The 72,089-nt window shown below is 38.7% G+C and overlaps 1 long non-coding RNA gene across 1 annotated transcript; it reads left to right on the forward strand.

Moving 5' to 3' along the window:
- Nucleotides 1-14,978: 14,978 nt before the first annotated feature.
- On the forward strand, nucleotides 14,979-52,969 carry LOC113879954. The gene is made up of 6 exons (XR_003507538.1): nucleotides 14,979-15,046; nucleotides 33,686-33,843; nucleotides 37,344-37,388; nucleotides 38,053-38,265; nucleotides 43,549-43,606; nucleotides 52,913-52,969. It is a non-coding gene; the product is annotated as an uncharacterized LOC113879954 (long non-coding RNA).
- Nucleotides 52,970-72,089: the final 19,120 nt, after the last annotated feature.

Here is a 72,089-nt window from a genome sequence, read left to right on the forward strand (position 1 = left end):
AATAAGAAAGAATGGGCTGTTGCCAGCAGGCAAAAGGTCCCAAACCTGCTAAACCTCTTTCTTAGAGCTGTAACACTTTTCTTTCAAGTTATTCAACCTTTCACCCAATAGGTTTCTTTCTGTGACCTTTGAACCATAGTTATTTGTTTAGCATTGTGGTAATAGAGTTTGGAAATCTGAAAAACATTAAGTTAAATGCAAGGGTGTTGAGAAGGTGGAATTCTTTAAGTGAGCTGCAGAAATTCTATCTGGTAGATTTAAACATTTTTCTTTTTTTGTCCTCCTTGGAGTAAGGGAAAAGAAAAATATTGTGGGTCTTTGGAAACATTATCAAAGTTTTCTTTTCTTTTTTAGTAGAAGGAAAGAATGTCATTGATGATATGTATGTGAAGAGTGAACAAAAGTAATGATCTCTTTTAGCATCTAATTTTTAAAAAATTATAAAAGTAACAATTTAACAGGCCAGTCAAAATTTTAATTGAAGTTAGATATACTGCCGATAATCCTCAGCCTGGAAAATATACTTTAATATTCATGTGCTCATAATTTCCGATCTGTAAGATTACTAAATGCACAAGATTCTTACAGAAGTTTCTCTTTCTTTGCTGTGCTTAGTTTGGAGAATTTGTTTTGTTCTTCCTTCAAATGTATATGTAGATAAAATTTAGACCCTTATATTATGATTCTTTTGAAATAATATTAGCTGTATGTGAGACTTTGTGTTCAATTTAATAATGTTGTAATATAATTATATTTAATGTTCATGTTTATTACCCCAAAATATCATGATTAAAAAGTGCAAAACTTGAGAGTCAATGTCAGTAACTTTTTCTTTACAATAATTATGATCATTTAGAATACTACCCTTCCATTCACATTTTTAGCTTCATGTATCTGTGGCCTTTCTGCTGCCAGAGTTTTAGTGCTAAGACTTTTCTGGATTATTCTTAATAATTTGAAATTTAATACCTAATTAACAAGAGAGGAGCTTCTAATTTTTTGGTCAGGCAATGAGGATTGACAATGGCCAAAACTGTTATGTTACAATCTTGTATGAAAGTAACAAGATAAAATATTTTGCAATACCTCTAGTGGTGTCAGCTTTAGAACTGTTTTTGTCTGGAATAATTTGAGGGATGCAAAAGTGTTTCTGATCTCTATTATCTGTGTCTATCTGTCTGTCTATCTATCTATCATCTACCTATATTCTCTTTTTAAATAATTTTATTTATTCATTTTTGGCCGTGCTTGGTCCCCGTTACTGCTCGGGCTTTCTCTGGTTGCGGTGTGGGGGTGCCCAGTCTTCTCCCTGCAGTGGTTTCTCGGTGGCAGAGCAAGGCTCTAGGGTGCCTGGGCTCAGTAGTCGAGGTATGTGGGCTCAGTGGTTGCGGCTCCCAAACTCTAGAGCACACGCTCTGCACCTGTGGTGGATGTGCTTAGCTGCTCCGATCAAGGATCAAACCTGTGTCTCCTGCATTGGCAGGCAGGTTATTCACCACTAAGCCACCAGGGAAGCTTATACCCTTGTTTGTATCTACAGTACTCAGTCCCTTCATTTACTTACTTATTCAGAAAAACGTATGGAGCACGTATTTTATGACTAGTACTATGCAAAGCACCAGACATAAAGACAGAAAGACAAATCTCAAAGAGCTCCGGATTAAAGCACTGAGTGTTAGTCACTCAGTCTCTGTGACTCCATGGACTGTAGCCTGCTAAGCTCCTCTGTCCAGGCAAGAATACTGGAGTGGTTAGCCCTTCTGTTCTCCAGGGGAATCTTCCTGACCCAGAAATTAAACCCAGGTCTTCTGCATTGCAGGCACGTTCTTTACCATCTGAGCCACCAGGGAAGCCCTAAAGCACTGAAGACCTTGGTGAAGTACGAAGTCAGATAGATTAAAAAATTAGGCCCTCTAAGGAGCTGTGGATCTATGTAATGTAGTGGCAATGACGTTAGACCTAAAGTAATGATACCTGGGCTTTAGGCCTATGGCTCGTCCCAATTTGTACTAACTATTCTATGAGATACCTAGGATGGGTCTCTTTACTTCTCACCCTCCTCTTCAGTCATTAACTCTGTAAGTCTTAAAGGAGCCCTGGAAAAACAAAGGCATCCAGGCACTCCCTGGCATGAGCATGCTCTTCTTGCATTCCCACGTTGTCTTTTGTGAAGCTCCAGCGGAGAAGGCAATGGCACCCCACTCCAGTACTCTTGCCTGGCAAATCCCATGGACCGAGGAGCCTGGTAGGCTGCAGTCCACGGGGTCGCTAGGAGTCGGACATGACTGAGCGACTTCACTTTCACTTTTCACTTTTCACTTTAATGCATTGGAGAAGGAAATGGCAACCCACTCCAGTGTTCTTGCCTGGAGAATCCCAGGGACTGGGGAGCCTGGTGGGCTGCCGTCTATGGGGTCGCACAGAGTCGGACATGACTGACGTGGCTTAGCAGCAGCAGCAGCAGCATCACATGGAGCACACTGGTTACATATTTGTTTAGGTGTCATTTTCTCCCCTCTTCTTCTCACCTCTGTATCCCTAGCTCCTAGTGTGATGCCAAGAATGTAGTATGAGTCTATAAATATTTAAATAAATAACTGAAAGGAACAACTAGAAGGGAAAGGAACAGTAGAAACAGAAACAGTGTGAGTCTGGCAGTGATTATAATCTTACCTAAAAAGATGTTTTATGTGTTCTCCATATTTTATTCTATAATAGAAATCTTGTGCTTTGGCGGCATTCCGTACTGAAGGCAGCTTTCACCGGCCACATGGCCGTGTAACTCTATTAGAGTATGCTGTATGAATGGTTGAAGGGCATATCAAAACAGAGAACTAATATATGCACACCCAGTACCCCACGGCACACAGAAGAGCAAATGCTTCCCTTCCAATCACCATGCTACTGGTGATTTATTGACACATGGCATCAGTCGTGTTCAGGACAACAAATAATCTAATAATCGGAAACTTGTTTGATCACCTGGATAAAACTCCCAGATCGTTATGCCTACTGACATTAAACATCTAGGTCTTTTCAGATATTGATTACATTGCTGTTTCTACACACATAATTAGTTTCACCATTTTTACAAATCTCTCCAGTGAGTTTGGTTAAACAACCAGATAAGAGATTAATTTGTCTGATGTGCTTTACGTGATGTGTGCCTAATAAATATTTGTTGAGTTAGTGTTTTTACTGAGTTAATGAATTTGAGTAAACTAGTAAGTCTCTGAATATCAGAAATTCCATGAGGAAGAGTGACTGTGTTGTCAACTGGATATTTTCAAATGAGTTGTCTTCATTTGAATATCCATGCTTAAGCTTGGGATAAATGGTCATATGCAGAACAAATGCACATATCAATTTCACAATCCATGAATGCAGATATCAATAAAATACAGAAATAAAATCCACCAACATTTTTGAGGTACATGCAGTGCTCCTAAGATCTTTGTCTAAGGATTAGGCATCCCCAAGGATTAGGAAGATATGGTTTCAAGTTTTCATTTGTTTTAGAACTTTTTTTTGAGTTGAATTCTTATGAACTCAACAGCAACCTCAGAAGTTAATGCTCTTGAAAGGGAGGCAATGCTATATATTCCAATTCTATCAGTCACCATAATCTATGCAAGGATACTTCTCAATATATCATATTGACAGACTGCAACATTTGTATGTATTTCTTCTTAAGAAAAATATACGCACAGGCACATAGAATTGTTGGGTGAACATGCTTCATTGTTACGGAAAAAAAAATTTGCAATCCAAGTTATTTGTTATACTTTTTGTTCAAATCAATTAGCAACATCAAAGAGATTGGTGTATTTGCTGTACTAGAATGATATTCAAAATTTAAACATTACTATGTTATTTTAGTAAAGGATGAGTCTATTTATGGATTTATTGAGGGCAAATTAAGGGCAATTGTGGATTTTCTTTCTTGGATGAAAAAAAAATTATCCTAGCTTTAAAGAACCATCTGTCTATCCTCTTTCCTCATGGGGTTTAAAAAATGTAGTACCAAGGAATTTCATTGATCCTACTTTACATCCCCAAGGATTTCTCAATGTCCTTTTCCAAGTATTTGCCATTTCCCATGAAGCTATATCCAACTTTTTAGTACACAGTGTCCCATTCTTGCTTAATCCCACCATGTGTCTAGAACTATTCTTAGCCATAGTCAGATTTTCTTCTAATGACTGGCTTTATACACCCCCCACTCCCCCCACCCCCATTAATCAGCATCATTGTAGAATATGACTAAGATTATATCAAAGGAATCTACAACTCACTGATCTTTAGAAGGTCACTTCTTAGCTGTAATTTTTTAAAGCATTCAATTCCAGCTTCAAACAGAATTATGACTTCTTCACTGAAAAATTATAGTTTTCTTGTCTCCTAGTATTTTCATCCTCACTTTAACTTCATGTGTTTGTGGTCTCAGAGATCCTTTTTGTTCCCTACATACATTCTACTCTACTGATATTTACTTTGTCATTGATTCCTATCAATAACATGTTGGTAACTTGTTTTCATTTGTCATGTACTTTCCCTTTTCAACTAGATGACATGGGTTTGGATCTTCAAGAGTGCTCTACTGTTTAGACTAATCTCTTAACTGAGTCTGCAAATCTCTACCTTCTTTAAGCAATTTTCCCCACAGCTACCTAAAATACAGCTCAGAAACTCTCATTGTTCCAGACATGATTTGATAAATCCTTTGGATTCTACAACATACATGAAAGCAACATCTTATCTCTTGACTTCTCAAGGCTGTTTGATTCTATGGATATCTCCACTGTACCACATACCTCTCCTGTCTTTCACCCAGCCCCCAAGTTGTGTTTCTTCTCCTCCAGTGTGGATATAGAGCCTGCTAAAGGGTTGAGAACTGGAAATGATCATCCATTACTGTCCTCACTACATAGAAGATGGGTTCAGTAAGAAGCTCAAGTACATAGGAAAGATGAAAGGCTTTGGGGTCAGACAAACCTGGGGATGAGTCCCACTTCCCATCATGTCCAAGTTATGTCCATTCAAACATTTTAACTGGAAAATGGAGATAATCCAGCCCTTGAGAGATGAAATGACTGTCCATGTGAAAGTATATTCTGGAAGAATGGAAGCATTTATTAATGAGTATCCTTTGTGTAATGATCAAGTTGAAGAAAAGAAAAAGAAACATTATGAGTTCTGTTATTGACTCTGCTATGACTGTCTGGCCAACAGTGTTCAGTAGGCTGAGTCTGGCAGCCGTTAAGGCCAGTGGTTCAGAGAGGTCTAAGCTCCAGTCTGCTGCCCTAAGGGCTCCTGATTAGCAAGAGTCTTGACTTTTGGGTGAGATTTTCATGCCCTGGAAATTGTTTTCACTGCCAAATAGCTTCTCATTAGTTTTTTTTCTTCTAAATAACATCTCACTTCAGATTTGCTCAGAACAACAGATCAAAGAAAGTGTGTGAACTTTGGCCAGGGCAGGAGGCAAAAGAAGGAAGGATGGTGACAAAGTGAAATGCATTTTCCAAACTGATTTTGTCAGGGCTGAAGACTTGTGAAGAAAGACTGTGCCCATCCTTTTATTTCCCTTCCATTCATTAAAGTCTGCTGCTACCTGGAAAAAAAAATTCTAATCAAAAATAGAAACAGGATAACTTTTATTTTACTCCTTCCTATAAATACAGATTGCCAAAGTAGATTGTTCCTATGAAACCTTTAGTAAGCAGAAATTGTGTAAAGCTGAGAAGCAATTACCTTAGGACAAACTTGCTAATGGATGCATAAAATAAATCAAGACAAAGCACAGATGCTCACAGATGCAATTCAGAGCTATGGCATCTTGACACGGAGCTGCTCAGTGCTGTTCCTGGGGAAGGAGCTTGGCAGTGTTCCTCTCATGTTTGGGAGTGTGAAGTCTGTAATGGTTCACCAAGAAATACATACTGAACTCTATTTTTGCTTTTTGTCTTTGTTGGAGTTGGGGGTGGGTAGGGTAAAAGGTAAATTCCATTTTGAGTTCTTTCGGTTATCCAAAATAGGAACTAATAAAAGTCTTTTTTTAAAAACAGGAGTATGGTAAAGCAAACTTTCAAAAAGTCAGGGATATCTACAGGAATCAAAGTGAGTTGAGTACTTTAACTAAAATGTATAATAAATATATAAGTCTGGTTAAAAATACATGGAGAAATGAATTGGAATTTCCACTTATATAATAATAGTGACATGTACTGTTTTGCTTTTCCAAAGTAAATGTGCTTTGTTCATTACATTTGGCCCTCATGATCCACCCTACCCATGAAATGGAATAAGGATCACTAAAAAAGAAAATGGTATTTCCCCCAAACATTGATCTCTTTATTGCGATTTGGCTAAACAATTCTTTCCAATAACAAGTACGTAGGAAAATCACATTTTCTTTTGAGTAAATGTGATTTTTCAAAGCACAAAAAATATGTATTTTTTAGGTATATGTAAAGCTCTTATTATGGGTGAAATTTAAGGTACTGTTTCTGTTCAAGCGAAAATGTTCAGAAAATATAAGATCACTATGAATATATGAACTAAAATTTTCTCATTTCATTTTGTTCAATTATTGTTGCATTCCTTCTGCTATGTAGTGTGGATATATGTGTGTGTGTGTGTATAAAATCAAAGTATCCATGGTTCCTCTGTTTCCATTTAACAACATGTCTTGAAATATCATTGTATCTTAAGTATTCTTTGAAAACAAAATGCTTAATGATTTCATAATTTAACATAAAATAAAATTAATTGATCTCTCATGTTGCAAATTAAGTTTTTAAAAAAAAATTTTTTACTATTATCATGTCTTTTAGTTATTTTAAATGTTTATGTCAACTCCAGAGGCTAATGTTTTATAGTTAAACTTTTGTTTCAGAGGGTATAAAATTTTTTTTTTAATGTATGTGTTGCATCTAAGAACATTTTTATTTAATAAGTTCATAATTGGCCAACAGTCTCATCAGATAGTGTTTTGAACAGGTTAACATTTTTTATTCACAAGAGAAACATGTAGAAAAAATATAACACATTAAAAAAAATATATATATATATATATTTGATCATCACTGCTGTGTGAGAACCCGGAACTTCTTCAGGGAACTCTGCACATGATCATTATAAACTAGAGGAAAAGGCCAGGAGAGGAAAAGCCAGAAAACTTCCTCAGAGGACTAGTGGGCACACAAACATGTGAGTTATAAGGAGTAACTGAGCACCAGGTGAATTAGGAGTGATGTAATGCACTTTAAGGCCTCTCTTCTATTCTCACCCCTTGCTTGGCTCCCAGATGACCAAAGAGTCTCTATCACTCAAGCTCTTTGCTTCCTTTGGGCCCAAGTTTGGTCTCCTTTATTGTTACACATTGTAGCATTATCAGTACATTACACTCAGGAACTCACGGAGATCAATATGTTTGTAGGACCAAATTCTTTAATAACAAGATTAAACTGTATATCTGCATTATCATGAATATTCAGAAAACTGGGTTGACTGAACGAATTCATTTTCTGAGTTATTAGCCACTGAAGAATTTTCAGTGACCAGGGCAAGTTGATGAAAATTTCTCACCTCTTCCAGAGTTCCTGATTCTACCTCAAGTTATCCCTGAAAAGGGATTGTTATTGTTCAGTCGCTAAGTTGTGGCCATCTCTTTGCGACCCCATGAATCCCGTTCTAGGATCCCCTATCTTTCACTGTTTCCCAGAGTTTGCTCAAACTAATGTGCATTGAGTCGGTGATACTATCCAACCATCTCACCCTCTGATGCCTCCTTCTCCTCCTACCCTCAATCTTTCCCAGTATCAGGATGTTCTCCAATGAGTTAGCTTTTTGCATCACGTGGCCAAAGTATTGGAGCTTTAGCTTCAGGATCAGTCCTTCCAGTGAATATTCAGGCTTAATTTCCTCTAGGATTGACTGGTTGGATCTCCCTGTTCTCCAAGGGACTCTCAAGAGTCTTCTCTAGCACCATAATTTGAAAGCATCAGTTTTTCGGCACTTAGCCTTCTTATATTTCAACTCTCACATTGGTACGTGACTACTGGAAAAACCATAGCTTTGACTATACAGAGCTTTGTCAGAGAAGTTATGCCTCTGCTTTTTAATATGCTGTCAGGTTTTGTCATAGCTTTCCTTCCAAGGAGTAAGCATCTTTTAATTTCATGGTCACAGTCACCATCTGCAGTGATTTGGAGCCCAAGAAAATAGTCTGTTTCCATTGTTTCCCATCTATTTTCCATGAAGTAATGGGACTAGATGCCATGATCTTAGTTTTTTTTGAATGTTGTTTTAAGCCTGCTTTTTCGCTCTCCTATTCACCTCTTAGTTCCTCTTTGCTTTCTGCCATTAAGGTGGTATTGTCTGCATATCTAGGCTATTGATATTCCTCCCAGCAATCTGAAAAGGGACAGTGGCGCAAAAAAGACTAGCTCCTTTGCAATTATGCTTTCTTATTTGTCTATAGAATTTCTCTTTTTATAGTCTTAATATAGTAATTTTTTTTGTTAAAAAGATAGTACATTTGGCAACAATTTTTTATTATAATAGAAAATAGAATCTATTAAAAAGGTTTTATGCCAGATTTTCTGGGTGGAAATAAGAAGCTACAACTTACTTTTTTCATTTGTGTGTTACAAATATCATTTAGAGACTATCTGACTGTTCAGAAAGTGTCCTTTGTGAACAATATGCTGGTTGAGTCACCATGATAAAGGTTAAAATCATCAGTTAAGTTTTTCAAAATTCAAATTTTCTTTTAAAGTATTTACTCATTCAACTACTCACTTTTTCATTCATTCACCACAGAAAAAATACAGTACTTAATACAATTGGTGAAGGGAAAAGCAAATATAATGTATTTGCTTGAAGAAAATGAGTCATCAAAATTTTATTTTGATATTAGAATAGAAATTTGAAAATTTGTAGAAAACTGAAAAAATGAGGCAGAGTTCCTATGAATCTTTTTTTTTTTTTTTAACATATTTCCTCTAATTTTATTTTATTTTTAAACTTTACATAATTGTATTAGTTTTGCCAAATATCAAAATGAATCCGCCACAGGTATACATGTGTTCCCCATCCCGAACCCTCCTCCCTCCTCCCTCCCCATACCATCCCTCTGGGCCGTCCCAGTGCACCAGCCCCAAGCATCCAGCATCATGCATCGAATCTGGACTGGCAACTCGTTTACCCAGTTCTCCCTATGATTCACATCTAACCTTAGTATGATAAACTTATCACAATTAATCAATATTTATGCATTATAATTAACTAAAATTATGCTTTATCAGATTTTTTTTTTAATCAGATTTTTTGGAAGTCTTTACCCACTGTCCTTTTTATACCAGGCTGTGACATTTTTCTCTCATAAAGCAGATTTTCCCCTGTTCAATGACCTTCCAAGTTTGAGAAGTACTGACCATGTATTTTGGGTAGCTTCTCAGGTGGCTCAGTGGTAAAGAATCTACCTGCTTGTATAGGAGATGGAGACACAAGTTCGATCCCTGGGTCAGAAAGTTCCCCTGGAGCAGGAAATGGCAACCCAATCCCATATTTTTGTCTGAAAAAACCCACGGGCAGAGGAGCCTGGCGGGCTGCAGTCCATGGGGCTGCAAAGTGTCCAACAGGACTCAGTGACTGAGCACACCTTCTCTTCTGGTTGTATATTTTATGGAATGCTGCTCAACTGGGATTTGTCTGATGTTTTTCTTGTGGTTAAACTGGAATTACAGGTTTGGGGTAAGAAGATAATCCAGAAAAGTGCTCTTCTCATCACATCTTATCAAAGGTAACTGCTGTCAATGTGACTCATCAGATTTCTTTACTGTAAAGTTATTATTTTTTCCCTCTTTTCATATTACTCTCTTAGAGAGAAAATCACTATGCATGGTACACGCTAAAGGAATGGAGAGTTATGATCCACCTCGCTGAGAGTGGAGTATCACATGAATTATTTGGAATTCTTCTACTTGGGAGACTTTTCTATTCTTTTTTATTTACTTATTGACTTATTTACTTTTTGCATATTGATAGCCAATTATTCTTACATCACCAGTTGAAATCACTATCTTTTAACCATTGGATTTCCTTTGCATTTTTGTAAAAAAAAAAAAAGTCAGTTGTCTATATTTGTATGGGCTTATTTCTGGGCTCTCTAATTCACAAAATATCATGCTTTCAGGAATATCACAGCATTATATTAAACATCAAATCAGATAATTTGAGTCCTATAACTTTGCTTTTCTTCTTCAGAATTATACAGACTATTATAAATCTTTTGCCTTTCCGAATAAACTTCAGACACAGTTTGTCAATTTGCACAAAATAGTTTGCTAGGATTTGGATTCTTGATTGAGATTGTCCAGCATCTCTAGATCAAATTGGGTATATCTGACATGTTAACATCACTGAATCTTTCAACTCATAAATTCAAAATATCTTTCCATTTGTTTAGATCTTCTTTGTTTTTTTCCACTGTATTTTGTCATTCTCTACGTGTAGATTTTAGATATTTCTCCTCTTCAAATATACCTATTAGTGTTATAAATCTTCCTTTTTGCTCTGCTTTCACTATATTCTACAAGTTTTGATAAGATGTATTTGTTTTCATACAGTTCAAAACATTTTTTCAGTTTTTCTGATGACTTCTTTTTGACCCATTATGGGTTTCTAAACATCCATGGATTTCATTTAATTTTTATTGTTTAATTTCTAAATACAGATTTCTGTTAATTTTACTCTAATTCCATGGTTGTCTGAGGATGTATTTTGCATAATTTCTATTTTTCTAAATTTGTTAATACAGGTCATCAGTTTTTTTTAAGCCAGAATTTCTACTTTATTGATATATTCAGTTTCAACTTCTCAGATTTGAATAACCTACCATATTTTTTAAAATGATATGTTAAACATGATGCCCATGAATTATGTTAATAAGAGCCATAATAGACAAGTAGATCATTATGCTAACATTTGCTGTGGGAAGCATTATAGGAAGTCAAAGTCACTGGCCTGGTGTAGGAGTCAGAGCCCCGAGGTATGACAAGGCACACTCTCTGAGCTGATGCTTTGACATCAAGAGGAGGGAAGCCATGAGCGGATCTTCATTTTTCTTTTCATTTACGAATGGGAAATCTCATAGGTTTAGCTAATCAAAAATTCTGTTTAAGGACTTGAATTAAGTTTTTGATCTATAAAGATCGAATTGCTTCTCAGCCTATGAGTCTGGAATGTTCTTCAACTTCAGGAAAAAACATCTCAGTAATACTAGGATGCTAGTAGGAACTGGAAGACACCCAACCCCTGACAGGTCCAAAGACACGCAACCCATTGAGATATTTCGGCTTCATATTTCCTCAATTCCAGGCGATCATCACATTTTGTTTTGTCTTTTCTCCCTGGCCATTCTCTTCTGTGTCCCTTATTGTAATTGTCAGATCAAACATGGTGGCATTCCTTGGACGCATTTTGTTTCTTCATGCTTTTGTTTTCTATGTTCTATGGGAACATTACACAGATACCTTTTGGGGTTCCATTCAAATGATATCATCTTTCAAGCTGTCATAGAAGTTGGTAAGCACCTGGGTTATGACACCCTGCCTTGTTATCTTTTTCTATGTTTATCTGATTCCTGCCTGATCTACTCCAGTAGGATGCAAACTCTCATCAGGTAAGTTTCTGTTTTATCTATCTCTGTGCCCCCTATAGCAACTAAAAGACATCAGGTGCCTTTTCTATTGAATGAAAAAATAAACGAACCACCATATAATGGAGCAGAGTTTAAAGTGTGATAGTTCTCTCTCTTCCATATGGAGTCAGTAATAGTGGGGTCAGTGTTTTGTCTAAATTAGGAGATTTTAGAGAAAACATAGGACAGAAAAGACAAGAGAAAAAACTGATAACATCAAGTTCTAGTCCAAGCAGTGGAGTTCCTGTAGAGCTCCTCTTGGGAGCATTTTTTCCCCCCAAATTGAAGTATAATTGCTTTACAATGTTGTGTTTTTTCTGTTGCACACCAAAGTGAATAAACTATATATACACATACATATCCTCCCTCTTTTTTAATTACTTAATTTTTTGAGTTTACCTTTGATTTGTAAACAATTTTTAACTGGAGGATAATTGCTTTACAATGTTGGGTTGGCTTCTGCCTTACAACAATGTGAATCAGCTATAAGCATACACAGATTCCCTCTCTCTTAAGTCTCCCTCCAAGCCACCCCCCATCCCACCCCTTTGGGTCAAAACAGAGTACTGAGGTGAGCTCCCCATGCTGTACAGAAGCTTCCCACTAGCTGTCTGTTTTACACATAGTAGCAGATAAATGTGAATTCTAATCTTATAATTCATCCCACCCCCATCCCCCTTTGTGTCTGAAGATCCATTCTCTACATCTGCGTCTCCATTCTTGGCCTGCGCCTTATACTTCCTTTCATTTTGGGGGCCTTGAACAGACAACTGGGTCTGTATTAACTCCTTTCTAAGCTCCCTGCAAGTATTTCCAAACCTTAGCCTTACTGTAAGGCTACTGAAGACACCTGAATGACTTCAGGGTAAAGATTCACTTCTCACAGATTCAAAGTATAAACTAGAACTAGAGCTTTGTAGGATGAATAAAACAGTGAAAAACAAAATGCTTTCCAGGTATTTTAGCCATCAATCCTAGCTTCCAACCCCATCCCTCCCTCCTGACTCTACTCATGGAGGGTTGTCTTAAAGGAGGCATATATAGAGTTTCTTTTTTCAAAGTTAGATGATTGCTACTTTTCTAAATAATAGGCAAGAGAATTCTGAGTCATTCAACAAAGTGCTGGTGACCAAACTCTCTTGGAAGAGGGGAAAAGCACGTTCATGCTCTCTTTTTCTCTCACTTTGTAAAAAGTGACTCTGATTCAGCTGAAATCTGGGCAAAGATTGTGTGTGTGTGTGTAAGCGTGCACATGTGCACGCCTACATCTCTCTCTTTTTTGGACAGCCTCCAGTTACACAGTCTTGAAGGCTGGTATCACGTTCCCCTTCTTCCCTTCTTATTTCTTCCATCCTGATAGCAAGGCCTCTCAGTCCCCACTTCTTTCTGTGGTTCCCAGAGAGGGACGTGAGTTTTGAAAGTGTCAAGGCAGTGTAAATGCTGATGTATAGGCCACAGTTGTTTCTCTGAAAAGGCCTTCAGAGTCCTCCCCTCTCCTCTGTTCCCTTCAAGTTGGAATGATTCATCAGCTGGCCTTTAGCAAGAAAAGAGGCTGGCCTGAGGTCTTGGGCCTTTGACCTCCGTGAAGAGAAAGGTTACACCGAGTGCAACTGTGCAAGGGCCAGGGCGGCAGCCACTGGCATAGAAACCCGAGGTGGGGGCGCCAGGCCCGGGGAGGGGGCTGGTGGGAAAGAGGGGGGACTCAGCAACAAGAAGAGTCTATTTCTAAGAGGCTCAGTGGATCAGCTGACAGCCGGGGTCAGGGGTCATATTTATGCTTGATTCCCTGAGCATGTTACAGTAACATCTGCTTGTTATCGGTCTTGAGGGAGCAGGCGTGGGGACCAGGCGCTCTGACCTCCTTCTATCAAAGGAGGCGGGAGAAGAGATTAGGGGTCCCTATTAATGTTTGTGTTAGACTTAATGCCTCCCCCCTCTCCTGAGCCTGATTTGTCAGCTTTCCCCTTTTTCTTTTTGTCGTCTTGCGAAATGTTTAAATGAGCCCCTTTGTTGTCAGTGGTAGAGCAATGGAAATTGCAGAAAAGAAAGTTAGGTTTCAATCAGAAGGAAATCTTGGTGAAAAATATACAGTGAGAAAGAGAAAAAGAAAAATCAACAACCCAGGAAATTCCTCACATGCTGGAATTGAATTGTTTCATAGAAACTTCTCGGTTTTGGACATCATACACAGAATTGAAAAATCAGTTGTAATTGTTTTCTGTCAGCTTCTGCAAAAAACTTCCTAACAGGAAAGGTGGTTTGGTCATTCATTTACCAGGGAATTCAACTTTAATGTAGGATTTGCCTCAAGGTTGGTGTCATCAACTCAAAACAAGGACAGAAGCCACCATTGGAGTGGGGGTTGAGGGTGGAATAGTAATTCTTCTCTTTGATTAACTTTTAAAATTTGAGTCAGTTTTGTGACTTTTCCACAAATTTCCCTAAAAAAATTTTTCCTTCTGTCACCAATGAATTTCAGCTTTTGAATTGTTTCATAGAAACAATTCAAGGAGGAGGCTGGTGGGCTACAGTCCACAGTGTAGCAAAGAGTCTGACACGTCTGAAGGGACTTAGCAGGCATGGATTGGGGCTGCTTTTCCCATCCTTGCCCTTTTAACTCTTTTCCTTGAGGGCTGGGGCTGTGTTTCCTGGTGTCCAACGCTGAGTAGGACTGAATTTCAGCTTTTATGTGCAAATATTTCCCCATCTCCAATTTCTCTGGCCAAACTAATAATCCATGGAAACATAAAGCAATTTCTGAAAATCAGGCTAAAGAAAGAAGAAAATGGACTGAGCTGCTAAGTTCTTTTTTCTTCATTTTCTGAAACAAACAAACAAAAAAGCACTTGCTGTGTGCCTGCTGGCTTCTAGACGAAACAACTATCTATAATCTTGTGTTTCCAATTTCCATGATTTCTGTTCAGAAGTTTCTGGAAGGTCTCAGTTTAGTTTTGTAAAAATCTCTTGGTCTGCTGTAGACGGAGCATACATAATTGATACCTAGTAGATGCCTTAACCACTTATGTGACATCTTGTTTTAGTCTCAAGCCTTGCATGGAGGAATAAAATTTGGGAGTGAAGGAAGAGGTTGGAGATAGAGGATATTATTTTTAGCTAAAAAAAAAAAAAAGAAAGTTAAAATAAGCAAATGTGATTTCATGGAAGGCAGCCACCTCTTGGATCCAAAGTCCATGGCAAAGTTCACACAGTCCAACTTCCATATAACTATGAAAACAACATGTTTGCTATTTATAAGGAATTCCCTTGGGGAAACCAGCTTTAAAAAGGAGGATAGATTGTTGTGAGGAAAACTGGATGTGAGTGGATGGGGCCTCTTTAAAGGTAAGGGCTTAGATGTGTGTGTGTATGTGTGTGTGTGTGTGTGTGTAGTGGTGGTGGGATGGGTGATGGGAGTCGCTGTTCAAAACCACTTTGTGATTATAAATAATAAAAAAAAATTCAATCGGAAGTGCGTTCTGCCAAACTGGACAATAAAGCTCCTAGCAGGGCATTGAGATTTTCTTAATCAGGGTCAGACCCACATGCATAAGGCCAATGAGTTCAGTGGGAAAAAACGACTCTTCTTCCCCGTTTTTTTCCCCTTTCCTTTTTTCTTTCATTTGGAAGGGACCCCCTCATAAACATGCAGAGCAATTTTCCAGTACATTAACCCAGGAGGGATCCTCTCTCTGTCGGCTCAAGAGACAGAGAAGTTGAGAACCAGGGTGAGGGGAAGATGGATGAGCCTGGGATATAAGAGAGGGCAGTTTTTCCACTGTCCTGCCCTGTACACCTAGGACAAAGACTTCATTGACTGCCATGCTTGACATCAGCCTCATAAACTAGTAGTCAGGCACAAAGGGTCTGACACTTGAAAGTACAAGTCCCTGCCTTTTCTATTGCAGCTGTGCAGGGGGGTTGGGCCTAACAGTGGTGCCCCTTTGTCAGCCCACAGGACAAGAGGTGAAGATAAATAGTATTGACTTTAAGGTAGTCACCCAATCTTGCTATTTCCCCAAAGACAACACTTCCTCTCAGGCCGCACATCATGGCCCCAGGAGATCTAGCCATCTTCCCTTTGGCCAGGGAGCTAGGGTAGAGTTGGCCTGGGTAGCAAGGAAGGTGCAGAGTGGACATGTAGCTGGAGGGAAGGAGAGAAGACAGGGGCAAGTACAGAGTCGTGGGATCCGTTCCTCGTCCTCTGTGAAGAGGTGGTATGGTTTTCATGCATTCCAGCTTGGTCACAGTGGTTTCTTTCATTCTCTTGAGATCCCCAGAAATTGTCCTAGAGGGAAAAAAACAAATGCAGGAAGCAAGACTGAAAACCATGTACATTTATATGATCCAAAAGATAGGGGAAAAAAAAAAAGCAACAACTCACATTGGTATCTCTGATTATCACAAGGCCAGAAAGCACAATACTTTTCTGGGAACATTTTGGCAATAAAACTTTAAAACAAGCACATAAGTTGAATGCAATCATTTAAGAATCATATGTGCTGAAGGCAGGGACACAGCTGTGTGATTTGTTGGGGTTTGATTGTTGCAATTGCTAGTTTTTTTCATTATTATTTTATTCATCATTAGTTTTTACTTGATGCATTTTATTATTATTTTTTATTTGCAGCTGCATAGGTAAACTTTTTTGTATTATTTCTATCTGTGTTAAAAGAGAAGGGATTTAAAATCCAAAACACCGAACCCATTTGGATTTGAAGGCTTATGTGCTGTGCTTAGTCACTCAGTTGTATCTGACTCTTTGTGACTCCGTAGACTGCAGCCCGCCAGGCTCCTCTGTCCATGGGGATTCTCCAGGCAAGAGTACTGGAGTGGGTTGCCAAGCCCTTGTCCAAGGGATCTTCCCAACCCAGGGATCAAACCCAGGTCTCTCACATTGCAGGCAGATTTTTTACTGACTGAGCCACCAGGGAACCTCTTGATGGCTTATGACCAAGTTCAACAGCTTAGAGAGGATCACTCTTCCTGGGTGTCTTTCTAGACCTTCTGAATGCAGGATGCTATTTCAGATGTCTTTTCATCCTCTAAAGAGGCTCAACGGACGATGATTTATGAGCCCTCCTCAATGACAAGTGTCCATCTCAAGTTAAACCTCTTCTCTTTAGAGTGGACTTATGGGTCTCAGAGCAGACAGATTCTAAAGAGCTCTCCAAAAATATTTTATGTACACAGAGAGAAGGGTGTGGTAGCTCAAATCCCTATAGGTCCCATGTTCAAGCTGAAGAAAGGTTACAGTTAGGATGTGAACGCCAGAGGGGAGTTCCATTTAAACCCTAACAGTGGAACTCAGATCAATCACACATTAGCTGGTTTATAAAATCTAGCTGAGCTTCCCTTCCCATTGCCTTTTCAAAATTTCTCAGTTTAGCCCCTTCTTCTATTGACAATGCCACTTTACATCATTTGAGAATATATCCTTTATCCAAGTCATTTCAAGAACTCTATTCTCTAAAACTGTGCTATAATTTCATTTTAGAGAACACTGCTTGAGGCTAAGATAAAAAGAGATCACATTGATAGGAAACTGAGATTAGCTCCTTTCTATGAATCTTTTAAGTAAACATATTTACTCTAAAAACTAATAGTTTCAAGTTGAGAAACAAGTTTCTTGAAAACAGAGGACATATTGACTAGCTTCGATTCACATTCATTTAACCCCCTCTTTAAGGGAGTCCTATAGCTGATGAACTTAGAATATGTTTTGAACTTGATTTGCCTTTGAACAATTATGTGGCAATAGTTTTGTACATGTGTGTTCAGTTGTGTCCGACTCTTTTGTGATCCCACGGACCATAGCACACCAGACTCCTCTGTCATGGGATTTCCCAGCCAGAATACTGGAGTGGGTTGCCATTTCCTCTTCCAGGGGATATTCCTGACCTAGATATCAAACCTGAGTCTCCTGCATTGGCAGGCAGATTCTTTAGCACTGAGGCACCCGGGAAGTCTGGCAATAATTTTGACTTATTGATAAAAGCATTATGTCTTGAAGGAGGTGGATTTCATTCATTGCCTTTTGTTTTCACTTCTGGAGTTCCTAAATTCATTATTTCCAGGATCTAGTCATGTTCACTTACACTTCAATAGAGCTTTGATTATTTCCAGAAACCTACAAGTTATCTCAAAGTGACACTTTTATTTTCATATCTCAGCGATGGTTTATGGGGCAAACTGCAAGCTGAGCGTAACTTTGTCCTTCTGCCTCTGCCTAATGCCTCCTTCCTCTTCCCAGAGCCATTGGGTCTTCATTTCTCTGGGCTCTTGGATATTCCTCTGGGGTCTCTTCATCCTTCACCCTCCAGACTCTCAAACTGACATTCTGCATAGGACATCATTTGGCAACTCTCAGATGTGAGGTGCTAAGTCTCCTTATAGCAGGAAAAAAAAAAAAAAAAAAGCTGAACAGAAGTAAACAGAAAGCTAGTTTGCAGTTGTAGGAAAGAAAAGTGAAGGTTATGTCTAGGGGATTTTCATGGGATGATGAGATGTGAACTTCTGGGAAATTTGTTTCACTTTTCCTTTTCCGTTTTTGCCTCTTCTAGTCCATTCTTTTCCAGACAGTACATTGTTTCACGGGTTTTCATTGTGAAATTTCTGAAATAGATATTGAACATTCTAAGCAGATCTTCTCAAAAGCAGCAAAGTGGTTAGCCTTGGCTCTCCTCTTTGCCTATGCTATCCATTGTATTTCTACCTCTTGACTCAAAACACAGAAGGAACTTTCCATCAGAGGTTATCTGTCAAACCCTAGGGTAGGGAATATCTCTTAATGTTTTCTTCTGAGTCTCCTCTTCCTGAGAGGCAACAAGTTTGTGGGGAAAGCTCATGGATTGGGTGCTGGGAAGGCTTCCGTTCTAGTCTAATTCTGTCCATTCTTGTGCTCCCTTCATTGAACTTGGACACTCATTTCATCTCCCTCAGTTTTCTTATCTGTAAGATGGACAAACTACACATATCTGTATGATTGTTTTCTTTCCTTCTTTCTTGTCCCTTATGTTCTAACAGTGGACTGCATTTTTTCCCCCATTATAATTACGGGAAATAAGCATGTTTAAACAGATAAGTGAACATCGAAAAATATAATCTCAATTTTAGGTATTGTTGGTATCGCAACTGGTCCATGAATTTGATGTATATACATGACCTAACATTTCCTCTCTTCTTTATTTAGACCTGGGTCATGCACTTGGCAGAGAAGGCAATGGCACCCCACTCCAGTACTTTTGCCTGGAAAATCCCATGGACGGAGGAGCCTGGTAGGCTGCAGTCCATGGGGTCACTAAGAGTTGGATACGACTGAGCGACTTCACTTTCATTTTTCACTTTCATGCATTGGAGAAGGAAATGGCAACCCACTCCAGTGTTCTTGCCTGGAGAATCCCAGGGACTGGAAGCCTGGTGGGCTGCCGTCTATGGGGTCGCACAGAGTTGGACACAACTGAAGCGACTTAGCAGCAGTAGCAGCATGCACTTGGAATTGATATATTTTGGGAGTTTTTCTTAGTTCTAGTTGAGGACATGTGGTTTTGTAAAGACACCATTAAAAGCTAACTTACTGGGTGGAGACCTTCGCATGTGCTTGTCCCATGGGATTCAGCGACCGGCCTGACTTTCCTAGTCTGAATCAGAGTTTAAAAATTCTTTTAAATAAACATTTGTGTTCTGCCTTGTCCAAGGTCTTTCTGACAAAAATATATTTTTATTTGCATACTATTTGACATTTATTTTAGGTAAAAGATCTATTTCAGCCCATTTGTATTTATGCTGATATAGGCTGTGGGCCACCTTGTCTGTCTGGTGTGTGTACTGGGAGCTGAGTTGAACCAGGAGGCCTTCCTTTGTCTCTCACTAACTTTGTCTCCTCGAGCTAGACTGTGTCTTCAGGGAAAGGAAAGAGAACTCTCCCTGTGTAAAGCCCAGTGCGGGTCCCATACCCTGTATCCTTGTAGAACCAAGGCCAAGGAAATACGAACAGAGTGAAATAAGTCATAAAGAGAAAAACAAATATTATATATATTAACTCATATGTGTGGAATCTAGAAAAATAGTACAGATGATCTTATTTGCAAAACAGAAATAGAAACACAGATGTAGAGACCAAAGATATGGACACCAAATGGGGAAAGGAAGGATGGGATGGGTTGGGAGTTTGTGATTGACATATATACACTGCTATGCATAAGACAGATAACAAATAAGAACTGACTGTATAGTGCTGGGAACTCTATTCAGTGTTCTCTGGTGACCTAGAAGGGAAGGAAATACAAAAAAGAAGGGATATATGTATTCATATAGCTGAGTCACTTTGCTGTACAGCAGACACTAACACAGCATTTTAAAGCAATTATACACCAATAAAATTTTTTTAAAAGAATGGCCACCTTGGTTTTGTCCCTCTTCTCCTTGATGTTGGCCCCAAGGGACTTCTGTTAAGAGTCTGTGAATACCTATGAATCTTGATACTGAACTTACAAGGACATGGGTCACTTACATTAAAGGGTTAATTGTTGCTTTTAACTCTCTAATTTCGCTTTCCCCTCAGTGATTCAACCTCATATGACAGACTTAGTAAGCATGTCCAATTTGATAACCTGTGAACCTCAAACTCCACCTATGTTAAACTCACTTCCAGTCTCCCCTTAGAAAAGCAAGCTCTGCTTTCTCTTTCATTTTCCCATTTCTATAATTATCATTGCTTTTGTTATCCAAACTCAGAAATTGAGCTGCATCTCTGATTTTTTTTCCTTCTTCTCTTTTCCTCTTGCTCCCTTTGTGACAGCAGCGATGTGCTCCTACTGAGTCTTGTCGCTTCTACATCCTGATTCTATCCTATTTCTATGGCCCTGTGTAGTTGAGACTCTCAGATATTCATTGCTAAATTACTGCAGTGACACCCGAGGTGAGTTTCTTTTTCATCGCTTACCTAACACACTTCTCCGTTCCAGCCACCTCTCTTCTATGTATGTTCCAGTGACCTGTGCCTCAATCTGGTTTCCTACCCAGAAGGAGGTCATTTTTGTTCCCTTGTACCTTTCAACTCACATTCCTCAGCAAGTCTGCCTTGAATTCTCTAGAGATGAGTGAACATGCACCCTCTGGATACCCATTGCACCATTAGTCTTTATCATCTACTTCATTATTCTCATTTGAGAAAACACATAAAATACCTATTGTAGTTTTCTAGAAGCTGTTTGAATTGTGAACAAGATGGTATGAAGCTTACAAATCAGGTCAAGAAATTCAGTAGAGAGGTAGGTGGTAACAATAAGACGGTGATACTCTCACGGGCTAGGAAATATTCTAATCATTTATTGTCATTGACGATAAATGTCAATGTCATTGACAATAAGTGTCCTTTTCCACAGGACTGGAAAAGATCAGAGTGCTGACAATAACCCTATGAGGCTGTTACTCAGGATTCCATTTCATAGATGTGAAAACAGAGGTGCAAACAGGCTCAGCCCAATGAAGAACACGTTTTATAAGAATGACAAAGGATTATGAAAGCCTGGTAGGAGAGATGACTCCTGTCCACTTGAAATAAATGTTATGAAGGAGGTTTAAAGAAAGAGGAAAGTGATTTGGTATTTTCCAAGTAACTAATTAGAAATGCTCCGTCTTTCAGTCTTATATTATTGTAGTTCTATGAGTTCATCTTTGCACTCCTGATTGGATGGGTCATTCCTTAGGACAAATATTAATTCTCTTTGTTCCCTCCACAGCATCTAACCCAGTGTTTTTCACATAGCAGCTGTAGTTGATAGATGCTTAATTACCTTTTGTTGTCTTGAGCACAGAGATGCTGCATTTCAGGGTCTTTTTTTGTTGTTTTCTTTTCTCACCATTTCTAGATATATATATTGATTTAGTCATTTATTTTGATTTTGGGGAAATAAGTTATTTAGTATATATACTATATGCCTCAGTTCAGTTCAGTTCATTCGCTCAGTCGTGTCTGACTCTTTGCGACCCCATGAATCGCAGCACGCCAGGCCTCCCTGTCCATCACCAACTCCCGGAGTTCACTGAGACTCACGTCCATCGAGTCAGTGATGCCACCCAGCCATCTCATCCTCTGTCGTCCCCTTCTACTCCTGCCCCCAATCCCTCCCAGCATCAGAGTCTTTTCCAATGAGTCAACTCTTCACATGAGGTGGCCAAAGTACTGGAGTTTCAGCTTTAGTATCATTCCTTCCAAAGAAATCCCAGGGCTGATCTCCTTCAGGATGGACTGGTTGGATCTCCTTGCAGTCCAAGGGACTCTCAAGAGTCTTCTCCAACACCACAGTTCAAAAGCATCAATTCTTAGGCACTCAGCCTTCTTCACAGTCCAACTCTCACATCCATACATGACCACTGGAAAAACCATAGCCTTGACTAGACGGACCCTATGTTGGCAAAGTAATGTCTCTGCTTTTGAATATGCTATCTAGGTTGGTCATAACTTTCCTTCCAAGGAGTAAGCGTCTTTTAATTTCATGGCTGCAGTCACCATCTGCAGTGATTTTGGAGCCCAGAAAAATAAAGTCTGACACTGTTTCCACTGTTTCCCCATCTATTTCCCATGAAGTGATGGGACCGATGACTATATGCCTATATAGGTTAAATAGCAATGACTTTTAAATTTTTGATTAATTTCAAGATAGAATACTTTTGAAGCAGTTTTCCTTCAATCACCGTAATCAATTTTTGCCAAGTAAGAACGGACTTACAACATAAGGAATTAAGGCTGGTATAAGTGAGCCAATGTTGTTCAGGTGCTGAGTTGCGTTCAACCCTTTGTGATCTCATGGACTGCAGCACACCAGCCTTCCTTGTCCTTCACTATCTCCCGGAGTTTGCTCAAACTCATGTCCATTGAGTCCGTTAGGCCATCCAACCATCTCATCCTCTGTTGCCCCCTTCTCATCCTGCCCTGAGTCTTTCCCAGCATCAGGGTTTTTCCCAATGAGTCGGCTCTTCACATCAGTGGCCAAAGTATTAGAGCTTCAGCTTCAGCATCAGTCCCTCCTATGGGCCAATATAAGTTAGTAAAGACTTTTCACAGAACCAGTGATGTTCCCTAGAGCTTCTCATTCTGGTGGTATGTCCTTTCTAATGTTCCGGTGACTTTCTCACAGGGTTGTTGAGAGGATTAAATGTAACAAAAAGTTAATCAGAAAAGAAAAGTGTTTAACATATAGTCATTTCATATTTGTTAAATGTCATCATCATCATCAGCAGTATTATCTTCAGTGCTATTATCAACTTCATCGTCTTCATCACATCATCCTCATCAGCAATGTCACCATCAGCAGCAGCATCCATCATCACCACTCATATACATGATCTGTAAATGTCATTGGCTCTCAGTGACCAAAATTACAACATGGTTGTAATATTAATGTGATACTATGTTGGGCTGAGTGGTCTTAGTAAAGGACTTACAATACTAGACTCAGGTGATTTTCCCAGAGCAAAGACTTTGTTGTACTTCCTTAATATACAACTAGGAATTGTTGCTTCTCATGTATCACATATGACTTTCTTCTGTGGGAGGGTGAGCTACAGTGTCTTCTGCTTGATGAAATTAGCTATGACTCCCTGCACACTCTCACCTCCAAGTGGACCCTTATTAGCGTCCTTCATCCCCAAATGGATTCACTTACAGGCCATTCAACAAATAAATACATTTATGTTTAAATTCCTTTTAAAGTTTACTAGCAATTGATAGCTTTGAAATTTCTAAAATGAAGCTGAATTTATGGCTAGCCAGCAAATATTTTTGTTAAACAAATCACACATCCTTTACACTAAATGCAACTGAAAACTATGCAAAAAAAGGAAATTATTTGTAATTTAACTGAAAAATAGAGGTAAGGTAAGAAATTTGTATGCAGGTCAGGAAGCAACAGTTAGAACTGTACATGGAACAACAGACTGGTTCCAAATAGGAAAAGGAGTTCATCAAGGCTGTATATTGTCACCCTGCTTATTTAACTTATATGCAGAGTACATCATGAGAAACGCTGGACTGGAAGAAACACAAGCTGGAATCAAGATTGCCAGGAGAAATATCAATAACCTCAGATATGCAGATGATACCACCCTTATGGCAGAAAGTGAAGAGGAACTCAAAAGCCTCTTGATGAAAGTGAAAGTGGAGAGTGATAAAGTTGGCTTAAAGCTCAACATTCAGAAAACGAAGATCATGGCATCTGGTCCCATCACTTCATGGGAAATAGATGGGGAAACAGTGGAAACAGTGTCAGACTTTATTTTTCTGGGCTCCAAAATCACTACAGATGGTGACTGCGGCCATGAAATTAAAAGACGCTTACTCCTTGGAAGGAAAGTTATGACCAACCTAGATAGCATATTCAAAAGCAGAGACATTACTTTGCCAACAAAGGTTCATCTAGTCGAGGCTATGGTTTTTCCTGTGGTCATGTATGGATGTGAGAGTTGGACTGTGAAGAAAGCTGAGCACCGAAGAATTGATGCTTTTGAACTGTGGTGTTGGAGAAGACTCTTGAGAGTCCCTTGGACTGCAAGAAGATCCAACCAGTCCATCCTGAAGGAGATCAGCCCTGGGATTTCTTTGGAAGGACTGATGCTAAAGCTGAAACTCCAGTACTTTGGCCACCTCATGTGAAGAGTTGACTCATTGGAAAAGACTCTGATGCTGGGAGGGATTGGGGGCAGGAGGAGAAGGGGACGACAGAGGATGAGATGGCTGGGTGGCATCACTGACTCGATGGACGTGAGTCTCAGTGAACTCCGGGAGTTGGTGATGGACAGGGAGGCCTGGTGTGCTGCGATTCATGGGGTGGCAAAGAGTTGGACACGACTGAGCGACTGATCTGATCTGATCTGAAGATCTATTTTGCTGCTGATTCATTTGTCCTTTCCAAGGCAACTAATACATATTTAAATAAAAGAAGTGATCTGTTAAATGATATCTATTGAAAACAGTCTTGTCCAGAAAGTTACATGTTCAGAAATATTAATTTGACTTTCTTTTCTGAAATCATCTAAAATAAAAATAATGTAAAGCGTTTTAGATATAGACGCTATTACCAAGGACACAATCCTTTCATCTTGACTTCCTTGAAATTCATATTTATTACTAGTTAAATTATTGGCTACCATAAAAATAACATAAAAAATAAAGAGAAAATTTAAATGTATGTCCAAACGTATGGATTGCTAACACTGAATTTGTTATTTTTTTTTTGATCCATCCTGATGTTCTACCGTTACAGAATTTCTTGGTATATAACCTGTAATTATAAGATACGTCCACATAGCTGGTTAACAGAGAAAAGTAAAAATGTTTAACAGATTTTTTTTTTTTTACCTTCCTAATTTCTCCCACTCACCTCCTCTCAAGCTATAGTTTAAAAAATCCTAAAAAGACTTTGAAGTTTACAAAGAATTAAAAATCAGTATGACAAGTAACAGAAGTTTTCCTAGTCCATCATTCATCATAAAAATTTAATTAAATTAGGAATTTTTGAATAAAATATATATACCATAATAGTTCATAACATTGTATAGGAGATGGTGATGAAAACCATCCCCAAGAAAAAGAAATGCAAAAGGCAAAATGGTTGTATGAGGAGGCCTTGCAAATAGCTGAGAAAAGAAGAGAAGCAAAAGGAAAAGGAGAAAAGGAAAGATATATCTATTTGAATGCAGAGTTCCAAAGAATAGCAAAGAGAGATAAGAAAGCCTTCCAAAGTAATCAATGCAGAAAAACAGAGGAAAACAATAGAATGGGAAAGATTAGAGATCTCTTCAAGAAAATTAGAGATACCAAGGGAACATTTCATGCAAAGATGGGCACAATAAAGGACAAAAATGGTATGGACCTAACAAAAACAGAAGGTATTAAGAAGAGGTGGCAAGAATACACAGAAGAGCTATATAAAAAAGGTCTTCATGACCCAGATAACCACGATAGTGTGATCACTCACCTAGAACCAGACATCCTGGAATATGAAATCAAGTGGGCCTTAAGAAACATTACTGTGAACAAAGCTAATGGAAATGATGGAATTCCAGTTGAGCTATTTCAAATCCTAAAAGATGATGCTGTGAAAGTGCTGCACTCAAGATGGCAGCAAATTTGGAAACTCAGCACAGGCCACAGGACTGGAAAAGATCAATTTTCATTCTAATCCCAAAGAAAGGCAATGCCAGAGAATGTTCAAACTACTGCACAATTGCATGCATGTCACATACTAGCAAAGTAATGCTCAAAATTCTCCAAGCCAGGCTTCAACAGTATGTAAACTGAATACTTCCAGATGTTCAAGCTGGATTTAGAAAAGGCAGAGGAACCAGAGATCAAATGGCTAACATCTGTTAGATCATAGAAAAAGCAAAAGAATTTCAGAAAAACATCCACTTCTGCTTCATTGACTATGTATGCTAAAGCCTTTGACAGCGTGGATCACAACAAACTATGAAAAATTCTTGAAGAGATGGGAATACCAGACCACCTTGTCTGCCTCCTGAGAAATCTGTATGCTGGTCAAGAAACAACAGTTAGAGCCAGATATGGAACAACAGACTGGTTCCAAATTGGGAATGAATATGTCAAGGCTGTATATTGTCACCCTGCTTATTTAATTCTATGCAGAGTACACTACATGAAATGTCAGACTTGGTGGAATACAAGCTGGGATCAAGATTGTTGGGAGAACTATCAATAACCTCAGATATGCAGATGACAGCACCCTTACGGCAGAAAATGAAGAGAAACTAAAGAGACTCTTGATGAAAGTTAAAGAGGAGAGTGAAAAACTTGGCTTAAAACTCAACTTTCAAAAAATGAAGATCATGGGATCTGGTCCCATCACTTCATGGCAAATAGATGGGGAAACAATGGAAGCAGTGACAGACTTTATTTTCTTGGGCTCCAAAATCACTGCAGATGGTGACTACAGCCACAAAATTAAAAGATGCTTGCTCCTTGGAAGAAAAGCTATGACCAACCTAGACAGCATATTAAAAAGCAGCAACATTACTTTCCCGACAAAGGTCCGTCTAGTCAAAGCTATGGTTTTTCCAATAGTCGTGTGAGCATTGTGATGTGAGTGTTGGACCATAAAGAAGGCTGAGAGCAGAAGAATTGATACTTTTGAACTGTGGTGTTGGAGAAGACTCTTGAGAGTCCCTTGGACTGCAAGAAGATCCAACCAGTCAATCCTAAAGGAAATCAGTCCTGAATATTCATTGGAAGGGCTGATGCTGAAGCTGAAGCTCCAATACTTCAGCCACCTGATGCGAAGAGCTGACTCATCTGAAAAGACCCTTATGCTGGGAAAGATTGAAGGCAGGAGGTGAAGGGGATGATAGAGGATGGGATGTCAGATAGAGTCACTGACTGAATGGACATGAGTTTGAGTAAGCTCAGGGAGTTGGTGATGAACAGGGAAGCCGGCCATGCTGCAGTCCATGGGGTCTCAGAGTTGGACATGACTGAGCAACTAAACTGAACTGAACTGAATGAATAAGGACCTACTGTATAGCCCAGGTAAATACCTCCATATCGTGTAATAACCTATAAAAGAGGATGTAAAAAAAGAATATATATATGTATACATATAAAACTGAATCACTTTGGTGGGCACTTGAAACTAACACAACATTGTGAATCAACCATTGCGAATCAACTAGATTTCAATAAAATTAAAAATAAAAATTAACATAAAATACCAAAAAATTAGAAAATTAGAAGAAATATAATATAAACTTTAAACTTATTAAGTACATTTTATTTTAGATTCATCATCTTTACATCTTTCATTTTGCTGCTAACTGGTTTGGGAAGCTTACTTCTTACCTGCGGGAAGTAAGCGTCCCTTTAGTATACTTTCTGAGAAATAATGTCATTGAAATGTGAAAGAATATTCAGGTGAATTTGATGGAAATTTCTGATTGTGTGCTATTTTTCTAAAAAAAAGGTGATAATTTTTTAAATGAATAATGGTAATTATCAAGCTATTTATAGATTAATTGATATGAATTGTTTGGTTATTTCTAATTTCAATGTATGATCAAGTCTTACATGACACATGGAGGAATCATAAATAAAGTCAACACCAAACTAGTGTGAGAGGAGAAAGTGAAAGAGGAGAGTGGAAAAGCTGGCTTAAAACTCAACACTCAAAAAACAAAGATCATGTGATCTGGTCCCATCACTTCATGGCAAATAGATGGGGAAACAATGGAAACAGTGACAGGCTTTATTTTCTTGGGCTCTAAAATCACTGTAGATGATAACTGCAGCCATGAAATTAAAAGATACTTGCTCCTTGGAAGGAAAGCTATGGCCAACCTAGACAGCATATTAAAAAGCAGAGACATTACTTTGCCAACAAAGGTCCATCTAGTCAAAGCTATGTTTTTTCCAGTAGTCATGTATGGATGTGAGAGCTGGACCATAAAGAAAGCTGAACATCAAAGAATTGATGCTTTTGAACTGTGGTGTTGGAAAAGACTCTTGAGAGTGCCTTGGACTACAAGGAGATCAAACCAGTCAATCCCAAAGGAAATCAGTCCTGAATATTCATTGGAAGGGCTGATGCTGAAGCTGAAGCTCCAATACTTTGGCCACCTGATGTGAAGAGCCGACTTACTGGAGAAGACCCTGATTCTGGGAAAGATAGAAGGCAGAAGGAGATGGGGACGACAGAGAATAAGATGGTTGGATGGCATCACCAACCCAATGGACATGAATTTGAATACAATAATTGTAGTGTTGATATTTAGATTATCTAAATATTGTTTGATTGATCTGTAAAAAATAGTTGTTAGATAAATTAGAAATATAAACTTTATTTTGGGGGAAGATGGATTTTTAAATGACTTAACACCTTCAAAGCACCTGTTTATTAGCAATGACTATGGAACTGCATCTCATTCACTGTAGAACCACAGAGAATCTGAAGTATAAACTTTTGCAGGGGACATTTTTCTTGTCATTCTCAGGGGTACAGCATGGATTTTAAATAATATTCTTAACTTTTTAAGCTGTTTGCACTCTTCACCAATTCCATTTTTTAGCACCATTCCCCCAGCAATTAGTTCTAAGAATGAAATATTTTACCTTATTAACATTTCATTTGACTATCCAGCTTCATTGTTTGAAAACAAATTGAGCATCTCTAGGATGAATTTAACAAATTTTGTCTTTAGAAAACAAAATTATATTCTGATTCATTGTGATTGTGTCAGTACTAAATTACACTGGAAGTTTTACAATAAGGCATTAAATTCACCTTCAAGTTGTATATTAAAATATCCTCCCCCAAATAAGTAATCCTTAACTTGTGAATTCATGAGGGAGTTTTGAAGTATTTTTGAAAAATTAGGGAAAAGGGAAGGAGTTCCATCTTTCTGCTTATAACTCCAAAGAGTTAGCCTTGAAAAATCAAAAGGGATTTGTGTAAGATATACCAACGTGCTTATTGGGGTAAGCATGTCCTCATCTTACTCTGAAGGAGGATTTCTTTGTTACAACACATCAACCTACAGCCAACCGTTTGGTTATCAAAAAAGTACAAGTACTTGAGCAGTCATTGAGATGAGAAAGCCTAAAAAAGAATCAACTGAACATTAGATTTTAACACAAACGTGCCCTCCATCACACATGGTAACAGAATGCAGAATGCATTACAGAAGAGCCTTGTCTCTCATGTGATAGGAAGGTGCTGGAAGAGGAAGCACTTTTGCATTTATTCACACCCCAAAATGTTCTGTATCAGGGAATTCACTCCATCAGAGAAGAACGATTTCTATCCTCATTTGTGTTTGAAACATGAAAACAACATAACAGCTGCATACTGCATTGAATAAGGAAGATCCACATGCATTTAAATCACTTATATCTTACTTTTTTATGATGCAATTGTGAATTATGTTCCTTTTGCATCTGTAATTAGAGGGCAGAACAGATGGCGAAGGCTTCGTTTAAAGTGATGTGTCCATTAAAATAACCTATGCTGCCAAATGATTGTTCACTATAACAGGGTATTCATTCACTGTGGCAGGCACTTTGCTGTACTGAAATATGTTGCAAAGGCCCCTGGACTATACATGACGCTTATTATTTTTAAGGGCTTTCCAATAAAAGGGTTCACTGTAGCACAGCTAGCTTTGTACCTCATTTATCTTGTGAGCATATGTTTTACTATATTGTTCTAATTAAAAAGTGACCTTGTATATAATGATCAGAACTCAGTGCTGAAAATGATTCATATAGGAGCTGGGGATACGAGAAGACAGTCCAAGCCATATTAAACCGGGCAGTGAGGCAAGGGGGCGGGGCAATCTCTTCTTGTGCGTTACTTGGAGATGATTTTTAAAGAGGAAAAAAAAAAAATAAACACAGGAAGAAAAGGGTAAAAAAGTCATCATAAGATTTGGTTCAAAGATGCTCGTATGAAGTTTAATTATTTTACATCTGGCCAAAGCATACTGACTTCTGTGTCGTTCAAAGCTATGAAAGATGCACTTTGTTTTGCTTTGCTTTGCTTGGTTAAGATTGTCGGAACTTTTTGGCATATCAGAGTCTAGTCAGCCATAATAATAAATACTATTGAAATTTCAGATTTTTCAGCTTCTGAGGGCAAAAAAGACCTTTCAAATACGACTTCACAGAATTCCCCAAATTTTACAAAATAGTTATAATTTCTGCATTATGAAGCAAAAAACAGTTTCAAAGAGATTAGGAGAGCAGCCTGACTCATCCATTGGTAAAAACATTTAAAAAGAAAATTTTGAAAACAATAGGAAAAAAACATTGAAAACAACAGATGAAAACATAAATAACTTCTTTATGTAATTTATGGAGAAGACATTTTCTAGGTAAAAATTGGTGAAAAAAGTCAAAAGCACATGTTACAAATTTCACAAACGAAATAAAAGTACACACATCTAACTGAAGAAATTGTTTGTAACCAGTATGAAAGGAACTGTCCATCCTTGATATGTGAAGAACTCACACAAATCAATAAGGAAATACTGAGACTCAATAGGAACATACCACAATGTTAACTATCTGTTTACAGCATAAAATACAAATAGTTTACAGATAGCTTACAGCAGAACATACAAATTGCTAATTAAAATAAAAAATATGTTCAACTTAATTTGCAATCAAACTCTTTTAAAATAAATAACAAGAAGTACCATTTTCAACTAATATTAGGAAGCCTTTTAAAATGTTCATGCCCACTTCTTGGGAAGTTTTGGAAAGGTCTTTGTGGTGATGCTAATTTGGGTCAGAAAGATATTTATGAAAAGTGTTTGAATAATTTAGGTCAGAAATATTTTTTTAAAAATGTGTGCATTTTATCTATTACTTCTACAAGTCAATGCTAAGGGATCAGGCAGAAATGTGGCAAAATTTTGTGCATTTGGATTTCAATTATAATGTTATTTATTGAGTTTTTAAAAATCTCCTAATTATCAATACCCTGGTAATAGTTTGTAAAGTTTTAATATTTTCATCCCCAAACACTGTAGCATTAAAAATAATGTGCTTAAAATCTGAGTTCTGTTTGAATTCAAGGAAGAAATCTTGCCATCAGGGATTTATTTCAAAATTCATTGTGAAAATTCACTTCTGGCAGACCGAATTTCATCTCTCAGGGAGGCTTTTCTTAATTTTGACTAATCAATAAGAGATTCTCATACTTTGGCAGTTTTTCTCTACCTGCTTTTTTGCGAGTAGTTAATAGTCTGTAAATACCATTTAAGAAGCACCAAGGGAGTACACCATTAAGAGGAAATCTTCAGGGAACCCTTTCGTAGAGAGAAAGTCTTTGAATAATACAAATATTTACTCCTAAATAACTTTTATTGGTTTTAACATTTATTTTAAAATCCTTTAGGTGGAGCTTCCAGTCATCATGAGTATTTTTATTTCAGAAAAAAAAACAACAACAATCACTCCCTTTTTTATCTGAGTTCTTGTTTCCCCAACTTCTTTAGTAAACTTGGATTTGGCTCTATAATAAGAGGATGGGCTGAGGATGTGGAGAACTTCTGAATGACAGTGTCTGCTCTTCAGATTCTTTGAATTTGCATTTATGGAATCTGCCAACATTTTGATGGGCATTCCCAATCTGGTGTGGAGCTGAGAGGTGAAGTAGCCAGCACAAGTGAAATTAAGCAGCTTCGCCAGGACTTTACATCCTTCTGGGAGGAACTTAGACATAGCCACAGGCTTAGCACTCCCATGGAAACACTGGAAAATCACCACCACTCCCTGACGCCAGGAGTGGGGAAACGGAGGTCCATCCCCAGACCTCCTACCTGACTCTAGGTCATCTCCCGATGTCTCAGAATGTCCCAGTGTGAACTGAGATGATAATTAGCACCTGGTCCATAGGATAATCAAGAAGATTAAGGCAAGGGTGATGTGGAAATGATTTTCAGTCTTGCACGGGGAAATCAAGCACTTACCACATTATATGCGTTTTGATTGCTTTCTTGTCAGACTCTATTCTGGGCTGGAAAATTCTACAGAGCAGGTGCAAAGTCTCCTTCCCTTCTCCTTCCCCAGAGCTTACTCCAGACCCTGTCACAGAGTCCTTGTTTTATAAATTTGTGTTTTTTTTTTTTTTTTCCTTTTCACTGGACTGACACATAAAGGAGTAGTTTCTGAGTGGAATGTGATTGTATTTTAAACTCCTTGGAAGATGCCCATATATTCCAAGGATCACTAGTTCTGCCAGAGCTTCTGTTAGTTTTATTTATCAGTATCTCTTCCATCATTGTTAACTACTTCACACAAGGCCCTGAACAAAATTTAAAGATACTTTACCTATCTGTTAGAATCTTAGAATCTAGTTTCTTCATTGCACAATATGATTATTCAGTAATAAAGATATTAAGAATTGGACATTCAAGATTCATTCAGACTTTCTCACAATGGCAAAATATTCCAGACCTATACTTTCTTGATTTGAAATGGAATCAGGGCAGGAAAAAGTTACAGGACTAATATAAAATAAGGAATAGCTGAATATACATTAAAATATGATTGCCAAACATACCAAGAGAAAATGGTTCTTTGGTGTTTTTTATTATGAAAGCTCAATTTTAAAATATCAATATTTTATGCTTTAATTTTTGACCTCTGACCAAGCTATTTGTCATTGTTGGAATAGTGTTCTGCAACCACTACTTACATGGTTTTCATTGTGAAATGGGTCTTTGGTGATCATTCTTTTTCATGGAGTGCATCTATCTTTCTCAGTTAAGATTTTCGGCTTTTACTTCCCCAAAGGTTACATCTATAATAATTGTGTTACCCTACCTGCCAGTGGCCATTTCTCAATTATTCTAACTCAACTATTTGTGGTTTCCAGTAGAAGTATGCTTCCCATTTCTTCCCATACACGGATGCTTGTTTCATGAATGCCTGTGGTTTATTTCCTCTTCTCCAGAAAATTAAGAGGCCATAGATCAGAGGAAAAAAATGCTAATTTAAAGGCCAGGCATGGCATGGTTGAAAGCTTCACATGGTTTAGAATGCTATGAGTCCTTCAAAGAATTTCTTGAGTCTATGCAGTTTTCAATTCATTAAGGTCAGTCCAAGAATATTTGATCTAACTGCCCATCCAGGTAAGCTCTGTGTGTGTGTGTGTGTGTGTGTATGCATGCTCACTGAGGCTTGGTGAGACTTTAAATATTGTTAATTCTTTTTTTAAAAAATTTTGTATTAGAGTATAGTTGATTTACAAAGTTGCTTTAATTTCAGGTGTACGCAAAGTAGATCAGTTGTACATATACATATATCCATTGTTTTTCAGATTCTTTTCCCATATGGGTTATTAAAGAATAATGAATAGAGTTCCCTGTGCTATACAGTAGGTCCTTTTTAGTTATCTATTTTATGTACAGTAGTGTGAGCTTTGTTAATTCTGATTGTGAAGCAAGGTGATCACTGACATGTTCTTACAGGGGACAGTTTTCCAGTTTTGAAGAGACCTGTTGGGATAAACACATTCAAGATAATAGCGCTGGGACAGGACAAAAGCCACTTCATTGTAAAAATGCCTTCAACCTGAAACATTCTGATGGACCTGTGCACGAACAATGGACACACACTGCCTAATGTGGTATGTAAAGATAGCAATAACCCTTAATGGCGAGTGTAAAATGAAGCATTATGTTAGCCAGTAGAAAGGAAAATGCAAATTGATTCCCTTTTTGTTTAGACGTAAGTGCTTATCAAGGTTAGTAGGTATTCAAGGTCTGTGACACCAGAATAATTTGTTTTATTATAATACATGGAAAAAGAGAGTGCTTCGGGCTTTCTGAGTGACTCGGATGGCCAGAGAAAATTCTACAGTCTGGGCTCTTAACAATCTCATTTCAACATAGCTCCAACTCTATCTCATAGACAGAAAGGAGGTTCAGAACCAAACCTTTTTAAAGTGAGATGATGGTGTTATAGATGAAAGCTAGTAATATTTTTTCCTTGGAGAGAATATAGAATTGAAGTTTGCATTTTGATTTGAAGGATTTTAGAATTGCCTAATAGACAAAGGCTTTCCAAGTTCATTATCTCAGGTTCCTGGACACTAGCAAGATGTTCCCTGTTGACTGTTCCCTGTCACAGGGGCTCAGTGGACAGCAGACATTATGATATGTGTGAGTCAGTTTGGCCGGAGCACAAACCACACCCAACCAACCGCCAGGTCTCTCTATACTAAATCTAAGTCTATGGGACTCTTTTATTCTGGTCTGGTCACCAAGGTAACAGCTTAATTTTTGCATGCTGTCACACAGTGACACCTATTGTTTGATACAGCAATTTTTGGCAATGCCTTCATACATCTCTACCCAGATGGTAGCTCAGGAAGAGGGAAGGTGAGAGGGCAGAAGGAATCATATTGATGGAAAAAGCTTTTCATTTGAAATGCTGAGCCACAGTGAGAGCTACTGAATGTCTTCCCTGGGTACAAGTGATCTCTCATAGCTAGGCTAATTTACAGAGATCCTGACAATGGTAAACATGGCGGCTCAGAATTTCCTTTCAGCTGTTAAGTAGATGCAAAATGCATTTCAAACACATGAATTCTTTAACACATGAATGAACAGATAAAACCAGCTCCATATAAATGGACTTAAACACAGAAATGGATATAGCTCTCTAATTCTTAAGTAGGATTTGGTATTTGGATCTTCCTTCTAGTGGGTTACTGAGTGAAATAATTTTAATGAAAAAAATTAGACTTTGATTCAGTGGGTTGGTGAATTATGGACATAACTAGTTAGTTACCATTCTGGGGAATTGTGTGAGTGCAATACCTGGAACAATTACTGCCCCCCTCCCCCCACCACCTTGGGAATAGATCGCTGTCTGTCAAGGGAAAATCTCCCAGATAAATAATAAAACACTACAAATGAAATCGACTGTATTAGTGGTCTTTGCTTTGCAAATCAGCAGAAAATAACTTGAGCTAGCTTATTCAAAAAAGGGTATTCATATGAAGGATACTGAAGTTGTCATGAAAGGGCTGAATTAAGTGGTGTTAGAAAGCATGGAAACATTGATATTGAGGTCCGGATCTTCCTTCTTGAGATCTATCATTAGTGAACTCAGTTCCCAGGAATTCTCTGTTACAATAAACTCATGTAAGAAGGAAGCTGATTGGCCCAGCTTGGGCCAGAGATCTAATTACTCTGCATATGGTAGTCGGAGAAGCAGGGTTGTAAAACTTGCACATGACCCACCACTAAGGGGCCTTTCTGCGGAGTAGCGGGAGAGTCAGAAGAAAGGGAAAAGTGTGAGTTGGAGAGACACCACCAAACATGTCAATTATAATGGTAAAATAACAAAGGTTTTTGTTTTCAGCAAATACTGATCTCATTTGAGAGACAGCGACTCTGAGTCTAGAATAAACTACAGGTACCATAGCATGGGGTTTCCCCAGTGGCTCAGTGGTAAAAGTACCTGCTTGCCAATGCAGGAGATGCAGGTTCAGTCTCTGTGTCAGGAAAATTCCCTAGAGAAGGAAATGGCAACCCACTTCAGTATTCTTGCTTGGGAAATCCCATGGACAGAGGAGCCTTGAGGGCTATGGTCCATGGAGTCGCAAAGAGTTGGGCGTGACTTAGGGACTAAACAACAACAGTAGCAGAGTCCTTGAGCCTTTCATAGTTCATCTTTCTTCAGTTTTTTTTTAGCCCCATCTTAGGCAATACTATTCCCCTCCCACATACTGTAAAAAATTCACCCTTAGAACAAAGTCAGATATAGAACTTATTGTAGTTCCCTAAACATGAAGCATGTCATCTGTACTCCTACCCCCTTGCTTATGCCATGCTCTGTGACCCAGAATACGACCCCTCCCCTCTACCTGGGTGTTGGCCTTGTAGAGCACTTAGCAGGATTTGAATATCACCTCCTCCAGGAAGACCTCTCTGTCACCACCATCAATCAAGTTCTCAGCTCACTGTGGCTTCTCTCCAGTGCCTAGACCATGAGAGATAGATTTATTTTTCATATTTGTAGCCAAAGATGAGGACAATATTTCTTTTGTACCTTTGTATCCTCTACTGCATCTGGGCCAGATGTTGGCCCAAGAAGTGCTCTTTGGAAAAAGGAGTGAGGCAAAGTCAATGTGAATGCAAACTGGAGGCCTCTAGAATCTCTCTCCTTCTCTGCTGCTCCCCAGAGCAACATGGCTGTCCCCTGGACCTTCCTCTCGCAGCCTATAGGTGGCAATGAGAGGTTTCTCTCTCCAGCTCTTCTTTCCTTCAGGTCTGATGGTAATGACAAATCATTCAGGAGCATGCTGTGTTTGGAATGAAACCAACGCAGCAACAGTGTTAGACACACTTCAGTCCCTATCAATCTTGACAGGATTTTTATATGGGGATTTTATGACGAAAGGCTTCATATCCCATCACACCTTCCCCGAGCCATTCATTCCTGGGGGAATATTTATCTACAATCATAAAAAAAAAAAAAAAACTCTAAGAAAACCTGCAACATATTGCTATTACCTAACATAAGCAGCCTCCATTGTTCCTGATATTAGCTACACAGACCCACATGCTATTTCAGTGTGTGATGTACATACAATGGACATGTTTTTATAGTTACACATTCACTTATACCAATTATACAAGCATATGCTGTATACAGCAACCTTTCTTGGACATAGAGTGGCAAAGTCACACACACACACACACACACAGAACACAAAAGGAAAGGAAAGAATATTATTGTTTTCACTCCTTCATAAATAAGCCTCATTTTTTATGCCAAAAGTTGGGGAGGTGGTGATAGAAACCAGCACAACATTGTAAAGCAATTATACTCCTATCAAAATTAATTAAAGTAAAAGAAGTGAGAAGAGGGGCACAGAATTCTAAATGAGGTGAGATACAGGCTTTTCTAAACATTTTACATCTTTCACCTTTTTCACTGTGTCCATTTTGCTAAATCCACTCCCAGCAATCAAGGCCAGCACACTCATTTGCCTAATTTGGAATTAGAGAGAACGTGGATTGATTTTTCAGCTTCTCTCAGAATACAGGGGAAAGGCCATCTGTTAGGATGAACAGCATGTATAAATCCTTCTTGACTCATCTTCTCTGACAACAGGGATGGAAGAGTAGCTGGTGGACCGCGGCATTCTCTGGATTCATGGTAAGAAATTCACCCTCCCTCCGAGAAGTCCATCAGTTAATATTAACAAGCAGAAAGAGCAAGAACCACTTGGCAGGAAGCTCTGAATTTCCCCCAGACTCTGAGTCAAGAGGTCATCAAGGAAGGAGTCTGGCTGTAAAGTACACCTATCTTCCTGTGATGAGAGTGACGACCGGGGTGACTGGAATCAGAGTGTAGCCTGCCCTCCTTTGGCAAACAAACACCCACTCTAGTAAGTGCCTTTTAATGTGCATCGAGGCTGTGTCTAGGAAAAGGATGCACACTTGGCAAGTACAGAGCTGTAAGGGGATCACTTTGACATGCCGATAAAGCTTATTGGTTTACTTTGGACTTGGCTTTATCATTTACTGAAGGATATTATTAGTGTGGAGATGATAGCCGTTTTCGGACTTCTCGAACAAAAGCCAGTGAAATGCATATGAACAAGAGGTCTGTTATGGAGAATTCTACCCTGTTTGTTCAGTGACTTTGGGATCCTAATCATGCAACTTAACAGAGATAAGACTCAGAGCAGAGAAAGAGAGCCCACCCAGTTTGGGGCCCCCAGGAAGATGAAAGTCAGTCGTGTTAAAAATGGAAGCCCATCCAACTCTGAGCATGTGTGTCGTTTTCTCTTATTGCAAATATGATATTATAAAAATAGGTTTGCTCTTTGGAGCCAGATGGCACGCAATACGTCTGAAGCTAAATCCAGTCTTGTGACAGTGGTCATCGCCAGCGAGGAACCACTTGGTCTGTGACGCCAAACTATTCGGTTCTTTGTGAGTCTTTTCCATCAAGCAAGCTCTTGGGTACTTCTCTGAGTGTAAAGAAACATACATGCCCCTTGATGACTGTGGGACTCTTGTTTTGCGAGGTATCATTTTGTTTGTTCTGTGTTTCATCTACCTCACTCTTCTTTAGAAAAAATAATGAAGATCACATAAATAATAACCTTGGTACTTATCATCAACTAGCTTGTTGCTTCACAATCTGATTTCAGTGCTTACTTTTCAATGATTTCATTATTGATTGAGGTATCCATTAATTCAGCAAAGTCTTCCCTTACATACAAACTAAGATTGTAGGCGCTCAAGTCAAATGATATAAGTTGGGTTCATCAACACACAGGTTTTAAAAACCATGTCATCTTGGGAAACTCTTTACATTTTTCTCAGTTCTAGCTTCTATGGCTTATTTACATTGAAGATAATCCTCCTAATTGTACCATTTATAAAAGTGATTTGTAAACTGTAAAGTACGATGCAAATACTTTTGATTCTCAGAGGTTAGGACTGGAATGTTATATAAGTTAAATATAAGCATATTTTAAGCATCTATTGCATGCTCAGAAATACGTGAGGTGTTTTGTAGATAAAAGGACTAAATTGACAGAGTTTCTATACTCAAGAAAGTTTGAGTCTATGAGAAGAAAATAATTTAATCATGGAAAAGACACAAATTTAGCCACTGAGTTGTCTGAAAATTTTCTATAAAGTAATCTGTTTGCCAGGCAAGGCCATTAACATTGTGATTCTCTGTGTTCCTTGGTCTGGTTTTGCAATAACCTATGTAACCAGCAATAGCTCTTATTTTAAGATAAGCTTCCTCTAAACATAATAAATTATTCACTTTTATTTAATAGTGAATTAAATAAAAGTGAATGTGTTTTATTTAATTTAAATAATTTCCTACTTTCACAGCATTTTGGAAATTTATTGATGGACACTGAATCCAGGCTACTTGTCTCTGTATTTTTATAGAAACCAAAAAGATTTTTAAATAATAATTGAGAATATTTTTATTATTAACAGCAAATATTCAATTGTTAAGGCAAAACTTCCAAATGTAGGCTTATCAAAAACAAGTTTGCTTATATATCAATTGGCTGTTTTGTTTAACGAGTGTGCATGTGCTCAATCCCTCCATTGTGTCTGACTCTTTGTGACCCCATGGAACGTAGCTACTAGGCACCTTCCTCTATCCATGGAATTTTCCAGGCAAGAATACTGGAGTGGGTGGACCCAAGGATCGAATCCCTATCTCTTGCATCTCCTGCATTAGCAGGCGGATTCTTTACCACTGAGCCACCTGGGAAGCATTCTGTTTATTAGTTATGTGAATTAAAAACTGAACTTTTGGAAATTCAGTGTTCTGACATGTAAGTGGGAGAAAAATGTCCCATTTTAAAAATGAAACATAAAAATATGCATAGAGCATTTGTAGTAATTAGATGCAGCTCAGGTTTGGTAGTTTGAAGGAATAGAAGTTTCTTTCTTTATATCCACCCGGGTGACTGATCATGCCTTCCTCATGGGTTGAAAGAACTCCACTTCCACCATGGATGCCAGCAGGTCAGATAAACTAGACAGACGAGGGACACTGCTTAGTGACTTGAGGATCTGGTCCAAAGAACTGGTGCACCCAGGGACCTCTGTCTGCCCAATGGCCAGAGAATCCTCAGGGAAATGATCACCTCCAAGAAATGGGCACTGTGACATTGCCCTGTGGGTCCCCTCATCCAGCATCCTTCAGGGTACTTACAGCATTATCCTTACAGGACTAATTAAAATTTGGCTGATAGTGATTTTCCTTCCATGATGGCACTTTTTATGCTAAAGGTCACCTTACAATATTATGAAACTCAGCCTTGAAGATGTAAAGACAGCACATGTGGGGCGTGAAATGAGCAGGTGTGTGTTGAGATGGGTGTGTAAAGTGATTCATTCAACCAGGCGAAAGGGGGCAGTTGTGTATGGGAGGCCTGTTACACCAGGATGAGAACCTGCTGGGCAATCCTCAAAATGTGTCGCTAGAATCCTGGTGGGATTTTTACGAATAGGAATTGCCACTGCTATTTCAGAGCAGGCATCCACTGACTCGGGGTCCACTTGGTTGCAGTTGAGAGCCCTCTTTTCCCCCAGAGGCCAGAAGACTTCCCGGCTCTGAGTAGGTGCCACAGATGGTGCTGCAGGTAAGTGTCAGATGGGGAAGCAGCATGCGTCTTTGTCACCTTGCCTTCCCCAGAAGCCACTTGCCTGAGCCGCTCTCCACTGTCAGCCAAGGCTCAGGTGTCTGGCTCCCTGCCCTGCTCCTGGAGTTCGCCTTGACATTGCAGCTTGTGCACCCTGCCCCTTGGAGGATGAGAAATCAAAGGCAACAGAAGCCATTGGAAGTGACACCAAACAGGGATTCTGGCCTTGGCTCTCATTTACATCTCTCCTCTTTTCTGCTCCCCTTGTGGCTCAGATTTGCAGTGTCACTCTATGATATTTGGGGCCAATGTTGGCCCCAAAGACAGTGGACCCAGACGCAGTCGATCTTATAGTCCTTATCATAGTCACATGATAGATGAACCTAGAGGAGTTTGGTTTCACCTATATTGAATTTGGGCTTCACAGGTGGCTTAGCAGGTAAAGAATCCACCTGCAATGCAGGAGATGCAGGAGATGTGAGTTTGACCCCTGGGTTGGGAGGATATCCTGGAGGAGGGCATGGCTACCCACTCCAGTATCCTTGCCTGGAGAATTCCATGGAAAGAGGAGCCTGGTGGCCACAGTCCATGGGGTCACAAAGAGTTGGACACTACTGGAGTGACTGAGCACATGCACACATCCTGAGTTTGAGAAGATGCAGAATTGTGAATGTCCAGCTAGTTTAATGGAGAAGGTGATGGCACCCCACTCCAGTACTCTTGCCTGGAAAATCCCATGGACAGAGGAGCCTGGAAGGCTGCAGTCCATGGGGTCGCGAAGAGTCAGACACGACTGAGCGACTTCACTTTCACTTTTCCCTTTCATGCATTGGAGGAGGAAATGTCAACCTACTCCAGTGTTCTTGGCTGGAGAATTCCAGAGACAGGGGAGCCTGGTGGGCTGCCATCTATGGGGTCACACAGAGTCGGACATGACTGAAGCGACTTAGCAGCAGCAGTAGCAGGAGCTAGTTTAAACTCCACTGACAGAACCAGAGGGAAGGTCAGGCCTAGGGGTGTCTAGAGCCTCTCCGAGGTTCAAAGACTTCTGAACCATTTCTGATTTTTTTTTTTAATATAACTGACATATTAAGAAAAAAAAGAGAGAGAACAAATAGAAACTTTGTGGCATATTTAACATTTTTTACATGTATCAAAATAACACCTTCATTAGATATAATCCAGCTGCCTTTTTAAAGAAAATTAAGATGGAGTTCCTAAAATATATATAAGCATGGAGGATTAATTAAAATGGTTTTATTTTTATTTTTTTATAAGAAATGATTTTATTCCTACTTTTTAGTTACCATGCAGTTTACTCTGATAATTTGACTCTGTTACTAGCAAAGCAGTTGAACTAACACCCATAAATACAGGATGGGAGACAGTTAACATCCACTAGTGTTTCTCTAAATAGGATGGTTTTTTATTGGGGTATATATGGGGTGATTCTTCCTCTTGCTGTGCCTGGGACAGTCCTGGTGTAAACCCTTTGTCTCAGCATAATTATTAATAGCATTCAAAGAGTCTCCCAGTTTGGATGATAAATTGTTTAATCAACTTAGCAATATGTTTAAACCCCTATGCTGAATGCCTTCTTTCCACGGTCCCCACATGGCTCAGTAACTCTCTGTAAAGCCTATTTATAGAAACATCAACATTCTCAGTTGGAGGCACTTTGAGAATAATAGGCTTTGGAAATGAATATGGGGGTCATCTCCACAGAGGTGATGCCATAAGTTGAGGTGGTGAAGTTGAGGTCTTTTTCAAAGACAGCAAAGACTGCCAAAATGTCATGGTTATGCTTTGTCATAAACCTTTTAGTGCCTTTACATGGAGCCCTTTATTCTTTCTCTGAGCATCGGGCAGAGGGATATAGTGTCTTGTTGTATCAGGTAGACTGACCCTAGAGTTTGAAACCCTATGGGAATGGATTTATGAGGAAGGAGAGGGTCAGTTCTTGTGGCTGATTTCATATGAACTTTCTGTGGCCAGATGCTGGATAAGATGCGGACCAGTCTGCTACCAGAGATGGGTGTGTGATGAGATCTACATAAGCCCTACATCAGTTTTGGGCTTGGCATTTTCCATACAGTGACCCCATATACCATCTCAGCCGATCCTCTGATTCTACTATGAGATTGGCAGTACTTGTAATATTATTCCTGATTTACCCTTGATGGAAAAAAAAAAAAAATCAGAAGAATGTGAAATGCACAAGTAACTCAAGATGACTCAGATGTTAAAGAATCTACCTGCAATGCGAGAGATATGGGTTCAATTCCTGGGTTAGGAAGATCCCTGGAGGAGGGCATGGCAACCCACTCCAGTATTATTTCCTGGAGAATCCCATGGAGAGAAGAGCCTGGCGGGTACAGTTCATGGGGTCACATATAATTGGACATGACTGAGTGACTAAGCACAGCACGTCAGGGAAAGAACAGGGTTCAGACCGAAAAATCCTTCGGACTTGAATCCAGAGTGTTTCCGCGCTGCTGTGCAGGAGGGGGAAGTTAGAAGAGGCTTGATTAGTTCAAGTTGCTAATGCTCGGCCCACGTTGTAATCTACAGGGCCACACGTGACAACTGATCTTACCAGAGATGCACTGGAACTGTGGGACCCTGACAAACCATGGTTTGTCAGAAGCAGGATCTGTTTCCATGCAGATCCTGCCATTTCCTACAATCACGTGCAACGTATCGGTCTGAGCCATTTTTTTTTTTTTTTAATCAATTGCATTATGTGGAAGGATGATCAGTCCTACTTCATGGATTTGGTTGTATTAACTGAGATTTGTATAACACGCCTGAGGCATATTATACAGGAGGCACCAAACAATCCATTTCTTCTTTAAAGTATGTGTAAAATACTTAGGATTTTAGGATGGCTTTAAGTTCCATCTGTGATTTCTAGGAGATAGACAAGACACTTGAGGCTACTTCACATTTTGGTGAGTTAAGTGAAACCAGCAGCTGAATTTGCTGGCAGATACTAACGCATGTGTCCCATCGCTGCTCCTTCCAAACATGGAATGAATCTGAAATTTTCTACCACTGGAAAGAAATGTAATATTTAAAGGTAATTTGACCTGTACATGTGTGTACCATGAATATTTAATGAAACTTATGGCAAATGTATTTATATAGCATTAAACTGAGGATATTTATTTCTGACTCATTTTCCAGGATGTTATTTCCTCAGCAAATGGGAAGTTGCCCTCTATAAAAATGCTCAGTTCTAAAGGTAAGCTTAAAGATGTTAGAGTGGAGCTCTTCTTTTTCCTGATTCAACTGCGGATGCTAACTCTGCCCCCTTAAAAAGAAGAAGAGCCATTTTAAAAGGTCAAGATGTGTCCCAAAGACATAGATTAAGGGCTAGTCCCAAGTACCACTCTTTTGACCCTTTTATTCTATTGTGTAGAGTGTTTACAGATATAGATGGCAGAGTCTAATATTTTATTTCCTGTTAATATAGATCATTATGCTCCTTTATAATATTTCAATTTGCTAGTGCTTTAAATAAAACAGGCATACATGTTTCAAGTTAGTTGATATAATACCTAATTCAGAGATATTTTTAAATTTATTTTTTTTGGATTGGATAGGATAACCACGTGGAATGAAGTTATTTTTCTCTGAGGCAGCTGCAACTTTGGGATTAAAGACAGCAAAAGCAAACAAACGAGTGACATCAATAATAAAAGAACAAATATAAGGTGCTGTGTCCAGATGCAATTTGATAAATTAGGACTTCCCTGGTGGCTCAGATGGTAAAGTGTCTGCCTACAATGTGGGAGACCTGGGTTCGATCCCTGGGTCAGGAAGATCCTCTGGAGAAGGAAATGGCAACCCACTCCAGTACTCTTGCCTGGAAAATCCCATGGACGGAGGAGCCTGGTAGGCTGCAGTCTACCATGGAGTGGTAGACCCCATTCCATGGGTTTGCAAAGAGTCGGACATGACTGAGCGACTAAACTTTCTTTAAGCTTTATTAAATTTACCCTTAAATCAGATGAGGTAGATTTGGTTACCATTAATAACCTCAGATATGCAGATGACACCACTCTTATGGCAGAAAGTGAAGAGGAACTAAAAAGCCTCTTGATCAAAGTGAAAGAGGAGTGAAAAAGTTGGCTTAAAGCTCAACATTCAGAAAACTAACATCATGGCATCTGGTCCCATCACTTCATGGCAAATAGATGGGGAAACAGTGGCTGACTTTATTTTTCTGGGCTCCAAAATCACTGCAGATGGTGACTGCAGCCATGAAATTAAAAGACGCTTACTCCTTGGAAGGAAAGTTATGACCATCCTAGATAGCATATTGAAAAGCAGAGACATTACTTTGCCAACAAAGGTCCATCTATTCAAGACTATGGTTTTTCCTGTGGTCATGTATGGATGTGAGAGTTGAACTGTGAAGAAAGCTGAGCGCTGAAGAATTGATGCTTTTGAACTGTGGTGTTGGAGAAGACTGTTGAGAGTCCCTTGGACTGCAAGGAGATCCAACCAGTCCATCCTAAAGGAGATCAGTCCTGGGTGTTCATTGGAAGGACTGATGCTGAAGCTGAAACTCCAGTACTTTGTCCACCTCATGCAAAGAGTTGACTCATTTGAAAAGACCCTGATTCTGGGAAGGATTGGGGGCAGGAGGAGAAGGGAACAACAGAGGATGAGATGGCTGGATGGCATCACCGACTCGATGGACATGACTTTGAGTGAACTCCGGGAGTTGGTGATGGACAGGGAGGCCTGGCGTGCTGTGATTCATGGGGTCGCAAAGAGTCAGACACGACTGAGCGACTGAACTGAACTGAAATCGATGTGGTAGATTTGGGTTAAAAGCTTAAGTTGTGATTTGATCACTTAAAAAATATTTGTTTATCTATGGCCGTTCACGGTCTTTGTTGACACGTGGCTTTTCTCTAGCTGTGATGAGCAGGGGTTGCTCTCTAGTTGCAGTGCCTGGGCTTCTTGTTGCGGCAGCTCCTCTTGTTGCAGAGCAGTCTCTAGGGCACGTGTCAGCTCAGTAGTAGCTGCGGTTCCAGTCTCTAGAACACTGGCTCAGTAGTTGTGGTGCATGGGCTTAGTTGCTCCACAGCGTGAGGGATCTTCCTGGACCAGGGATTGAACTTATGTCTCCTGCATTGACAGGCAGATTCTTTACCACTGAGCCACCAGCGAAGTCCCTTGACACTTTTCACAACTAGAAAACCTCAACATAGTTGAGGAGAAAACATTACAGAAAAATAAGTGTCAGCTCTTCTTATCCTGCTGGGTAACCATGTGAGCTAGAAAAGTCAATCTCACTCACAGGTCAAGGGTACAGGAAGAGCCAAGGTTCCAAGGAAGATTGTGCCAGCTAAGTCATAATTGCAAACTTTTTCCATTCCCTGATATGGTTTCCGTTTTATAAATAACCATAGTCCTCCTGAAAATGTCACTGTCTTAAGGAAAATAAATCCACTTTTTATAATCAGCATACTCTTTTAGTATGTCATTAGCAAGAAGTCCTATTTTGCTATCTCTTGGCAGGGAAATTAAAACTTATTTTGAAACTTAAACAGCTTTAACTATATAAAAGCACAGAATTCCAAAGGAGCTTTTTCAAAGACTGCATGTTTAAAAACTGTAGCACAGAGGAACTGATAATGTGCTCACGGTAGAAGTGCTTGTAGTTAACGTGGAAGTTTGGTGGACACGTGATGTCATTCTAATAGTTGCCAAGTTCCGCCCTGACTTTCTCTGATCTTCATAGTCGAATGGCTCTTAACTATGATGCTTGGGGGTAAATTGCCTGTTATTTAAGAGTGTTTTAAAATCTCATGGTTATGCCTACTTGTCATAAACCTCTTTGTGCCTTTACATAGAGCTCCTTTTCCTCTCTGATGGGGATAGACAGTAGAATGTAGTATGGTGCTGTATCAGTCAGTCTTACCCTAGGCTTAGAAATCATGTGGAAATTAATTTGAAGAAGGAGCAAGAATCAGTTCCTGTGGCTGATTTTAGATGAACTTTCTGTTGCCAGCACTCAGTGGGCCTAGAATAGTGTGACCCAGTGCACGCGTGCACACACACACACACACACACACACACACACACACACACACACATACACAATAGCTAATAGAAACAAAATTCTCACAAGATACTTACTCTTACTGTGTAAAAGACAGAATGGTATTTTCTGTTCTAGCCTATCTCATTCTATTAAAAAAAAATAAAGTGGGTCACAACCCACTGAACTGATTTCTCATTCCACTAATAAGTCATGGCCTGGAGTAGGGGAAGCACAGGCCTGGCACCTAGCAAGGCACATCTTGCATGTTTTTAAATTTAAAAAAAAATTATTATTACTTTTAACCATGTATATATTTATTTGACTACACTGTCTTAATGGTGGCAAATGAGTTCTTTAGTTACAGGATGATAACTCTTAGTTGCAGCATGTGGATCTAGCTCTTTGGCCAGCAATCAAACCGGGGCCCCGTGTATTGGGAGCATGGAGTTTTTGCCACGGAACTACCAGGGAAATCCCAGTGTGTGTGTGTGTGTGTGTGTGTGTGTGTGTTCCAATAACCTAGTGTTTTAGAACCTACTGTTATAGCACATGGAACTCTGAAAAGTGAAAATGTTAGTCACTCAGTTGTGTTCAACTCTTTGTGACCCCATGGACTGTAGCCCACCAGGCTCCTCTGTCCGTGGGATTCTCCAGGCAAGAATACTGGAGTGAGTTGCCATTCCCTTCTTCAGGGCATCTTCCCAACCCAGGGATCAAAGCCGGGTGTCCTACATTGCAGTTAGATTCTTTACTGTCTGAGCCACCAGGGAGGCCCCTGACAGTTTACTGCTAAAGAATGTTAGCCATCATCTGAGCCTTCACTGAGTCATAGTAGTAACACCAAAGTTCACTGACCACAAATCAACAGAAAAATGTAATAATAATGCAAAAGTTTGAAATACTGAGACAATTACCAAAATGTGACATAGAGACATGAAGTGGGCAAATGCTGATGGAAAAATGGCGCTAAAAGACTTGCTCAGTGCAGCATTGCTACCAACTTCAATTTGCAAAAGATGCAATATCTGCAAATTACAGTAAAGCAACATAATAAAACAAGCTATGCTTATAGTAAAAAAACAACAGATGGTGAATGGATAATATTAAAGAAAATAATTTTAGTTTTTGTATTTATTTTGCAATTGAATCTTGTGAGCATATTTTTAACTTGCAAAAGAATTGGATGATGGATCCCTGAGAAAGAACAATGTGTGGTTTTGGGCTATTTTGGTCTCTGTGTCTCTCCATGAGCTTGTGCCCTGGAGAAAATGAGAGATGAAACCTACAAAACTGATGCCTCCTCCCTAAGTTCTCATTGTGGGAGGACCTTGCTGGCTGCGGCAGCCATGGACTCTGCGTTGGAGATCTTTCTTTCATAGAAGACCTTGCCGTTAAGAGGCAAGGAACACAATCAGCTGGCAACCTGCAGTTATTACAACTCCAGGGACCACTTCAGCTTTCCAGCTGAGACCACTCTCCTCCCAGGCAGCCCCAGCCAATGCCTAAGTGTGGCACAAAGTACCAGGGTCCTTCAATAAGGTAGTCTTTTTGCACTGGAGTTCCTTGTTGGTGTGGATGTTCTCAGTCAGATTTTTATTGCAGTCAGAGGCTCTCCTGTCAAATTTTGCCTTTTTCCTTTTAATTTTTCATGTGCATTAACCCCTAGTCAATCTCATGCACCCTAGATATTTGACCCCCTCGCTCCAAGCTCTCAGAGCCTGGAGAGATGGCTTCTCTCTCCCTATTAAGAGTTAGTATTCTCCCTGTATGGGAAGAGGCCAGGAGTTCTCACCGCTAAGTCCACTGGGTCCACTACCTCCTCTGCTGCCTGCCAAACCAAAAACTGAGGTTAACTCATAGCTTACTGAAGATGTCCTGAGCCTGGTGAGAGCTTTGTGCCAAAGGGGCAATAAGAAAATCAGTATATACAGGCAAAAACCAGGGGGGCACCTACAGACTGGATTTGGAGAGTACTTGATCAAGGTGGTTAGAATACAGCCAAAAGTGAAGAGAATGGGTCGGTCTGTCAGGATGTAGGACTTGACACCAGGGGATGATGCAAACTTGTTGGGAGGATGGCTCTGGAAGCCTGGAAAGCAAGATGGCCCCACTGAGTGAAGTTGAAAAGCTGAATGACTATGGCAGGTGGTTGAGGAAGGAACTAAAAAGTTCAGTAAAGCAGCCCGTGCTGGAGAGGATGGAAGATTATGTTCTAAGTCAGGGCCCAGAGGACTCAGTATTTACATGGCTGCTGTGAATGTGCCAGTGAGAAAGGCACCTGCATCATTAACTCTCCTCTGCAGGCTGACACAGAGCTTGTTCATTGAGAGCAGTGGGGATGTCGGAGTCCCAAAGCAATAGATACCAGGTGGTGGCACTAACCACCGGTACTCTGGGACAGCTGTGCAATGAGTGAGAGCAGGGTGGTACCCAAGGGGCCTTGCCTCACAGAGAACTGAAGAGATTATTAATTGGATGAAATAGGGCCCATTTTTCCTAGGGACAAAATAAATGGGTAGTCATTGAGGGTTGTACCTAATGCGTATAATCAATTTAATAAAGCCCACACAACTAGGAACTTTACTTTGACCTAAATTCTATGATCTTTGAGTGGAACCTGGAGTAGGAAAAGGATCTATCTTGGGAGCAGGCTACAGGGTTTGCATCCCACTACTTGGGTCACACAGTCACATGTCAGTGGTGACAAGCGCTGCTGAGAGGAGTGCATGACAAATTTCAGAGGGAGGGTCACAGTGCAAGACCCCAGGATTCTGAAACAAGGGAATGACATTTGCAATGAAGAATTAAACATCAGCATCCTTCTATGTGCTGAAAGAGATAGAAAGTTTAAGAACAAGTGACCATGGATCTAGAACTTTCATCATGAACTGGTTTCTTTTAGTTATATATTGATTAGGCAGGCAGCACAGGAATCTAACATTACATGGAAAAGGAACATGTAAGATAGAGCCCAAGTAGAATCAGATGGTGCTTTGACTCACTGAGAAATGTGGGGATTAATTGCATGAAATAGGGATGGTTTTCCTAGGTACAAAATATGCTGCAGGAGGGCCCAGTGGCCCCATCTCAACTCTCATCAATGACTTCATGGGATTTTCTGTAAGACAAGCTGATGGGGGAACCAGATCTCAAAGATAATTATCAGGGATCATCTTACAAGGGGCAAGCCATTAAAGGATGATGGGCTGCATCATAGTCATAGTCAAAGGTGGCTTGAAAACCATTAGTAAGATAAGCTCTTCCCAGTGAGCAGAGCTTTGAGTGATTTACCTGGTCAGCCACTTTTTTGTGGCAGGAAAAGTGGCCTGAACTGAGAATATGTGTAGAATTGTGGGTAGTATCAAATTTCCTGGCTTAGATGCTCCATGCATGTAAGAAAAAAGACTGAGAGATCAGAGAAAAAGAGATAAGAAAAACAGAAGGAATGCCAAGGAAGCACTTACAGCCACATTCTGGAATCATCTGTAAGAAGGTAAAGGGTGAAACTAACCCAGTAAATGTTGATGAAGACAGGACTCAGAGTGGGGTAGGTGGGGGGGGGGTCACAAAATTCCAAATATTAGAATCCAGAAGGCATCATTCTTTGAAGACTCAGACATAGGCAAGAACATAAATACAAAGCAATCCATCACTACAAACACTGCATAACTAATCACTGTGGAAGTTTCCTAAAATCATCTCCTTGTTGTTGGGGAAAAGCTACAGTATCTTAAACTTTCCACTGGAGTTCAGATCATGGGTTGAAAATATGTGACTACAGTATGAAAGCCTGTCACACTCTGGAAAAATAATTTTAAGTTCATCTTAATGTTACCTTTTCAGGCAACGTAATCTCTCTTCTTCTCTAATTTTACCCGTATGTTTGTTATCTGATGCATGTGTGCGTGCTCAGTCACTTCAGTCACGTCCGACTCTGTGACTCTATGGACAGTAGACCAACAGGTTCCTCAGTCCATGGGGTTCTCCAGGCAGATATGGGAGTGGGTTGCCATGCCCTTCTCCAGGGCATCTTCCCAACTCAGGGATTAAATCTGTGTCTCCTGCATTGTAGGTGGATACTTTATCAACTGAGCCACCAGGGAAGCCCCTGTTGTCTGATATTATAGTGATAATTATTAGCATCACTAAATCATTTATTGAATCTTAAATCCCCCTCAGATTTTAAAACACAAGAATCTATAATAGTATGGCCAGAGTTGGTCACTAAGCATTGCAATGAAATTCTTTCCCTGTAATTTTTATGTTTCCTCTTCAAGTTATTTCTTTATTTTTGAAAACATTTTTTATTATTGCAGAAGTAATACATATATTATTTGTAGATGTCTTTAAAACTTGGACACATGAAATTTAAAATGTTTAAAAATTTTACATTACCTTTAATCCTACCCCTAAGAAATCACTGACTATAAACACTACTATACCCCTATATTCTCTGATTTTTTTTTCCAGTTAAAGGGAGAAGAAAAAAGAGCCAAAATGGTATACAAATAGGTCATTTCAGTATGTGAGTACAAGCAAACATGGCAGGGAATTACAGACAGAAAAATAATAGAGCAAATGGAAAAATAATAATAGGAAACAATAGAAGAAAATTTTCCTGACATGAAGCAAAAGTGAGTTCAGATTAAGACTCACCAAATGCCAACAAAATATATCAAAGGAAAGAGAATTACATCCAGTCTTCTTGTAATAAAAAATCAGCATTTGAAAATAATGTTATGAACTATAGCACAGAGACCACAAGGTAACAGAGAAAAGGAGGAGAAACAAATTTGTCTACATTTCTTCTTTTCATAAATGCTTCACACAAGGGAACCACATCTGCATATGCTTTGAGAATGAAAAATTGTAATTCAAGGTTTCTAAATAAGGGGAAGCTATGATTCATTCACAAATGAGATAGAAAAAATGTTCTCAAACTCAAAGAATCCCAGAAAATAGATCATTTAAACTTTTGTGAAAAAATTGAGGACATATTCTAACCAAATGAGAAATGAATCAAAATAACAGATGAAAGAACTGAAAGAATATGATGTAAATAAAAAGAGCGATGAAAAATTAAATTCATAAACCCTAAGGCTTTTTTTTTCAAATATTGACCATAAAATATAGTCAAGGAATATAATACACATGTCAAGATTATTCTTGAAAAGGGAGATTAATAAAGTAAAAGCAGTTTGTCAGTAATAATCTAAATTTCAAATTTGAAATTATTGTGAAATATATAGGAAATTGGGAGTAAGAAAGTTGAGTCAACATACTTTAGATATGCAACACTGACTCGATGGACGTGAGTCCGGGTGAACTCCGGGAGTTGGTGATGGACAGGGAGGCCTGGCGTGCTACGATTCATGGGGTCGCAAAGAGTCTGACATGACTGAGCGACTGAACTGAACTGAACTGAGACAGAATATATAACTTTTTAATCACTGGAAAGTAAACGGAAGAGTAAAATGTGTAAAGTGTTTATTAAAAAACTTATTTTTCCTTAATAAATTTTAGGGATTTTTCTGACTTTAAATATTTTCCTCAGTAACACCACAGAACATTCTATTTAATACTCTCATGGCTTTCCTGGTGGCTCAGATGGTAAAGCGTCTGCCTGCAATGCAGGAGATCCGTGTTCGATTCCTGGGTCGGGAAGATCCCCTGGATAAGGAAATGGCAACCCACTCCAGCACTCTTGCCTGGAAAATCCCATGGATGGAGGAGCCTGATAGGCTCCAGTCCATGGGGTGGCAAAGAGCCGGACACGACTGAGCGACTTCACTTTCACTTTAGTATTTTAACTTACATCTTATATTTAATGTACTGAATGTGTTGTCAAACTTTATTCCAACCAGTTTATATCATTTTACAGTCCCACTAACAATGACTAAAAAGGCCTGTCACCTATATGCTAGCTAACATGCTGTTACAAGAAAAATGTACCAATACTGTCGCATTTTAGCTCAGCCACTAAATATTTCATTCATACAGGAGATTTTTCTTGACTTGAAATAAAAATTTAATTTTGCTTAAAAATGAGTTAGCAATATACTTATATGCTGAGTGTATTTTTCCCCACAAATAATTCAAAATGTGTCTTTCAAAATAGACCAAATGCTAAACATTTTCTCATTTTAGCAAATGTGGTTTCTGGCCAAAATTACTGTCAAGTACCTTCAAAATATTTGGTAATAATTAATATAATTTTGTTTGATAAGACAAGAGATCTTTGGTGAAAATACTTACAAAAATAATTGTGAATGTGGTTAAGGTAGATAATCACTTTGCAAGTGATATTTCTGATTTTAGTGTGGTCTATTAAGTATAAGTAGAATATATTAGGCTGCAAGTTTTCAGAAGTCTGTTTTTATTTGTACCTGCTTACAGGGAGAAATAAAATCAGGAATTATTATGTTTCCTAGAGATCTTTTTTCTTTTAATGTGTCTGCTATCATCCTACCATAGTCTTTTCTTTTTCAGGGAAAATATAAAAACACATAAGAAGGCTGAGTGCCGAAGAACTGATGCTTTCGAACTGTGGTGTTGGATAAAACTCTTGAGAGTCCCTTGGACAGCAAGGAGACCAAACCAGTCCATCTTAAAGGAAATCAACCCCAAATATTCACTGGAAGGACTGATGCTGAAGCTCCAATACTTTGGCCATCTGATGTGAAAAGCCAACTCATTGGAAAAGACCCTGACTCTGGAAACATTGAGGGCAAGAAGAGAAGGGGTGACAGAAAATGAGACGGTTGGATGGCATCACTGACTTAATGGACATAGTTTGAGCAAACTCTGGGAGATAGTAAAGGACAGGGAAGCCTGACGTGCTGCAGTCCATGGGGTCGCAAAGATTAGGACATGACTTAGCAACTGAGCTACTGTAAAACAACAAGATATGACACAACAAAGAATGTAAAGAAAAAAATTAAGGCTCTCAAATAAAGATAAAATCAAGCAATAATATGGGTAGTGGAATACAATATTTTTAGTTTAAAATCTTTAATGTTAATACCACAATAGAATGCCAGATAACTTTTTAAATTGAAGTAAAATTGATTTATAATATTATATTAGTTTCAAGTACACAGCATAGCAATTCAATATTTTTATAGATTATATTCCATTAAAAGTTATTGCAAGATAAGGTCTGTAATTCCCTGAGCTAGACAACATATTTTTGTTGCATATCTACTTTATGCATATCTATTTTATTTAAGTAGTTTGCATCTCTTAATCTCATACCCCATCTTCCATCTCCCCCTTCTTTTTTCTCGTTATAACCTCTAGGTTTCCCTCCCCCCCTATACCTGAGAGTCTGTTTATATCTTTATACATGTTTTATTTTTTAGATTCTACATATAAGTGATATCCTACAGTATTTGCCTTTCTCTGTCTTACTTCACTGAGAATATAGGTGCATTCACGCTATAAATGGCATTATTTGACTTCTTAAGTCAATTGACTTCTTAAGTCAATCATCTGTTGATAGGCATTCACGCTATAAATGGCATTATTTCATTCTTTTTTATAGTTGAGTAACATTCCATTATATATATATATATCACATCTTCTTAAGTCAATCGTCTGTTGATGGGCACTTGGGTTATTTCCATATCTTGGCTATTGTGAAGAGTGTTGCTATGAACATTGGGGTGCATGCATCTTTTTAAATTAGTGTTTTCATATATATATATTCAGGAGTACAATTGCTGGATCATATGTAAGTTCTAGTTTTAACTTTTGGGAAACCTCCATATTACTCTCCACAGTCGCTGCATTAATTTACATTCCCACCAACAGTGTAGCAGTGTTCCCTTTTCTGTCCATCCCTCTGCTAAGTTGCTTCAGTCGTGTCCGACTCTGTGCGACCCCATAGACGGCAGCCCACCAGGCTCCCCTGTCCCTGGGATTCTCCAGGCAAGAACACTGGAGTGGGTTGCCATTTCCTTCTCCAATACATGAAAGTGAAAAGTGAAAGTGAAGTCGCTCAGTCGTGTCTGACTCTTAGCGACCCCATGGACTGCAGCTCACCAGGCTCCTCCATCCATGGGATTTTCCAGGCAAGAGTCCTGGCGTGGGGTGCCATTGCCTTCTCAGGTCCATCCCTCTAGCATTTATTATTTGTAGATTTTTTGATGATGGCCACTCTGACAGGTGTGAGGTGATATCTCACTTTGGTTTTGATTTACATTTCTCTAATAATTAGTGATGTTGAGCATTTTTTCAAGTTCCTGTTAGTCATTTGCATATCTTCTTTGGAAAATTTCTGTTTAGGTCTACTGTCCATTTTCTGATTGGGCTGTTTGTTTGTTTCAATACTGAGTTGTATGAGCCATTAATATATCCAAATGTCCAAAGGGTTTTGGATATTAACCCTTTGTAGGCCCTATCATTTGCAAATACGTTCTTTAGTAGTATGTCTGTATTTCTTCCTTTTAGTTCCTTTCTTTTTGGGTATCTATTGTAGGTTTTTGGTTTGTGGTTACATGGAGTTGACACTGACCTGTAACTACATCTACTTGTTTCAATTAAAAGACGCTTGCTCCTTGGAAGAAAAGCTATGACCAACCTAGATGGCATATTAAAAAGCAGAGACATGTTGATGTATGGCCAAAACCACCATAATATTGTAAAGTAATTATCCTCCAATTAAATAAATAAATTAATTAAAAATAAAAGCAAAGACATTACTTTGATGACAAAGGTCCATCTAGTCAAAGCTATGGTTTTTCCAGTAGTCGTGTATAGATGTGAGAGTTGGACTATAAAGAAAGCTGAGTGCCAAAGAATTGATGCTTTTGAACTGTGGTGTTGGAGAAGACTCTTGAGAGTCTCTTGGACTGCAAGGAGATCAAAACAGTCAATCCTAAAGGAAATCAACCCTGAATATTCATTAGAAGGACTATGTTGAAGCTGAAGCTCCAATACTTTGGCCACCTGATGAGAAGAACTGGCTCATTTGAAAAGACCCTGATGCTGGGAAAGACTGAAGACAAGAGGAGAAGGGGAAGACAGAGGGTGAAATGGTTGGATGGCATCACCAACTTGATGGACAAGTTTGAATATGCTCCGGGAGTTGATGGACAGGGAAGCCTGGTGTGCTGCTGTCCATGGAGTCGCAAACAGCTGGACACGACTGAGCGATTGAACTGAACTTTCAAACAGATTGTCATCTAAATTCAAACAAATTCTAAAAGATCTATACTTTGTACTCCTGTTCTCTCCCCTCCATTCTGTGGTTTTGAAATCATATTTTACATGTTTATTCCTTAGCTGTTATTTGTAGTTACTGTTGCTTTTATAATTGTCTGTTAATTTTCATACTGTCTTATTTAAATGGTAAATCCCCAGTGCTTACTATATATTTGGCTTTCCTAGTGAGGTTTTCCCTTTCCTATTAGATTCTTATTTCTTTTCCATTTAAAGAAGATCCTTTAGCATTTCTTTTAGAGAAGCTAGAGTATGATTTTTTTTTTTAGTTTTTGCTTATTTGAGAAGTCCTTTATCTTTCTATTCTTAATAGTAATCTTTCTAGGCAGAGTATCTTAGGTTTCAGGTTTTCCCCTTTAAGCACTTTGAATATATCATGACACTCCCTTCTGGTCTGCAAAGTTTCTGCAGAGAAATCAGCTGACAGACATGGTGATTCCTTTATATATGACTCTGTTTTTCTCTTGCCAACTTTAGTATTCTCTTTAACTTTTGCTGTTTTAATTATGATATGTCTTGGCGTGGGTTTGTTTGGATTCATTCTGTTTGGAATCCTCTGTGTTTTCTATCTATTTCCTGTTTCAGGTTTGGAAAGTTTTCAACCATGGTTTCTTCAAATACATTTCGATCCCATTCTCTCTCTCTCCTCTTTCTAGGGCTCCTACTATGTCAATGTTGGTGCATTTAATGCTATCCCACCCAGAAATCTCTTAGACTGTTTTCATTTTTTAAAATTTGCTTTGCTTTTTGCTATTCTGATTGAGCAATTTCCATTTTATTCTATCATCTGGATCATTTTTTCATTCTTCTGTATCACTTAGTCTGTTATTCATTTCTTCTGATGTACCTTTTTTTTTTTTTCAGAAATTAGTTCAATAAAATAAAATAATTCCATTTACAATCTTGTTAATCTTTCTGATGTCTTTTTATGCTGGCTATTGACTTGTTCATTTCTGATTGAGTCTTTGTATATTTCCTAATTCCTTGTTAAAATTATCAATGTGTAGTTCTATTCTTTCCCCTAATTCAGTTAACATTTTTACAATCAACACTTTGAATTCCTTATCTGATAATTTCCTAATTTTTTCCAGGAGTTTTCTCTTGCTCTTTCATTTTGCTTAACTTTCTCTTCTTCCATGAATTTAGGTGAAACACTTACCTATTATGGTCTTGAAAGTGTGTCCTTAAGTGGATGCTTGCCTATACTGTGTATTCCCAGTGTCTCCGGTGAGAAAGCTGGATTTGATGCTGGCAGTTGTCAGTGTGGTAGAGGGGAGGGCTGGTGGTGGAGGAGCTAAGGGTAGAGCCAGGTGTGAGTGCTGAAGCAATTGGGGTCCATGTGAGTTCTCGGCTTATGCTGACCAGAGACAAAGGTCTGACCCGTCCCCTCCACACTGCCTATGCAGGTGCCGGTATTTGTTTCCCTCGCTCCACTCAAACGCAGCCTCAGGTGCAAGTCCCCTTTGTCCCTCCCAGCCCTCTCCCTGTCCCCAGGCTCCACACGCACCCCATGCTGTGGACCACACTACAGGGTGGGTGGACTCGAGTGGCCCTTTGGCATGTATCAGGAGGAGCTGTAACTGCTGTCAGAAATCTGGGGTGCAGTGCTTGAGTGAAGTGCCAACACTGACAAGCACCTACCACTCAGGCTCAACCCCAGGACTGGGTGACCTCTGTGTCCTGGGCTTGATTCTTCCTTGAGGGCAAGTCAGTACAAGCTCCTCATGAGTGGAGTCCAGGCTTGCCACAGCTCTCCTGTTAGTCCCAGTCATCCTCCAACCCTCCAGGGGAGCTTGTCTCCTTGGTGTAGGACCCCAGGACTGGGCACCCAACCTGTGGCTCTCACTGCTCACTCCCCAGGGCAGGTGTCTACCCGTGTCATCTCCCTTTTCCTCTGGGTCCTCTCCCAGGGGCACAGATCCTGACCTGCTTGCTTTCTTCCCTTCCTACCAGATTTAATGTTTATCTTTCTTACAGCTTTGGATGTATAGCAAACCGTGGAAAATTCCTGAAGAGATGAGATACAAGACCACCTTACCTGCCTCCTGAGAAATCTGTATGCAGGTAAAGAAACAACAGTTGGAACTGGACATGGAATAACGACTGGTTCCAAATAGGGAAAGGAGTAAGGCAAGGTTGTATATAGTTGTCCTGCTTATTTAACTTATATGCAGAGTATATCATGCCAAAGGCCTGTCTGGATGAAGCACAAGCTGGAATCAAGATTGCTGGGAGAAATATCAATAATCTCAGATACACAGATGACATCATCCTTATGACAGACAGTGAAGAGGAACTAAAGAGCCTCTTGATATAAGTGAAAGAGGAGAGTGAAAAAGTTGGCTTAAAACTCAACAATCAGAAAACTAAGATCATGGTATTTGGCCCCATCACTTCATGGCAAATAGATGGGGAAACAATGGAAACAGAGACTTTATTTTTTGGGCTCCAAAATTACTGCAGATGGTGACTGGAGCCATGAAATTAAAAGACCCTTGCTCCTTGGAATAAAAGCTATGACCAACCTAGACAGCATATTAAAAAGCTGAGACATTACTTTGCCAACAAAGGTCCGTCTAACCAAAGCTATGGTTTTTCCAGTAGTCATGTATGGATGTGAGAGACTATAAAGAAAGCTGAGCACTGAAGAACTGATGCTTTTGAACTGTGGTGTTGGAGAAGACTCTTGAGAGTCCCTTGGACTGCAAGGAGATCAAAACCATAAATCCTAAAGGAAATCAGTCCTGAATACTTATTGGAAGGGCTGATGCTGAAGCTGAAGTTCCAATACTTTGGCCACCTGATGTGAAGAGCTGACTCATTGGAACAGACACTGATGCTGGGAAAGATTGAAGGCAGGAGGAGAAGGGGATGACAGAGGATGAGATGTTTGCATGGCATCACTAACTCAATGGACATGAGTTTGAACAAGCTCCAGGAGTTGGTGATGAACAGGGAAGCCTGGCATGCAGCAGTCCATGGAGTCACAAAGAGTTGCACATGACTGAGCGACTGAACTGAACTGAACTTGGATGTACAGGAATCCTGCCAGTTTCCAGTTAGTTTTCAGTGAGAATTGTTCCACATGTAGGTGTATTTTTGAAGTGTTTATGGGGGAAATGAGCTTCAGGTCCATTCACTCTGCTATCTTGATTGATTTCCAATTGTAGAAATTTCCAGTTAGGGTTAGGGTTAGGATTAGATATGAGAATTCTCATATGAATTATCTATAAATGTATATGCATGAAATATGAAGGGTACTATTATTGAACATCACAGATAGAACAGTAGTTTAGAGGGCAGTTTGACAGTAATCAAAACAAAAAACACCAAAAACATATAAACATATTGACCTAGCAACTCCAGAAAGATACTGTTTATATAAGTGAGTATACTAGAAAAGCCTAAAAAAATCATCTGCATACTGCTTAAATACACTGTAGTCATATAATGTGATATTATGTAGCCATAGAGAAGAATAAAGAATGACCAACTGAAAATTATTATATTTTTATACCACATAGGTTAATAAGAAAAGGCAAAACCATGTGAAAAACATGTGAAAGGTAAAATTAAAATTAATGAAAGAAAATGGGATAATCTTTGTGACTTAGCATGGAAACACTAATCAAATGACAAATCTGTAAGAAACGATGGATTTGGTTATACTTAGAATCTGAAATTAATATTAAGAAACAGTAATATGCATAAAGTTAAGGGAGAGATAAGAGAGTATGGACGAAGATATTTGCAATGTCAAAAATTCTCAAGAAAATCTTGGAAATATGGTACAAGGAAACTCTTTTAAATCAACAGGAAAGCTGCTTCAACCCCAAGAAAAAAATAGGCAAAGATCTAAATAGGCAGTGTACTTAAGTGGATATATAACTATTTATAAGTTAATGAAATTCAAATTAAAACAGCAATTAAACATCAATTTATCTATAAACCACCAAAAGTCTAGGAAGCTCAGTGGTAGCAGGTAATGTGAGGGTGTGGTGGCTCTCTGCTCTGCTGGTGAGAATACAGATACACGTAGCCGCCCTGGAGAGCTACTTGGTGGTATTTAGAAAAAATAAATATGTGCATTCCAGATAAATCAGCACTTCTGCTTTTATGAATATATACTAAGAAAATTCTCGTTCAGGTCCATATGTGGGCATGCACGAACTTTTTTTTCGTTGTTTTTTCTCCCCAGCATTATTTGTGGTGTGAGAAATTGGAAAGTATAAAGTATTAGTCATTTAGTTGTGTCCAGCTCTTTGCAACCCCACAGACTGTAGCCCGCCAGGTTCTTCTGTCCATGGATTCTCCAGGCAAGAATACTGGAGTGGGTTGCCATGCCCTCCTCCAGGGGATCTTTCCAACCCAGGGCTTTAACCCAGGTCTCCTGTATTGCAGGCAGATTCTTTACCACTGAGCCATATCAAAAGGCTTGTCATTGGGAGTCCGAGTGGCTAGAATCAGTGGGTGTACACTGTGAAGTGCCATGTGGCAGGGAGACAGAAACAGAAGCGATAACATGCAGAAATATGGATGCAAAACAAGTACTGAGGAGGAAAAAGTAAGCAGTTGAATAGTGTAACAATAGTATTATACCACTGTACAGTTGTCATACAGTACTATTATACTAATTTGATCACTGGTAGTAGTATGCCAGTACTCTTGCCTGGAAAATCCCATGGACGGAGGAGCCTGGTGGGCTGCTGTCTATGGGGTCGCAGAGTCAGACGCGACTGAAGCGACTTAGCAGCAGCAGCAGCAGCAGCAGTATGCCAGGTCCTTAAGAAGTTAAAAGTACCATTGCCACAGATAAGTAAGAAAATCAGTACAAGGGAAAATGAAGGGGAACTCAGAGGACATAAAGAATGTTTAAGAGATTTTAGTGAATCTTATAAGTTTTCGAAAAAAGTAAGACATGTTTCTGTACCATATGTATAACCATTTGTGAGTATTTTATGTGCGTACATACACACATACCCACATACATACACATATATATCTGTTCATATATACATATGCATACACACATCTATCACAGATACACATATACAAGTATACAAACATATAATGTGTATGTATACAAATATACACATATACATTTATTACATCTATCTAAACTTTTGGATAATATAAATTATTTGTCATGACTCTATATTGCATGCATGCATGCTTAGTCGTTTCAGTTCAGTTCAGTTCAGTCGCTCAGTCGTGTCTGACTCTTTGCGACCCCATGAATTGCAGCACGCCAGGCTTGCCTGTACATCACCAACTCCCGGAGTGCACTCAAACTCACGTCCATCGAGTCGGTGATGCCATCCAGCCATCTCATCCTCTGTTGTCCCCTTCTCCTCCTGCCCCCAATCCCTCCCAACATCAGAGTCTTTTCCAATAAGTCAACTCTTCGCATGAGGTGGCCAAAGTACTGGAGTTTCAGCTTTAGCATCAGTCCTTCCAAAGAACACCTAGGACTGATCTCCTTAAGAATGGACTGGTTGGATCTCCTTGCAGTCCAAGGGACTCTCAACAGTCTTCTCCAACACCACAGTTCAAAAGCATCAATTCTTAGGCGCTCAGCCTTCTTCACAGTCCAACTCTCACATCCATACATGACCACTGGAAAAACCATAGCCTTGACTAGACGGACCCTATGTTGGCAAAGTAATATCTCTGCTTTTGAATATGCTGTCTAGGTTGGTCATAACTTTCCTTCCAAGGAGTAAGCGTCTTTTAATTTCATGGCTGCAGTCACCATCTGCAGTGATTTTGGAGCCCAGAAAAATAAAGTCTGACACTGTTTCCACTGTTTCCCCATCTATTTCCCATAAAGTGATGTGACCAGATGCCATGATCTTAGTTTTCTGAATGTGAGCTTTAAGCCAACTTTTTCAGTCTCCACTTTCACTTTCATCAAGAGGCTCTCTAGTTCGTCTTCACTTTCTGCCATAAGAGTGGTGTCATCTGCATATCTGAGGTTATTGATATTTCTCCTGGCAATCTTGATTCCAGCTTGTGCTTCTTCCAGCCCAGTGTTTCTCATGTCACTTCAGTTGTGTCCAACTCTGTGACCCTATAGACCATGGCCTGCCAGGCTCCTCTGTCCATGGGATTCTCCAGGCAAGAATACTGGAGTGGGTGGCCATTTCCTTCTCCAGGGGACTCTATATTATATTTCTTTAAAAATAATAAAGTGGCAAATATGACAGTTCTTCATATTTAGAGAGTATTGCTCTCTATAATAGTCTTTGTGATGTTATTTTTTATTGATTTTAAAATCATACTTATTTATAATGCTCTTTAGAAATAATGTGAATGATAGTTTGAATGTGAATCAGAAGTGGAATTTTGTCAAATAAGTTTTACATACTTTTTCTTATTTTTATAACTAAATTTATAATTTCACAGTGCTAAAGGAAATATGATACTCTGGACATTTTTTTAAAAGAATTTTTATTTAAGAATACCATAAATTCAGGAAAGTCCTCAACTCATAAGTGATCACATCAATAAATTTGTACAAGATTTTCACAAGTAACTGTCACCAAGATTGAGAAATAGAATTTCCCCATCTTCACAGAAGTGTTCTCCCTGTCCCAATCACAAAGATAATAAAACTTTAGAGCTATATATTAGTTTTCCCTTTGTATAAAATGTATATAATTGAGTCATACAGTAGGTATTCTTTGATTTCTGATTTTTTTTTACCCATTATGTTACGACAACATTATTTGTCATAAGCCATATATTTAAAGTTCCACAAGTAAAGGGAATTTTTATTTTAGATTAAAATAAAATTTTATTTTAAAATTCTTTATAAAAATATATGTACACATGGTATTGATTAAAAAGATTCTAAATATCAGACTTCCTTGCTGGTCCAGGGATTAAAAATCTGCCTGCCAACGCAGGGGACACAGGTTCAATCCCTGGTCCTGGAAGATTCCACGTGCCTTGAGCAACTAAGCCTGTGCACCACAACTACTGAAGCCCGTGTGTGCCTAGAGCCCGTTCTCTACAGGAGAAGCTCAGGCTTCACCACTAGGGAGCGGCCCCCTTCCCCACCCGCGACCCCGCCTCCCCGCCCCGCCACTCTCTGCAACTCCGCAACTAGAGAAGGCCCACAGGCATCAAGGAAGACCCAGTGCAGCCAAGAATAAATAAATAATAATAAAAGATTTTGAGTATGTGTCTGGATTTAAGGGGGTAGTTTAAGCTAATTGTCTTGAAAAAACACAAAACCTAGGATATATACAAATATAAATATACACATACCATCTATAAATATATATTCACACACACACACACCACAATCTAAACACCCAGGGGCTATCTAGATGATGAAGATAAACTGGACAAGATTGAATTTATCCACGTAACAAATTGTGTAGTAGTATTTCAGTCTCATTACTGTGTAGTATTCCACTGTAGAAATATTCCATAGCTTTTTTATTTTTCCCATTGATGGACTTGTGGACAGTTTCAGAGTTTGGGACTTTTATGAGAAATGTCTCGATGACCTTCTGAAACATGCCTTTTTGTACATGGTTGTATTGCATTTCCCATTTTTATTTCTCATCTTGATTCTTGCGTCTTTTCTCTTTTATTCTTGATCAATCTTGTAAGAATTTTAACAGCTTAAATATTGTTTTCAGATATATAACAATTGGCTGATTTGATTCTATTGTAAGTTTATTTTTTTATGTCTTCAATTAATATTCATTATTATTCCTTGTGTTCTACAGTCTTTAGGTTCAATATTTTAACTTTTCATGATGTGAGTATAAAGATATTTAAAATTTTCAGCCTTTCTTCCTTTCGCAAGTCTATATACAAGGCTGAATTTTTTCTACTCAGCATGATATTAGCATCATCCCACAAATTAAATAATGTCATATACTCACTGCTATTCTGTTCAAAATATTTTTAAATTATATTGTGATATTTTGCCTCAGATATTATTAAGAAGTGCAATGCTTTGTTTACAAATAAATGACATTAGAGTATCATTTTACAAAATCAATTTCTAGTTTATAACATTGTCAGAGATGCATTTTTTCTACGTTATTTCAAAAAACTTCAAAATTTTTTAGATTTGTTAATAATATGGGTAATTTTAGCTAAACTTGGCAGCATAAACTTGAATGTTCAAAGTAATACTCTCGTTGTATACAGTGTTATCTTAATGTCTTGACTAGGTCAAAATGGCCAATCATGTTCAGATGTCCTATATTTTAACTGAATTTTGCTATATTGCTCTATTAGATATTGAGAGAGATATGTTAAAATCTACTTTTTCTTTTAGTGCTGTCAATCTTAGATTTATGTACTTACAGTCATGCTGTTTGTTACATTCTTGTTTTTAAATATTTTAATCTTTTTGATAGAATTGCCCTTTTAATATTATGAAATAGTTTTATTTATCTATACATGTATTTCATGATTTAAAGATCTCTACCATTATTTGCACTGTTTTTTGGTTTCTTATGTTTTCTTCTGTTTAATGTATTTTGATAAACAGTATATAGAACTTTATACAGTTTGAGAAAATTATCTTTTAATTAGGACATCTATTGTACTTACAATTACTTAGCTGTTTATATGCTATACTTTCATTTCTCATTTTATTATTTGCTTTCTATTAGTCTAGTTTCTGAAGAAGGCAGTGGCACCCCACTCCAGTACTCTTGCCTGGAAAATCTCATGGACAGAGGAGCCTGGTAGGCTGCAGTCCATGGGGTCGCTAAGGGTTGGACATGACTGAGCGACTTCACTTTCACTTTTCACTTTCATGCATTGGAGAAGGAAATGGCAACCCACTCCAGTGTTCTTGCCTGGAGAATCCCAGGGACGGGGGAGCCTGCTGGGCTGCCGTCTCTGGGGTCACACAGAGTCGGACACGACTGAAGTGACTTAGCAGCAGCAGCAGCAGTCTAGTTTCACTCTCCTTTTTCTCTATTTTTATTTTTGGCCCTTCTTTGTGTTTCCTGTTCCCCCTCCAACCGCAAAGAATTCCCTGTTCCATCTCTTAGTTTATTTCCTTTATATCATTTTATTACTACCTAGACCTACCAACACACATTCTTGTTAAAAGCAGTATTTTTAACAACATTTGGACCACTCAAGAACCTTAGGATTTTTCAGCTTGTACATGTTATTTGTGTTATAGGTGACATGTATTTTAGTTAAATCTGTATTTAAAATCCAAAAATATATGACTTTAATTATTTATGCATGTTATGCTAAGTCACTTCAGTCGTGTCCGATTCTGTATGACCCCATAGATGGCAGCCCACCAGGCTCCCCCGTTCCTGGGATTCTCCAGGCAAGAACACTGGAGTGGGTTGCCATTTCCTTCTCCAATGCATGAAAGTGAAAAGTGAAAGTGAAGTCGCTCAGTCGTGTCCGACTCCTAGCCACTCCATGGACTGTACCTTACCATGCTCCTCTGTCCATGGGATTTTCCAGGCAAGAGTATTGGAGTGGGCTGCCATTGTCTTCTCCTATTTATGCATAATTGTATCTATTTACCTACATATTATCCTTTTTTCATTCCTTTCCTCTCTGTATCTCAATGTTTCCATCTGCAGTCATCTGTCTTCTGTCTGAAGAGCACTCTTAAGTTTCTTAATGCAGAACTGCTGGCATTAAATTTTTTGTTTTCATCTGAGATTTTCTGTATTTTGTTTTCAATCTTGAAGTACATGTTCACTGAGTATAACATTCTGTGTTGCAACAGTTTAGGCTTTGCCAGCCACATGATGGTAACTACTCAACTTTGCCTTTGTGACATCAAATCAGTTATGCTAAGCTGCTAAGTCACTTCAGTCGTGTCCGACTCTGTGCAACCCCGTAGACGACAGCCCACCAGGCTCCCACGTCCCTGGGATTCTCCAGGCAAGAACACTGGAGTGTTGCCATTTCCTTCTCCAATGAAGGAAAGGAAGGTTTCCTTCCTTTAGCAAACTGTCTAAGAAATATGAATTCCCTGGTGGCTCAGATGGTAAAGCGTCTGCCTACAATGCAGGAGACTGGGGTTCAATCCCTGGGTTGGGAAGATCTACTGGAGAAGGAAATAGCAACCCACTCCAGTATTCTTGCCTGGAAAATCCCATGGATGGAGAAGCCTGGTAGGCTACAGTCCATGGGGTGGCAAAGAATTGGACACGACCGAGTGATTTAGTAAATTACTTTCTTTTAATCCAACATCAATTAAGTTGATTTAAAGCTGAGCTTAGGCCTTTTTCAGAACTAGTTTATTTCCACTTTCTCTTTAACACTAGAAATTGTATATTCTGAGTTCCCAACTCAGAACCCTGGCTGTTTATGACAGCCCCTAGACTTTATGGGCTCTGACCTCCAATATTGTCAAACTGGGTACAAAGGACTGCTGCAAGTATTGCTCAGTCTTTCAGATTCTCAGTTTCTCAGTGGACACTTTCTGCAGTGCATATCAATTGGTCTTGGGAATAAAAAATTGCCTCAAGGAGAAAAATGATGTCAAATGAGAGGTTAATTTCTCTGTGCTTCCTTTATCTCTGGAATCTTGGCTTCCTTATCTTTGTTGCCTGAGTAGCACTTGGATACTTAGATTGGATGTGTGATATATGTGTGTCTGTGGCTCATATAATTGTTATACATATTTATCTATAATGCCATTTGTGTATCTATATCTATACCTATATCTATATATCTTCCAGATTTTTGAATTGTTTTCATCAAGAGTTAGCCTGCTATACCATCTTTCCTTATATCCAGGAGCATATTCTGGATCTTTCTAATCTACACCATTGATACCATGTTTTCATTGACAATTTTAAAATAAAAACTTGGTTTTATCTAAAATAAATGAGCAGATGGGATATGATAAATAATGTAGTACACTCAGAAATTATATTACGTGATTTGTTGGCACTCTAATATTTAAACTTAATTTCTACTTTAAATTTGTCGATTATGGCTCTGAAAGGTAATAACGTTCAGATGTTATATCCCTTGTTATAGGACACTTCTAGCAAAATTCTGGGAAATTGTACTTCCAGTGATAATATTAATGAGTAGTAATTATTAATATTAAGGAGGCATCAACAGTTTTCTAAGTACTTTACACATTTAATTCAACCTTTTATCATTAAAACACTATAATAGAATTGTAAGATGCATTTCACAGAGAAAGGCAGGTAGAGTATTCCCAGTGTTATTTACCATATGGTGAGGAGAGGTGATTCACATTCAAGTTGTTCAGTTTTTGAACACAAATTCTTCACCTAAAGTTAAAGAAATCACTGACTTGGTACATGGGCATTCCTTTTCTCTTATATGGGAGCTCTATATTTTTCTTTTGACGTCAGTTAAAAATCTAAGTTTTAATTTCATTTCATAGCCAACCAAGTGATATATACCTATTCTAATTTTGTATGTCTACTGATAATTTTTAAATTTTGCCCCAAAAGAACACTTCAGAACTATTTCTTTCAAAAATGTAATTTCCAAAGTGAGAAATATTAGCAAGGATAATTTCTTAGATGTTTGAAAAATAATCTATTTTTAGAAATAATTGTCTGATTTATAGTGTACCTGACAATTAACTTATACTCTATTAAGCTGGAAAATAAGTAGGTATTAGTTTTGCAATTTCATACCACATCTATGGAATTATTAGTGCTACTATTTTAAAATAGCCTTTCTACTTAAATATTAACTATGTTTTTTTAAATTTTAAAGAGATTGTCTAAATTATGAGGATTTTTTGGTACATAGGTTTACCACATAACCAATTGCTAAACTTTCAAATTGAGTTATGAAAATGTCTATGGAGTTCCACTCTAAATTTATGATTACTCTTTTTGAGTGTAAGATTTTTAATTTTTGACAGTTCATAAGAGAACAGCCTTAAATGTGAATTTGGTTGACTTAGACTAAAGTTTTGTTTTTTTTTTACAAAAATATTTTTTTAAAAAATAGAAGGTAGTTGGACTTTTAAAAATGCATTTATTTGCTATAGTAGTTTGGTATTTTTGATGGTATTTTTTGGCTGTGTCACTAAACTTGAATAGCAAGAAAAGTGAATGAGCAGATAATTCAGACTTAAAAACAAAGTGTTTTAGCTATTGGCAGATGTCAAGACAACTTGAGACTTAGTGATTACTAAGCTGCATACCTGCCATCCTTATCTGTCTCCGGCACAGTTGACAAAACAAGAGAGTCTTGATGTCAAAACAGATTGGGAAGGAAGAAAGCAAGACAGAAACTTGGGCAGAGTTAAGAAGTCTTGCTTTTCCATTTCAAGTTTCTTTTTTTTTTTTTTTTTAATTCCAAGTTATCTCCTAAACAAACTCTTATGTGAACCCAAAATAAAGCATTTACTAAACCACATAAATCACATAAAATTTATCAGAAAGCATTCTGTACCACTAGATACAACACTGTGGCAGATAAAATTCTATTGATCAACTTTCCCCCCAGGTAAAACCATGGACCTTCATAGCCCTTATTTGAGAGATAACTAACTGTGTATGGCAATGGTGACCTCTTTCTCCCTCCTTACTGAAGCTCTCTTGTAATGATTCTCAGCATGTTCCTCCCTCCTGGTCCTCCTTAGACTCTTCTTGGCTTTGTTTTGTTTTCTCCCAGTTTTATGAAGTTGTAATTGACATATAACATAGTGTAAGTTTCAGATGTATAACATAGCAATTTTATATTTGTATATTTCTGAAATAATTACCACAGTAAGTTTAGTTAACATCCAATACCCAACGTAGTTAAAAAATGTTTTTCCCATGTGATGAGAACTTTTAATTTATACTGTCCTAGCAACTTTCGGATGGAGGAGCCTGGTAGGCTGCAGTCCATGGGGTCGCTAAGAGTCGGACATGACTGAGCGACTTCACTTTCACTCTTCACTTTCATGCGTTGGAGAAGGAAATTTCAACCCACTCCAGTGTTCTTGCCTGGAGAATCCCAGGGACAGGGGAGCCTGGTGGGCTGCTGTCTATGGGGTCACACAGAGTCGGACACGACTGAAGTGACTTAGCAGCAGCAGCAGCAGCAGCAACTTTTTAATACACAAAACAATGGGTGGCTCAATAGTAAAGAATCCACCTGCAATGCAGGAGGTGTAGGCTTGATTCTTAGGTTGAGAAAATCCTCTGGAGAAGGAAATGACAAACCACTCCAGTGTTCTTGCCTGGAGAATCCCAGGGACAGAGGAGCCTGGTGGGCTGCTGTTTTGGGGTCACACAGAGTCAGACACGACTGAAGTGACTTAGCAGCAGCAGCAGCAGCAGCAACTTTTTAATACACAAAACAATGGGTGGCTCAATAGTAAAGAATCCACCTGCAATGCAGGAGGTGTAGGCTTGATTCTTAGGTTGAGAAAATCCTCTGGAGAAGGAAATGACAAACCACTCCAGTGTTCTTGCCTGGAGAATCCCAGGGACAGAGGAGCCTGGTGGGCTGCTGTTTTGGGGTCACACAGAGTCAGACACGACTGAAGTGACTTAGCAGCAGCAGCAGCAGCAGCAACTTTTTAATACACAAAACAATGGGTGGCTCAATAGTAAAGAATCCACCTGCAATGCAGGAGGTGTGAGCTCGATTCCTAGGTTGAGAAGATCCTCTGGAGAAGGAAATGAGAAATCCCATGGACAGAGGAGCCTGGTAGGCTACAGTCCATAGTGTCATAAAAGAGTCAGACATGACTTAGTGACTAAACAACAGTTGATATCCATAGTCACCATGCTATTCATTACATCTGCAGCACTTAATTTATCTTGTAACTAGAAGTTTGACCACCTTCATCCAGTTCTCCCAGCTATTACCCCTGCCTCTGACAACCACAAATTTGACCTTTGTTTTGATGAGTTTTGTTGTTTCAGATTCTGCTTCTGAGATTATGCAGTATTTGTCTTTCTCTACTTAACTTGTTTCACTGTGCATAACCCCCTCAAGATTCAGCCATACTCTCACAAATGGCACAATTTCCTTACTTTTATGGCTGAATAGTAGTATTGATATTTTACTAAATATATATATATATATACATATATATACAGTAAGTATGTATATATACAGTAAAAATATATATATATACTGTAAGTACGCATATATACATTAAATATACATATGTATATATTATAAGCATATGTATATATTTAAAAATGTGTATTTAAAAACATTTGTTTGGCTGTGGTGGGTCTTAGTTGTGCCATGCAGAATTTTGATCTTTGTCATGGTGGGGGATTTTTAGTTCTGGCATATGGGATCTTATTCACCAGCCAGGCATGGAACGAACCCAGGACCAATGCACTGGGGTTGCAGAGTCTCAGCCACCATCCACTAGGGAAGTTCCCTTTATGCATTTTTTAAACTTATTTATCGATAGACACAGGTTGTTTCTATGTCTTGAGTATTATAAATAATGCTGCAATAACTATAAGGGTGCAAACATCTCTTGAGGATAGCGATTTCATTTTTTTACAATGTATACCCAAAAGCGAGATTGTTGGATAAAATGGTAGTTCTATTTTAAAGTCCTTCTGGAACATCCAAATTGTTTCCCATAGTGGCTAGGCCAATTAATCTTCTCACCAACAGTGCACACCTGTTCCCCACATCCTCACTGAGTCACTCATTATCTTGTGTCTTTTTTTTTAATTGAATTGTAGCTGACTCACAATATTGTGTTAGTTTCAGGTGTACAACAAAGTGATTCAGTTATTCATATGTATGCATTCTTTTTCATATTCTTTTCTATTATGGTTTATTGCAAGATACTGAGTATAGCTCCCTGTGCTATACAGTGAGGACTTACGGTTTATCTATTCCATATCTATAACACTGTGTATATGTTAATCCCGAACTCTTAATTCTCTTCCCACCCCCACTATCCCCTTTGGTAACCATAAGTGTGTTTTCCACATCTGTGGCTCTATTTCTGTTTGGAAGTAAGTTAATTTGTACCATTTTTTACATCACACGTGTAAGTGATTGTCGTATGATATTTGCCTTTCTCTGATTCACCTCACTTAATATAATTTCTAGGTCCTTCCATTACTTGCTGCAAATGACAGTATTTCAGTCTTTTTTATCGCTGAGTAATATTCCATTGTTTATACATACCACAGCTTCTTTATCCATCCATTTGTTGATGGACGTCTAGCTTGTTTCTCTTGTCTTTTTGATGATAGCTATTAGAGAAGGTTTGAGGTGACATTTCATGGCAGTTAAATTTGCATTTCTCTAATGATTAGTGATGTTGAGCACCTTTTCATTTACCTTTTGGTCACTTGATATCTTGTTTGGAAACATGTCCATTTAGGCATTTAGGTCCTTTGCCTTCTGTTTAATTGTACTATTCATTTTTTTTTTTTTTTTTTGCTATTGATATATGAGTTCTTTATATATTTTGGATTTTAAAGGCTTATTGGAAGTGTGGCTTGCAAATATTATCTGTCATTCTGTTGGTTGCCTTTTCATTTTGTTGACTATTTATTTTTCTGTGCAGAAGCTTCTTAGTTGATGTAGTCCTATTTGATTATTTAAAAAATTTTTTTGCTGATACTTTTGGTATCATATCCAAAAAATCATTGCCAAGATTTATGTCATAGCACCTTTCTCCTATGTTACTCTCTCGTGGTTCTTCTTAGACTCCTCTTGGCTTGCTGATTTCTTCTTTCTTTCATTCTTTCTTTCAACTCTTGGTACATTACATATTGGGATTACCCAGGGTTTTGTCATCTCTGGTCTATTTTAAGGCTTTTATGATAATCTATAGGCTACTTATGCTAGTTATTTCTTTATCCAGTCCAGACTCACAGACTCACATGCTCAATTGTACAATAATCATTTTCTTGTTTTGATAAGTAGCTTATATCTGCCTTATCAAGCTAGCAAACTGAAGACATCTTAGTTTTTCTTGAATCGAAACCCTTTCTCAGTATCCACCTCTAACATAGGCTTTCTGTTTCTTTTACTTCTTTAAATACTTTCTTCATAAAGAAACTGAAGTGAGCTAATTCAAGTATAAATCTGTTTCTATCCATCTGAAAGTACTAATTGCTCTCCAACTTGTTGGATAAAGTACACATCCCCGCAAAAGATGTCCAAGGTCTTTTTGTGATCTGATCCATCTCGACCTCTCCAATCCCCTCTTTCCATTTTCTCCTTTCTTCATTCATTCAATAAATATTTACTGATGCTTCCTATGTAGTATTGTGAGCAGGCTAACATGATCCCTCTTTTAGGAAATTTAGATCTAAACTTCCAGAAGTTTAGATCCCTCTTCCAGGAAGTTGGTGGAGAGAGGCCATTAAATAAATGAATGCACAATTATAAACTGAGATCAATAAAATGCAAAATATAGCATGTAGAAATCTGACCTAGCCTGGGGAGTTAGGGAAGATTTTGCTGAGCAACTGGTACCTGATCTGATACATAACTGATGGGT

Source organism: Bos indicus x Bos taurus, chromosome 21 (genome assembly GCF_003369695.1).
Source record: "Bos indicus x Bos taurus breed Angus x Brahman F1 hybrid chromosome 21, Bos_hybrid_MaternalHap_v2.0, whole genome shotgun sequence".
NCBI classification, from domain to species: Eukaryota; Metazoa; Chordata; class Mammalia; order Artiodactyla; family Bovidae; genus Bos; species Bos indicus x Bos taurus.